The sequence below is a fragment of the Rattus norvegicus genome, chromosome 20 (genome assembly GCF_036323735.1).
Source record: "Rattus norvegicus strain BN/NHsdMcwi chromosome 20, GRCr8, whole genome shotgun sequence".
In the NCBI taxonomy this organism is placed as follows: domain Eukaryota; kingdom Metazoa; phylum Chordata; class Mammalia; order Rodentia; family Muridae; genus Rattus; species Rattus norvegicus.
Window position 1 is genome coordinate 239,051 of NC_086038.1, and position 72,089 is coordinate 311,139.

General features: G+C 38.0%; 4 protein-coding genes and 3 pseudogenes across 4 annotated transcripts; 2 read left to right on the forward strand and 5 right to left on the reverse strand.

Annotated features, from left to right (window-relative positions):
* Positions 1-6,662: 6,662 nt before the first annotated feature.
* Positions 6,663-7,601, forward strand: Or2n1h (olfactory receptor family 2 subfamily N member 1H). Its single transcript, NM_001000895.1, has one exon. The coding sequence runs from the start codon at positions 6,663-6,665 to the stop codon at positions 7,599-7,601; it is 939 nt and encodes a 312-aa protein (NP_001000895.1).
* Positions 7,602-19,272: 11,671 nt separating this feature from the next.
* On the reverse strand, positions 19,273-20,211 carry Or2j3 (olfactory receptor family 2 subfamily J member 3). The gene has a single exon (NM_001000266.1). The coding sequence runs from the start codon at positions 20,209-20,211 to the stop codon at positions 19,273-19,275; it is 939 nt and encodes a 312-aa protein (NP_001000266.1).
* On the reverse strand, positions 28,256-29,195 carry Or2n1f-ps1 (olfactory receptor family 2 subfamily N member 1F, pseudogene 1; annotated as a pseudogene).
* On the reverse strand, positions 41,971-42,909 carry Or2n1g (olfactory receptor family 2 subfamily N member 1G). The gene has a single exon (NM_001000268.1). It carries the CDS (start codon positions 42,907-42,909, stop codon positions 41,971-41,973), a length of 939 nt encoding a protein of 312 aa, NP_001000268.1.
* Positions 48,215-49,031, forward strand: Or2h16-ps1 (olfactory receptor family 2 subfamily H member 16, pseudogene 1; annotated as a pseudogene).
* Positions 58,080-59,018, reverse strand: Olr1675 (olfactory receptor 1675). The gene has a single exon (NM_001000894.1). It carries the CDS (start codon positions 59,016-59,018, stop codon positions 58,080-58,082), a length of 939 nt encoding a protein of 312 aa, NP_001000894.1.
* Olr1676-ps (olfactory receptor pseudogene 1676) lies at positions 63,283-64,222 on the reverse strand (annotated as a pseudogene).

Below are 72,089 nucleotides of genomic sequence, written 5' to 3' on the forward strand. Positions count from 1 at the left end.
AACCCTATTATAAGATGGGCTACAGACTAAACAAAGAATTCTCAGCTGAGGATTGCTGAATGGCTGAGAAGTCCCTTAAGAAATGTTCAACATCCTTAGTTATCAGGGAAATGCAAATCAAAACAACCCTGAGATTACACCTCACAGCATTCAGGATGGTTAAGATCAAAAACTCAGGTGACAGCAAATGCTGGTGAGGATGTGGAGAAAGAGGAACACTCCTCCATTATTGGTGGGATTGCAAACTGGTACAACCACTCCTGAAATCAGTCTGGAAGTTCCTCAGAAAATTGGACATTGCACTACTTGAGGACCCAGCTATACCACTCCTGGGAATATACTCAAAAGATGCCTCAACATATAACAAAGACACATGCTCCACTATGTTCATAGCAGCCTTATTTATAATGTCCAGAAGCTGGAAAGAACCCAGACGCCCTTCAACAGAGGAATGGATACAGAAAATGTGGTACACATTGGAGAACTACTCAGCTATCCAAAACAATGACTTCATGAAATTCATAGGCAAATGGAGGGAAATAGAAAATGTCATCCTAGGGTTGTGGATTTAGCTCAGTGGTAGAGCGCTTGCCTAGGAAGCACAAGGCCCTGGGTTCGGTCCCCAGCTCCGAGAAAAAAAAAAAAAAAAAAAGAAAATGTCATCCTGAGTGAGGTAACCCAATCATAAACACACACACATACACACACACACACACACACACACACACACACACACACACACACACACACACACACTGGTATGCACTCATGGATAAGTCGATATTAACCCAAAAGCTCAAATTACACAATCTACAGACTCATGAAGTTCAAGAAGAAGAAGGATGACCAAAGTGTGGATGCTTCAGTCCTTCTTAAAAGGGGGACAAAAATATTCATAGGAGGAGATATGGAGACAAAGTTTAGAGCAGAGACTGAAGAAATGGCCATTCAGAGCCTGCCCCACCTGGAAATCCAGCCCATATATACATTTACAGCCAACAAACCTAGACAAAATTGATGAAGCTAAGGAATGCATGCTGACAGGAGCCTGATATAGATGTCTCCTGAGAGACACAGCCAGACATTGTCAAATACAGAGGTGAATGCTAGCAGCAAACCACTGAACTGAGAACGGGGTCCCCATTGCAGGAGTTAGAGGAAATTTTGAAGATGAAGGAGCTTGCAACCCCATAAGAACATCAATACCAACCAACCAGAGCTTCCAGGGACTAAACCACTACCCAAAGACTATACATGGACTGACCCTAGACTCCAGCTTCATATGTAGCAGAGGATGGCCTTGTTGGACACCAATGGGAGGAGAAGCCCTTGGTCCTGCCAAGGATGGACCCACTAGTGTAGGGGAATGAGAGGGTGGAGGTGGGGCTTGGGGAGGGGGAACACTGTCCTAGAAGAAGGGAGAGGGTGAATCGCATAGGGTGCTTATGGTTGGGAAAACAGGAAAGGGAATAACATTTGAAATTTAAATAAAAACAATCCAATAAAAAAAGTTAAGAAAAATTAAGTTAAAAAAAAAAAGCAGTGCTAAGAGGAAAACCCGTAGCTTTGAGTGCTACCATAGAGAAATTGGAAAATTGGAGAAAGCATACACTAGCAGCTTAACAGTGCATCTGAAAGCGCTAGAACAAAAAGAAGTAAATACATCCAAGAGCTGTAGACAGCAGGAAATAATTAAACTCAGGTCTGAAATCAATCAGTTAAAGAAAAAGCAGATTATTCTATTATTATTGCCTTTTAACGGTCATAAAACTTAAATATTTAAACATTTTCTTAGTTTTCTAGATTATTTATAGTAAGTGCTGAATTCATTGCCTATTTTTATCTTTATTAACTTGAGTATTTCTTATTTACATTTTGATTGTTATTCCCCTTCCTGGTTTCCAGGCCAACATCCCCCTCCCTCTCCCCTTCCTTATGGGTGTTCCCCTCCCCATCCTCCCCCCATTGCCGCCCTCCCCCCAACAATCACATTCACTGGGGGTTCAGTCTTGGCAGGACCCAGGGCTTCCCCTTCCACTGGTGCTCTTACTAGGATATTCATTGTTACCTATGAGGTCAGAGTCCAGGGTCAGTCCATGTATAGTCTTTGGGTAGTGGCTTAGTCCCTGGAAGCTCTGGTTGCTTGACATTGTTGTACATATGAATTCATTGCCTATTACTTTTATTATTCTCATGGTTTAATTACTCTTCATTGTTATGCTGGAGATAACTAAAATCTTAATTTTTTATTTGATTTCCATAAATAAGATTACACAAGAAAAATTCTCACTGAAGTTTCTCACAGAATAACTGATTCGACAAGGTCAACTTTAATTGTGTATATTTTTGGGTGCTCAGTGTGTTGGGAAATGGAATCAATGGGTTTCTTTGTCAAGTGCATCCCACTGCAGCAGAGATTGTCTTCTCTTGTCAGCACAGCAGGGAGAAGCTATGCCTGTCTGTGGAGAGCTCTTTCCCAGGGTACTTTCTATACCTAATCACCCTGGAGAAGAATAAATGAGTTCTGTGAAAACAACGCAGAGGACTCTAGGGAACAGCAAAGAAAGATAACTCAAAAGTCTTCTTGGTATTTTCTATCATTGCCTTCCTAACTTGAGCTTTTCCTCCACTTGGTTCCTTTGTACAAACAAAACCCTGAGAGTTCTGAAGAAAATCTTAAACTCTCACCTTCACACTAGAATCTCTCTGTATTCTGAAAAGAAAAAAGTTCAAATATCTTACTTTATAATCACTCTTTAATCAAATAAGGGGGTTTATCAAAATAAGGTAAGTGAAAAGACAACTGTATTGACCGACATACATTCTTAGGATGGTTACAAAGTGTGGGCTGCAGAATCTAATTAGATCACAGGAAAAACGGCTTCATTTTAAAAGGCCGTTCGTAAGATCTGGCTGTATCCATTTCAGTGGCTTTGGGAACAACTAGACTTTAGTTTTTAACTCATTTCTTTCTCAGTCTATCACTAAACCAAACTTAGAAGCACTATATTCCCCACATGTTGATCACCCGAGTGAAGTATTATTGTTTAGTTATTTGATCTTATACAGATCAAATGTTTAAAATATGACTAATCTTGCTCAAATGTTTCATCCAATGCTTTAGTGTATGATAAAAATACTCTTTAATGAAGGGTGTTTTCAAAATGAATACTGTTCTTACAACCTGCAAACCCAAAAGGGTTATAAATATTAATACAACAATGTGTGTTTTCAACCTGAATGTGACTATAACATACTGATATGAAAATGCAAAAGCATGTGGACAGCGGGCCAATAGGAACTCAGCCTGAAACTCAACCGTAATTTTAAACACTCCTGGAGGAGTACGACTCTGTGAGTTGAAATTGTAATAAATAATTAAATAAGAAAATCAAATCTCTCTCCTTCTTCCCATTCCCACCTGCCTCCAATCCACCCACGAAATCTATTTTCCCCTTTCCAGGGAGACACATGCATCCCCCTTAGACCTTTCTGTATCCGTGCATTGCAAGCTTGACTATTCTTTACTTAACAGCTAATATCAAGTTATAAGTGAGTATATATCATGCTTGTCTTTCTGCATCCAGGTTGCCTTGCCTGAGATAATTTTTTCTAGCTCCATCCATTTTTTCTTGGATTTGTAATAGTGAGAGTGTGGAACCCTTAAGTGTTTTGCATGCTTGTGGGGCCCTTTTCCTCCTACTGGGTTGCATTGTCTGGCCTTGATATAAGGGTCTGTGTCTAGTCTCAATCCACCTTGTTATGCTGTGATAATTGATGTCACTTGGAGACTTGTTCTTTTCTGAAGGATATATGGGAGCAATAGATTTAGGGGAGAGGGGAGCTGTGGAGGGGAACTGGGAGGAGGGGAGGAAGTGAGGGCATGGTCAGTAAATACTTTGTGACAGAAGAATAAAAAATATTAAAAGTCATTGAATTCAATAAGTGTACCCTGATAGATCATAAAACTAAAAATATTTAAAAAACCCTGAAGACAGAATAATTATGAATACACAGGAAGGTAAGATACATTTTCTCAAGAAATATGGGAAGGGGAAGGTGCAGTACTAATTGATATGAGAGTTAGATACAATTAATTATGAAAGAATATTAACGAGTAAAACTAAAATTGCTCTTTTTAAAAACAAAGCTAATGGATTACTCAGGTTTGAAAACTGATGGTAGGGGCTGGAGAGATGGCTCAGTGGTTAAGAGCACTGACTGCTCTTCCAGAGGTCCTGAGTTCAATTCCCAGCAACCACATGGTGGCTCCAACCATTTATAATGGAATCCGATGCCCTCTTCTGGTGTGTCTGAAGACCACTACAGTGTACTCACATAAATAAATAAATCTTTTTTTTAAAAAAGGAAAACTAGTTGTAGTAATGATAAGTAAACAGTATTCCGTCAGCTCCATAAATTTTGTATTTGGAAATAATTATTTTATAATCAGAGTAATAGACCCAATGCTCTTCATATTTCTTCTACAACATAGAGCTTCTCCTGGAATAAGAATTTAGCCTAATACATAACCAGAAATTAGTCGTGCTTATATGAATATAGTCACCTCAGAAGCTGTGCTGCCTCCATGCCCTTAATTTCAGGCACTTTCTGTGGATTCCAAAAGTGCTGACTTATAATGGGCTGTTTGGTTACTGTATTTTAGGCACTGAAAAATGGTCGATCCCTAGATTAGCCATAGCTATCAGGAAACTAACACTTAGAAGAATCTTAAAATACAGAAATAAGAGTCTCTTACTGGGAACAGGTGCTAAAGGATTTTCAGACTGGGAACAGCTTGCTAGAGTGCTTATCACAGAGGACTCATTAAGAAGTTGTCCATGCGACTGGTTAGATGGCCTGGCCGTTAAGAACAAATAGTGCCTTCTAGAGGAACTGAGTTCTATTCCCCGCATTCACATAGAGATTCGCAATCAATTCCAGTTCCAGGGATTCTTTGCCTTCTTCTGGTCTCTGTGGGCACCAGACCCATGTGTGGTGCACAGGCATACATGCAGGCAGAACAGCCATACTCATATTTCATTTTTGAAATTTACATTAAAAATAGAAGTTATGGGAATTATTCCCTGAACACATAGGATTTTTCCTTTTTTACAATCTATGCATCTGACCTAGCATAATGTGTAGTCAAAGAACGCGATTCATATCTTAGTTTGAGTTGGACCCTCACAAGGTGGCTGTGAGCTTTCAATGAAAAGAAGACTGAGATGTGCTTCTAAGCACAAGAAAGTATTCTGCTGAGGAGCGGCTAAATAGCAATAGGAGTAACTCAGGCTTGTCCGTAGAATGTTATCACTGTTAAATATTCATTTTTCAGAGATGACTTTTTTATGAAGCATTAATGAATAAAATGTGTTAAGTAATTTTTAGTTTTCAGACATTGTTTTATTCTGTTCCATGATTTTGTTGTATCAGCATTTACTTTAGCTATGAAGTAAGACAATACATCTAGGAAATATAAAATAACTGGGATTTCATTGTTACTCTATCTAAATAAAGACATCCGCTGAGAAAAGAGATAGTTGGTGATGAAAAACATATTCACAAAATATGAATAGCAAAAGATCAAAATGTTCCTGATAGTATAGCAAATTTTGTATTAAATAAAGCATTGGGCTCGATTGATCAACAAATACCTCTATGATAAGAAACATCTTATAAACAAGTTTACTATAATTTATCATGAATTACTGAATGCCAAACATGCACTAAATAGTTATACAACAAAGTATCGAAATACCAAAAAATAAAAAATAAAAAAAAAGAACACCATTGTAAATGAGGCTTCACTCATTTGGCTTATGAATATGGGGCTGTTTATAATTGTACAACATGAAGTAAAAATATGGTTAACCTACATTTCTCAATCTCAAGTATAAAGTGGAGGTGTCTTTAGATCTCAAATGTGCTCATTACTCCTACGAACGATTTAATGATTCACTCAGGAGATAGAACTGGGCAGACCAGCATTCCAGACGGAGAGTTCAGAGCTCAGAACGCTTTCTACCCGTTTCTCTGACTGATTCCTGGAAATGTTTCTATGATGTCTCAGTGATGCCTTCAGCACTGCTGCTAAAATTACTCACGTTCATGCCACACGTACTGTCAGATAATTAGAAAGCCCCTTTAAAGTTCAGTATCACAAAGAGAAGTTAAATGACCACTTGTCAGATTATTTCCTTTGTGTGCCTCCAGGAGTGTTTATGTACATAAATGGATATGCATACATGTTTCTGTGCTGTCGGTGTGTTGTGCATATAAAACCCAGAGACTATGTAAAATGTATCTATGTTTGATTTCTACCTTATGTTTGGAGACTGTGCCTCCCACTAAGCCTGGAGCTCATCGATTCAGCTACAAGAACAGGTCAGCAAGCTCCAAAATAGGACCAGATTTTCTTAGCTAGAACTGGGGTTATAGAAATGTTTTTTATTTGAGTACTGAAGAAAATACCCAGGTCCCCTTGCTTGGCACAAAACTCTATATGGACTAAGTTATCAATTAAGCGTCACCCATAACATTCCAAATGCTGAATGCTAATGCTGGTTTCTATAGTCAAAACTGATGAATCATAAGGCTTTGCTGTTCCTATAGTACTAACTTTCTTGATACTTCTTTATAGGAGAGTGAGATTGCAGAGAATGACACTGACCAATACAAGTCACCCAGAAGAGTTTATTCTACTTGGTTTTGCAGACCGTCCCTGGCTGGAACTCCCTCTCTTTATTATTCTTCTGGTAACATACCCCACAGCCATGATTGGGAACATTGCCATCATTCTGGTGTCCATTTTAGACCCCTGTCTCCACAGCCCCATGTATTTCTTCCTCACCAACCTCTCCTTTCTGGACATTTGCTACACCACAAGCCTTGTGCCTCAGATGCTAACTAACCTTGGGGGCTCCACAAAGACCATCAGCTACATGAGGTGTGCAGTCCAGCTTTATTTCTTCCACACAATGGGGGGTACAGAGTGTATCCTCCTGGCTCTTATGTCCTTTGACCGATATGTAGCCATCTGCAGACCACTGCACTATACCCTCATAATGAATCAGCGTAAATGCCTCCTGTTAGTGTCCCTTGTGTGGTTGACTGGAATTTCCTATGCTTTCTCAGAGGCCACTGTGACTCTGCAATTGCCTCTATGTGGCCACAATAAAATGGATCACCTGGTGTGTGAGATTCCAGTTCTCATAAAAATTGCTTGTGGTGAAAAAGAAACAAATGAGCTTGCTCTGTCTGTGGTATGCATTTTTCTTATAGCTGTTCCTCTGTGTTTAATTCTTGCCTCCTATGCTAGTATTGGGCATGCTGTCTTTAAAATCAAATCTTCAGAGGGAAGGAAAAAGGCCTTTGGAACATGTTCCTCGCATCTCATTGTAGTTCTCTTGTTCTATGGCCCAGGCATAAGCATGTATCTTCAGCCTCCCTCCTCTATTACAAAAGACCAACCCAAGTTTATGGCTCTCTTCTATGGAGTAGTAACTCCTACACTGAACCCCTTCATCTATACTCTGAGGAATAAGGATGTAAAGGGGGCATTAGGTAACCTATTCAGAAACATTTTCAAGTCAAAGTGAAAACTTACGGACATTATACAAAATAGTTAAGAAACTAGAGACTTTCCTATAACTCATTCTCTATTTAAAGAAACAAAATTTCATCCGTCTTTCTTTTAAAGCATGTTCTTACAAATCCTGTCATGTTACTTGATTAACCTTGTTCAGCAATGGTTAATTTTAGGCAACCAATATGCATGCTTTGTCTAGAAAAATTGTTAGAATACTTGTATTGGTGTTAGTACATTAACAAATAGTTACTGTATTACATGTTAAAGCAATCATGTAATTTATAATCCACTTATATTATTTTAAGCTAATTCGTGTGAAAGCCACATAGTAAACATTCATCACTGGCTTTTTGTCATTTGTGAAGTAAATCTTTACTGTCTTTAAGTTTTCCTAATTGTTTGTGGGAAGGCTAGCAATACAGCAACAGCTTTTAATAAACTATTTTATAAGACATAGACTTTATTTATGTGGATGCTCATAAAATGCACTGACAATATTGTATAGATGGCTTTTCCTATTGGTGCATTTGAATTGGAGTGTGAGGAATAGGTACAATTCAAAGGATTTATACATGATAAAATAAACTCCCAAATATGTCAACAAGACTTTTTAGATCATGTGGTAGGTGAGAAATGATTTGTCTGTTTTTGCATTCTTAATATAGAAACTACAGATGCTTTGTATAGAAACTTAACAAATGCACTACCTAAACTTGCCAACTGTGTTAGTGAAATAATCACTGATTTTTGTTTCATATCCACCATTGTTGAGGTTTTAGGGGCTATCCTCTCTTATAAAAACTAAGGTTTCTATCCCCTCACTGCTCAGTAGATACTATCGTCAACAAAGTGAGGTTGTATTCTAGTCATGATTTTCTTGAACATTTATTTTAAATATCTGAATCAGTTAAAGAGCAAAAAAAGTAACATATGACAACTAGGAGCCATTTCTGGCCATAAACTTGTAACAGGATGGAATGTGTTTAAGACCCCTAAAGAATTAGTAATTTGTAATTTGGATTAAAATAGAAGTTGTTTATTTTTTCTAATAGCATTTTTTAATAGGTATGCAATGTCATGCATGGATATTCAAAATCCACGCAACTAACAGTTTAAAGAGCTAAAACAATTCTAGGACTGAGAGTTTAATTTTTATCATGAAATCAGTTACACTTCACTGTAACAAATTGGTGGGTTATATAATTATGTGGTATTAGGTTAATTTAAAAATAATTAAACAAGGTATACAATTAAGAGCTAAACACTAGCAAAAATGCAAGAAGTGTCAGATTCCTTGGACCTGCTGTAACACACTTTTTCATCATAAAGAGTTGGGTCCTGGGAATTGAACTTGGGTCCTCTGGAAGAGAAGCCAGTGCTTTTAACTGCTAAGCTATCTCTTTTTTTTCTCCATCTTTATTAACTTGCGTATTTCTTATTAACATTTCGATTGTTATTCCCTTTCCCGGTTTCCAGGCCAACATCCCCCTATTTAAACATCAGTTCTTGTGACTTTTTTTTTTTTCTTTTTTTTGGAGCTGGGGACCGAACCCAGGGCCTTGTGCTTGCTAGGCAAGCGCTCTACCACTGAGCTAGATCCCCAACCCCTCTTGTGACTTTTTTATTAGGTAGTCACACAGCTGAGGTCAAAGGAATTTCAATTCATTGGAAAAGTAAGCAATAAGACATATCATACAGAATGATGACTAAAATTAGTACTTGGAAAACATCTAAGAGAGTAGATCCTGAATGTTCTTAGTGAAAGAAATATGTGAGAACAGATAAAATGACTGTCTTGAATAAATTATTTTATGATTTACACATATATTAATACAATCATCAAAATTCATATGATTTGTTGAGTATACTTTCCCATACGTTTGGATATTTTTAAATGATAGGAGATAGTGCCTGAATTACATGTCTCAATCATAAGTTTTCCATAGTATATGATATTCAGAGATGTTATTAAGATGGTTTAAAATTTAATATTTTTGCTCTATTTGGTGATTGATTCACAGCAAGGAAAGTTGTTTTGGAACCTACTGTAACTCTCATCAATATGAGATACCACAGACCAACAAATAAAAAGCCCGATGTTAGGAATAGATTATCTCCAGTGGAGCTGTTGGCAAGTGAGTTCCCATACGTTCTCAGATATTAGAGACTATTGCCATTGCTCTTGTTTAGCCTCCAGATCTTGATGATAAAACGATGTCCTATTGCTGAAGACGTCACATACTTGAGTCATAGAACATGAGGACATCAAGCTACTATAGACTGGAAGCTTCATCCCTACTGAATAACTTTCTTAGTTCTAGAAGAAGTAATTATAAATCATGTCCATCTGTGAACCCTGGAGCTACAGTAACTCCTGCCTGGCCATACATCCCCACTGGTGCAATAGTGGCTCAAATATCATGAGAGTAAGCAATGATTTTCTAATTGCTCTCTGACTGTCTCTCTCTTTCTCTCTCTCCCCTTTCCTCCCTCCCTCTACCTATTCTTCTCTTTCTCTTCTCCCTTTCTCTCTCCCTCTGTCTCTTATCCTCTCACACCACACCCAGTCTATTTCAGGCTCAGCAATTAGTTTGATGTAGACTGATGTAGTTGGCTAGGAAGAACAGAAAGCAGACAGGCATCTCCAAACACAAAACTGTTCTTTAATTAGAAAAACTGAAGGACTCCCATCTCTCTATGAAGTGGAAAACGGGGTGCACATGGCATTGAATGCTTCGTGTTTTTATAGGACTGAAAAGGAGACTTTGGGAGAGAGATGTAGTTAAGTTCTCCTTCAGCCTCAAAATGGTAGTACTACTCAAAGAGGAATGTTCATCCTCCAATTAGAAGTATTCAGAACAGATAATTATCCCACAGATAATTAGTGAAGTCAGATTTCCTGTCCAGAGCTTCTCAGTCCACTGGGGTCTTAAGGTCACTAAACCCGTCATAAGCACCCCTAGCCTTAACTTAAACTGGAGTATCATTCTTGTTCAAACACTCTCTTTGTGGACGATAAGGTCGTATACTTAAGTGACCCCCCAAAATTCCAGAGAACTCCTACAGCTGGAAAACAACTTCAGCAAAGTGGCTGGATATAAAATTAACTCATACAAATCAGCGGCCATCCTCTACTCAAAGGAAAAATGGGCTGAGAAAAAAAATTAGGAAAACAACACATTTCACAATAGTCACAAATAATATCAAATATCTTGGAGTGACTCTAACTAAGCAAGAGAAAGATCAGTATGACAAGAACGTCAAATCTCTGAAGAAAGAAATCGAAGGAAATTTAAAGTCAACTACTGCAAAATAATGTTTTAAAGACTTCCAACTTCACAAATTCTAGTACTATTTAAACTATAATTTTTGTTTATAACTCTTGAGTTATCCTTATTTTCAGTAGGTTTTCATGTCACTCATACTTTAAACATAAATACATAGTCTGTACATCCATGTAGAGCCCTGGAAGTTAGCATGTTTGTTCCCCATGAAAAACCCCAGAGGTAATAAACCTGTGACTATTCAAGTTTGTGATAGCAAGCTCCACAGTAATTACATGTAATATGTGTATATATCACCCTATGTTAATTATATGTGTGTTATTAATATGTTAATTATTAGCATAGAACAGCATGTTAATTACATGTAACATACATGTGTTGCCCTCAGTTATTTATTTACTTATTATTTTATTATTTATTTACTGAAATAGGCTTTCATGTGTAGAGTGTCTGGCTAGGAACTCAATGTGTATATCGGTTTGACCTCTAACTTCCTTAGTCCTGGAATTAAAGTGGCACCACTCTTGTTGGCACTTTAGTCTAGATCCTTAGATAACCTCTCAGATGTTTTGAATAGATGTGGTCCCTGTAGCCTCACATGTTTGAATGCTTTGCCCATGAGAGTGGCACTATTACGAGGTGTGGCCTTGTTGGAGGAAGTGTATCACTGTAAAGACAGGCTCCAAGGTCTCACATAAGCGTAAGCTTTGCCCAGTGACAGTCTTCTTCTGCTGCCTTTGGAACAAGATATAGGACTCTCAGCTCCTTCTCCAGTATCATCTATTCCTCCATGATAATAATGGATTAAACCTCTGAAACTCTAAGCCAGCCCCAATTAAATGTTTTTCATTATACACGTTGACTTGGCCAGAGTGTCTCTTCACAGCAATAAAACCCAAAGAAGACAGCCTCCAAATAACTTATAATACAGAATACAAAATAAATAATTGTTATATTGTACTTTGATGAAAAAATTAATGGAATTAGTCTATACAGAGTCATTACAGATGTGATATTTTCCAGATACTTTCATTCCTTTGTTGAATCCACAGGTCTGGAACTCATAGACGTAGTGGACCAACAACATATAAAAGTAGTAATGGGCAGAATGATTTCCATAAAGCATTCAGAACAACTGTACACACTTTCTATAGAAATTTTGTGAAAAATAATTTTAAATTATAAAACTTAAAATTAATATATATGTATATATAATAACTTTATATACTGAAGTTGATACCTTCATGAGTAAAACATGATAACATCACAGAATGTTTCTCTTATGTCTGTTTACACTCTTTGTACCTGTGTTTTTATATGACTGTATGTGTGTGTGCTGTATCTTATAAACTTAAAGTTTATTTTGCAACAATTTGTTCAAATATTGTCAATTTTTAAACTTTTGTTTAAAAACTTTTGTACATTTTCAAGGTTAAACGTGAAGTAATTAAAACTAAGTAAAGTTCGCTTAAAATCGGGGATTAATAAGTGGCCCCCAAAACACCAGATATCCACTGAATACAACAGGAACAGAATATGTGTTAGTCTAGGTAATGTCTATTTTGGTGTCCTGGAGTTTAAACATTTCGTAGGTTTCTAGTTAGAAAAAAAAAGAAGCAAAGGAATTCAAAAGCAAGGGATAACAGGTTCTATTAGTCAAATGACAAAGTCTCCAACAATGTTTGAAATATGGGTCTGAGTGTAAGTTCTTAGGGATGTTATTGAGAGGACAGAGAAAGAGCCTCATTTGGTTAACTTTAACAGCCTGAGAAGTTCCCTTCAGCTGCAGGAATCTTGACTCACTCCAAGCTGAGTCTTTTGACTTTGAAGCTGAAAGGAATTTTAGGACTTGCTTATATTAAGATTTTTTTAGGATAACCATGAGAGTTTTAAGAAAAATTATTCATGGAAAGCTAGAAGATATCTAGGGGATAAAGAAGTAAGTTCAGAGGAAAAGCACTAGTCAGGAACCAGTATAGAATTCAGCCCTGATATAAATCATTTTAATTAATATCTAACTTAACTTATATAGTTTCTTTAGAACACTTTCTTATTATTGCATTAGCGGATACTTAACTAGTCCACTTGTTTTTGTTAGGGTACACTGAAGTCATAGAACTTATGGAATGTCTCTCTATATATTAGGGGAATTTATTGTGATGACTTACAGTCTGTAGTTCAACTAACCTGACCACAGGTGGCTGTGAATGGGAAGTCCAAGGATCTAGTAGCTGCTCAGTCGAATGAGAGGAGTGGGTTAAGCTGATCTCCGGTAGAAGTAGGTTTCACCAGGTGTGTTGGCCGGTAGGTGCAAAAGGACAAAATAAAGTGAATCTTCCTTCTTCCAATGTCCTAATGTAGGACTCCAGCAGAGGTGTGGCTCAGATGGCAGGTGTGTACCACCACGCCTGGATCTAAAACTTGCTTTGTGCCAGGCTGACCTTGAACTCAGAGATCTGCTTCCCTCAGTCTCCTGGAATTAAAGTCATTTACTACCTTGCTTGTTCGTAAGATTTTCATGGTCAGCATGCCTCAAGATCTCCATGTCAAGATCCAGATCAGAAACCTGTCTTCCAGCCTCAAGATCTGGATCACAGGTGTCTTAGTCAGGGTTTCTATTCCTGCACAAACACGTTGTGGAGGAAAGGGTTTATTCAGCTTACACTTCCACATTGCTGTTCAGGAAGTCAGGACTGGAACTCAAGCAGGTCAGGGAGCAGGAGCTGACGCAGAGGCGTGGAGGGATGTTTCTTACTGGCTTGCTTCCCCTGGCTTGCTCAGCTTGATTTCTTGTAGAACCCAAGACCACCAGCCCAGGGACGGCACCACCCACCATGGGCTGGGCCCTCCTCCGTTGATCACTAATTGAGAAAATGCCTTACAGCTGGGCTTCGTGAAGGCATTTCTACAACTGGGGCTCGTTTTTCTGTGATAACTCCAGCTTGTGTCAAGTTGACATACAAAACTAGTCAATACAACAGGCGTGCCATCCATTTCTGGTTTGTAGTTCATTGCGGATGTAATCAAGTTGACTACCAGGAATAACTACCACACCACTCTGTATGTGGAAATATTTATTTGGGGGAAGTTCAAAGGCACCGTTGCCCTCTCTCAGGGCCCAGAGAAAAGTCAAAGGCATTTGGGGGACTTTAAGGGATATCTCTTGGGAAGCAAACAGGATGACAAGAAGGTTACAAAGGAAAAAGGCTTGAAAGGAAGCCTATAAGCTGGAATAACCTGAGAGTTTAGGGGATAGCAGACAGAAGAGCCAGAGCTTTGATAGGTGTTATAAGTATGAGGTAATAGTGAACTCGATCCCCTATTTGAGGTAAGAGGAGATAAAAAGTGATGGCCTTTCTTGACAGCAGAGACCAATTTCACAGGTTCCTAATGAATGCTGAGTATAAGACTTTGTCTATCTGCCAGCAATCTTTTACCGTATCAGGGTCCAACCAGAGGTGGGCCCCGACTGTCATTTAGGACATTGTCAGTGGCACTGCCATTTTGACGGTTTGGAGTTTAGGACCCAACAATTATGAATTATCAATTTTATTAAATTTTATGTCACTTTACATTTAACTAAAGCAGCCTACTTATTTGTAACTCTTAAAAATTTTTCTGTCTAGGACATAATAAACCATTTTGGAGATTGTAAATGTTCGGGTTATCTTTAGTTAGATTTCCCAATTTTTCCTAGTTCTTAGGAGTTAGTAATCATCACACATAAAGCTAGCTAGAATGTGGTTATACAGCTGATGGTAGTTTACACTTTCTACGTTTTTGGAAACTTTCTTTTCCTCCAGAAAAATTTTCTGTCTATGATGGCTCCAGAATATATGTTTGGGGTTCAGTTTTATATGATGCTTTTGGGATTGACTTTTTAGATCTTACCCTGACACTACCTTCTCCCTTTGGGTGCTTGGATTATCCTGTACATTTATGCAAATGTGAGGATCAAGACACTAATTGATCAATTTTTTCTAAGTGTCCCTTGGGTGAGCCAAGCGTCCCTTTTGACCCAGGAATGCTGGATGATTGTTGTTAGATCAAGATCAATGTAGGCTGTTGGGGTGACCTTCCATCACGTTGTATAAAGGTACGTCCCTTTCTACAATGAAAGGTATTTTCGACTGTTAACTGCTGTACCAGCAGAGTGCTAAGTGCCGGCAGGATTTTGGTATTGTCATTTCTATGTCCCATCACCAGATTACATACATAAATGCTTATCCTTCTTCACCTGCCCAAAAGATGATTTTCTGGTACTATCGTATTAAAAAGCAAGCTGCCATGGTGAAGGTCAAACAGCCCTCAGTTCCGAAGAGATGGATCAGGTGTTCTTACTGCTGATTGGTTCAGATGGAAATGGGGCTTTTTGTACAAAAAGGACTAATGGCCGGAACTGGAGCAGGAAATACAGACAAAGATTCAGGCAGAGATGAAAGATATATGAGAGACTTGATGAGGGCGGAAGAAAGCAAAAGGGAGATGGTCGGAGCTGGAAGCACGCAATGAGAACCACGTGGAGAGATGGGATGTCTAATAAATCAGGATAAGTTTGTTCTTAGCTAAGATACCACCATAGCAAAAAGGTCAGCAGCTTTAACCTACATAGATGCCGCTATGTTTTAATTAAAGTGCAAGCAGAATCCACAAAAGCCCTGCAATACTAGGCAACATGGAATAATAGAAAGAGAACAACCTCTACAGAACAGGTTGACCTTGAACAATTAAGAGCAGCGATCTTTCTGCAGGAGCGTGAACTGCGCACTAAGACTCTGGAGGCTTGGGGTTTTGTAGGGCAGAAAGGGGAACTTTTTGAGTGGATGGTTCTACTGCAGATTGGTTTCTCTGCAATCTCAAAGCTGTAAATACCAATGGAGGTTTGGTATGTTGATTTTCTTATCAAGAGCTTCCTAGATCCTAAATATGTGCAGATATCAGTGTATCAACTTTCCTGTCTGGGGTTCCTCAGCACCTGAGTCTTTTAGGTCTTTTGCCCTTTATTTGGGTTTGTGAAGAAGGCAGATCTGTCTCAGTCAGTATTTATTACAGTGAAGAAACTATGGCCATCACAATTCCTATAAATAAAGAGTTTTGTTGGCACTCGATTACAGTTAAATTATCATCATGGTGGGAAGCATGACAACAAGCAGGCAGCCGTGTTGCTAAAGAAATAGTTGAAAGTTCTGCATCCAGATCTGTAGGGCACAGGAAGAAAGAGACTTGGAGTTTTAGATGGGCTTTTGAAACTTCAAAGTCCACCTTCAATGACATACTTTCTCTAACAGAGCCACATCCTTTAATCTTTTTAAATAGTGCCATTCCCTACTCTCCAGTATTCAAAACCATGAGCCTATAAGGGACCATTTTATTCAAACCACCACAGAACAGTTTGCATGCTGACTTTCTCGAGAGCTTCCTGGATGGTATTTGCTTGCCAATGTTATCAGTATATCAACTTTCCAACCTGGAGTTTCTTAGCTCACCTGAGGCTTTTAGGTCATTAGCCCTGTAGTTGGGTTTCTTAATGAGGCTCCTGTACATTGTTGGGTGTGGTGTTCCCCCTGATACTGCTGTTCTTTGGGTGGGAGACAACAAGTATCTCTTATCTTTGACTTCTTTATGATCAGGAGTTTATAAAATTCCTACACTAAGGGATTAGCAAGGTCACAGGACAAGTAGCTAAAAAGTGAAGAATTAGACGTTTGAGGTTAAGGGTCAGAAGAAAAACATCAAATAGTAGATTAAATTATTTTAAATATAAAGACAACCAATGTGCCTTCAAAGTTTCAAAAGGAAACAAAAATCTAAGCTTTTAGAGTATCAAAAACAATGAAATACACAAATAAAAAAATGTCTAGACCAAAATGCCTCCCAAACAAACTAGATACCTTAAACCAAATACTTTGAAGGCAGACCAAAAAGGGTATCTATAAAATTATGATCCTTAATTGCAGAGCCAAGATAAAAATATGGACAGTTGGTCAAATCAAAGGAGGTCTAGTGCCCTGGAAATAACTCACTAACAAGCTACCTGAGGAAATAAGGCCGGATGACCTGAGCGCAGTAGGTCTGGGCCTATATCTGGCTTCCATTCAGGTGATTCCTCCAGTGGACAGGATCCTTCTTGGAGTACCACACTGGACACAAGAAACACAGCTCAAATCTCAATAGGACTAAGAAATAGTTTATTGTTGAGCCATTTTCAGTGACCATGGCCCAGGAACACAAATTTGGGTTATTCCAAATTCGTGGTTCAGAACGAAAGTGATTTCATGAAGGTTTTATACTTTTACAGATCAAAGGAATTCACAAATCAAGGCAATATTAAAATACACTGGTGAGAACAACAGAGATGATCTTACGATAAGATGCCAGGTTTTCTATAGAACGAAGATGCTATCTGCTGACATTAGCTTTTTCACTGGCAGAAGCCAGTAGTCTCATATTTAATAGATTAAAATGGGTATTTTTCTACTAGTCACAATACAGGATTTTAGTTCCAACACAAAGGTAGACAACAAGTGACTGATGGGGTGGGAGGTTGGGAGTAGGTTAGGTTGTAAAGCTGGTCCCAGGTGAAGTAACTAGAGTATTCGAGGAACAGATCATATAAGTTTTAATATATAATAGGAAATCATCAGAATATATCTGTGGTCAGAGCAAGCTGGCCATCTAGACTATCAGCATCAGTGATATATGAATGCAATGAGAGGCGTTGCCTCAATAAATAGAAATAGAAAGCAATTGAAGGGACACCTGACATTAACCTTGTGCCTTCAAATTTATGTGCAAAAACATGTTTCTGCACACACGTGATCACACATACAGACATGCTTGCACTTTCCACACATGCATATCCAAATACATTTACTAGAACTACAAATGGTCTGAACTGTGTAGTCAACACTGTCATAGGATAAAAGTCACTTTACAAAAGCCTGTTGCACTGACAGTGGCATTCAAAACCATACAACAGTCAAAGGTCAATTAGCTATATATATACAGAGAACACGAAATGAATTAAAAATATGTTCTGTATAAGAATCATAAAGTGCTTTGTGTAGCCAGTTCTCAAATTGTTCCATAAATTTATTCTAATATCCATAAAAACTCAAGGAGTCAAATTTGGTTTAAAAAAATCAACAACAAGCAAAACAAAGTTTTATTTTCCCTAAAACAAAAAGTTGGGCTTTCTGAAAATATTTTTAAAAGAACAGTAAACCTAGAGACTGTAAGGAGACATTTATAATACTGGAAGGCTAATTTATCAAGGACATTGATTTGATCAAGACATTCTTTCTCTCTCTTCATATATATATATATATATATATGTGTGTGTGTGTGTGTGTGTGTGTGTGTGTGTGTCTGTGTGTCTGTGTGTCTGTGTGTCTGTGTGACTGTGTGCATGTGTCTGGGTATAGAATAGTATAATACATATAATATAATATAATATATCTTACATTATATAACCCTAACAATATATACACCTAAAACCACAAAATACCCCCTGTTTATGTGCAATTCTGTATGAATTAAATAGCAATAATGCTAGGCATTTTAATATTTTTATTTAAAACATAATGTCCCATATTAAGGAACTATAATATAATAGTATTTTTTAAAAAAGATATTGAGATGTAGGGAGAAATGTAAGTTACCCTGATTAATTCATTTAATCTAATTTTCCATGCCACTATGCTCACTAAAGGATGTTTAGTGATTCTTTTTGCTTTATTTTATTTATTAACATCTGCCACTCAACTTAGCAGTAGACATTTCTATTCAAAATTTATTGCCAAATCTTCTGGGATTATTTTAGAATTGACTTTAATTTATTAGCACATGCAACATGACAAATCAACTTTTATACATGTATTTTCTCTTTTATCTTAGATTGCAATTTCATCCATAAGATGTAGTAGATCAATGGGAATATCACATCCATCTAAAGTACTAAGAATCCCATCATCTAAAAGAAATCAAACACTGACTAAGATTCAGAAGTAAAGGGGTTGGGGATTTAGCTCAGTGGTAGAGTGCTTGCCTAGCAAGCGCAAGGCCCTGGGTTCGGTCCCCAGTTCCGAAAAAAAGAAAAAAGAGAAAAAAAAAGATTCAGAAGTAAAGTATGTAGGGAAAGGAATAAGTTCCTGAGTAAAATAGACAGATGAGCAAAAGAAACATTTAGAACAGATTTCTATCTTTACTGTTCAAAGTAGAAAGTTATAAGAGTACTGGCTAAGCTTTGCATATTTTGAGAAAAAGGTATTTCTCCTCAAATAATTTAGTCTCTCTTTTATGTTTTATGATTCAGTGTCCAAGAAAGACTGTAAAAGAGTAAAGTATTTTTAATGATGGTTCAGACCTTATCAAAGATGGCACAGTGGGAGGCTTCTCTCATCTCTCCCTCTCATACCTACGCAGCCTCCTTATTGCCCCTCTCACATCTTTGTTTCTTAGAGTATAAATGAGAGGGTTGAGGCTAGGTGTTACAACAGTATAGAAGAGGGCAATGAACTTGGCATGATCTTGAGAGCTTTTTGTTGAGGGCTGAAGATAAATACACATGATTGGAATGAAAAAGAGAGAAACAACAGTAAGATGGGCTCCACAGGTCCCAAAAACTTTCTGAAGTCGAGCGGTTGATTGCATTTTCAGGACAGTCCATGCAATGGCACCATAGGAGCTCAGAATGAGAATAAGTGGTACGACAACAAAAATAGCACTCATAACCATGAGGGTCAGCTCATTTGCATGGATATCCACACAGGACAACTGCAACAGTGCTGGCACTTCACAGAAGAAGTGGTCCACTTGGCGATGGCCACACAGGGGTACCCAGAAGGTAAAGGAAGAATGAAGTGCTGAGGTGGTAAAGCCACATACCCAGGACGCTGCAGCCAGGAGTTGGCAGAAACGAGGATTCATAAGGACAGAGTAATGCAAGGGTTTGCACACAGCTGCATAGCGGTCATAGGACATCACCACCAACAGAACACACTCTGTGGTACCCAGAGCAAGAACAAAATAGAGTTGGAGCATGCAACCAGCGTAAGATATCGTCTTCTCTGGACCCCAGAGGTTGAACAGCAGCTGAGGGACAGAGCTAGTGGTGTAGCAGAGATCCAGAGCAGAGAGGTTTGAGAGGAAGAAGTACATAGGGGTGTACAGGTGGGAATCTAGGTGTGACAAGACGATGATGAAGAGATTGCCTGTCAGTGTCATCATGTAGAAAATCAATATCACCACAAACAAAACAACTTCCAGATGAGGCCATTTAGAAAATCCCAGAAAAATAAAGTACCCTTCCCAACTTGCATTGAAATTTTCCACCATTGCTCATCTTCTCTTTTGTTTTATCCTCAGTTCTAGAAAACATGGAGAGATAGTTGCAGTGAATGATTTAAAAAAACAAATTATTAGAAAGCTTGTATATATTTATGTATATGTATATGTAGCTATTTATATACTCATGAATAGAGCTCATATTCATATCACTGATTTTTCATACATGTGAAGTATATGCTTAATATATAAATTTTATATTATTAATTATTAAAATGATTAATAACATAGTGATATGAAAAGTCAATAAGTGATGAAAGCAAACAGTTCCTAATTACTAGAAGCAAAATTATTGATAAATGGCACTACTAACAGAAGACGATGCAAATCTAGTTAGTAAGTTTTCTAAGGGACAATGTAATTATACAGTCTATATCATCCTATCACAAATCACTTATTAATTACAAATTGAAAATTAGGAAATTGAACGATACAGATCTGGTGGATTCTTTCATAATCATGTGAATCAAGAGAATCTCACCAGATTTTTGACAAATACTATATAGCTGGTTTTGGAATATTTTGAACAGGACATCATGTCATTGAACTGATATTTCTGCCTAGAAGATTCCAACAATAAAATCATAAGAAAGAGATGATTATGGATGATATGATGATGGTGCATTATAAATGATATATAGATGATAGTTTGGAAAATAAAAGGTGATAAAAGACAAAAGACTGATAGATGTTGAGTGGATAGATGGACACATGGTAGATGATAGAATGACAATAGAGATATCACAGCCTTTTATTAAAAAGTCTGTGCTAAGGTACTGTACAGCTAAAAGTAAATGATTTTTTCAGTGCTTTGAGAGAATTCTGCAAGTTTAGAGAATTCTTCAATAAAATGCTATCAATAGGAAGTTTAAAATAATTTTATGTTTTATATGGATGTTTATACTTTTACAGAAAATTAACATAGTAAGTGTGGACTTCTCATTCATTTTAGGGTAACAGCTGAGTAAATGATAATGGAATAAATGTCTAAATTGGATTTGGAAGGTAACTTACTGCTAACAAGGTAAATGTCTTCAAATTTGTATTTATATGAAGATTGGAAATGTAAGAATTATTTTCTTGGAACTGTCCAGGCAATAATACCTGCGGAGGAAACATATCTCATTGAGCAGTAATTTCTAATTATTTATGTAAAGTGAAATATGCTAATCCAGTTAGATGTGGTACAGAAATAAGCTTATTTATTGATCTGTTTATTTGCACTAAAGACTACTTATAACCAAGAAACAGAACTTAAATAGAAATATAAACAAAGAGACCCATGAACACATCAATTCCTGAATAATATTTAAATGGCAAAACTGATAAATTGTAGAAAGTGTGCTCAAATGCTGCCTAGGGACCACAGAAACATTGGGAACATTAAATTTGGACTTGATAATAAAACATGGTTTATTATTGTAATTCTTAAGAGTATCTGTAATGTAAACAGTCACTTTCTATAACGCAGTAACCATTCAGGACAATAACTCAGACACACCGTGAGTGGAATTTTCTTAAAAGTAGTAATCAAATAATACCAGTAATGTAATAAGCCAAGTAAATCCCTTTAGGGAGAGCTCACGGCCACTTGAAGGTCACTCAGGATTTTCTAAGAGGTCTCTGTGAAATTCTCTTGAAGAGAGCATTACCCACCATGAGAAACTGCAGTTACTTGCTTTTAGGAAGGTGTGGTCTTTCTTATAGGCAGCCACCTCTGCAACTTCATAAACTAACTAACCAAGTGGCAGCTGTGAGGTCTCTATATCGCATGAGCCGTCTTTGGCATTTTCACCAAGAGATCTTTCATAGAAGCTATGTGATAAGGAACAAAACTTATTAGACACAAAAAAGAAAATGTAGGAACTTATGGTTTTATTTTCTTATTACTAGAAGTGAGGGAAATAGAGGTTTTATCAAAAATTGTTTTTATCACCTGAGGATAAATTCCCTTTTCTTGTTGGAAGCCAGAATCTAGAAGAAGGTCATTCTCCACCCTCATCACTGGCCATCATGAGCCTAGGACTCTCATCTCAAACATTAACTAGTTAGTGTTCAAGCAGCGCTGGTTCATCCTCTCCCGTCCCTTGCCTTACCATATTCTATGCACTGTCATTCCGCCATCCTTCACCCGTAAGGCTGACTGTCTGGCTGGACTTAGTCTCTCTGAAGGCACCAGCATGAGCAGTTGACTCTCTTCCTGACTTGCTACATCATGCTCAGAGAGCAGAGGTTCTGTGGTAATCATTTAATACTGCCGCGACTCATAAAGGAATTGTTCGTAGCCAAAAGAGAAAATAAGGACCATCAGTGCATTAAGGGATGGTCCTTTTCTATGATCAAATGAGGTTTATGGAAATAATGACAAATCTGACTTGGTTTCTTTGACTGGGCTAATAGGAGTATAAATCCCAAAGAGTCAATTAATGCTCTATAAGGAATTGTATTGTTTAGTCCTTTTCCCAGAAATAACTTCCCCATGACAGCACATTCACTGTGACACAAATGCTATAGATGAACAACTGGGACAATCTACTCTATGATGTGTTTACAGAAGAAGAAGGCTTGTCCCTAGTTATTTGAATTATTTTTCCTCATTGAAATGTGAAAGATAATCTTGTTTCAGGGTAGGAAAAGACATCCAATATTTTATTAAAAACAGAATTGTCATTGCTTCATTTAAACTGAGTTCTTTTTTCAATCTATTGGTGTGTAAAGCTTCGTGTGTGTAAAAATCAGTTCACCACATGTTACCTGTTATTGGCATTATATTTTAATTAAAATCAGTGTTTTATATATCAATTCTCCCCTTTCTTTTTTCTCTTTTTTATTGAATATTTCTTTATTTACATTTCAAACGTTATTCCCTTTACCAATTTCCTGTCCAAAAGCTCCCTATCCCCTCTCCCACCGCTTCTTCTATAAGGATGTTCCCCTCTCCATCCACATCCACTTAATGCACCCCCACATTCCCTTACACTGGGGGTCCAACCTTGGCAGGACCAAGGGCTTCTCCTTCCATTGGTGCCCAACAAGACCATCATCCTCTGCTACATATGCAGTTGGAGCCATTGGTCTGTCTATGTGTAGACTTTGGGTAGCAGTTTAGTCCCTGTGAGCTCTGGTTGGTTGGTATTGTTGTTCTTATGGGATTGCAAGCCCTTCAGCTCTTTCAATCCTTTCTCTAATTCCTCCAACAGGTTTTTTCTTCTCTGCTCAGTGGTTTGCCGCTAGCATTCACCTCTGTATTTGATGTGTTCTGGCTGTGTCTCTCAGGAGAGATCTACATCCGGTTCCTGTCAGCATACAATTCTTAGCTCTATCAATCTTACTAGTTTTGGTGGCTGAATACATAAGGGCCACATGAGAGGCAGGCTCTGAATGGCCGATCCTTCAGTCTCTGGTCTACACTTTGCCTCCATATCCACTCCCATAGATATTTTTTTTTTCACTTTTTTGAGGAGTGTACTTTAGTCGTCCTTCTTCTCAGCTTCATGTGGTCCATGAATTGCATCTTGGGTAATTCGAGCTTTTAGGCTAATATCCACTTATTAGTGAGTGCATGCCATGTGTGTTTTTTGTGATTGGGTTACCTCACTCTGGATATTTCCTAGCTCCAACCATTTCGATAGCTATATTGAGCTATATAGTTTTTTTTTTTTATCACTATTGCTATGTTATACTGCTTGAGGTCAGAAATGGTGATTCCCCCAGAACTTTTATTGTTCAGAATAGTTTTACCTATTTTGGGTTTTTTGTTATTCCAAATGAATTTGAAATTGTTCTAACTCCATGAAGAATTGAGTTGGAATTTTGATGGGGATTGCATTGAATATGTAGATTGTAGATTGCTTTTGATAAAATGGCAATTTTTATTATATTAATTCTGCCAATCCATGAGTCTGGGGGAATCACCATCCCTGATCTCAATCAGTATTTCAGAGCAATACGATAAAAACTGTATGGTATTGGTACAGAGAGAGTCAGATAGATCAGTAGAATAGAATTAAAGACTCAGAAATGAACCCATAAACCTATGGTCACTTGATCTTTGACAAAGGAACTATAACCACCCAAAGGAAAAAAAAAGCATTTTCAACAAATGGTGCTGGTTCAACTGGAGATCAGCATGCAGAAGAATGTAAATCGATCCATTCTTATCACCCTGTACAAAGCTTAAGTCCAAGTAGAACAAGGACCTCCACATCAAACCAGATACATTCAAACTAATAGAAGAAAAAGTGGGGAAGAGTCTTGAACATATGGGCATGGGGAAAATTTCCTGAACAAAACACCAATGGCTTATGCTCTAAGATCAAGAATCGACAAATGGGACTTCATAAAAGTGCAAAGCTTCTGTAAGGCAAAGGACACTGTCCTTAGGACAAAACATCAACCAATGGATTGGGAAAAAAATCTTACCAGTTTTACTACTGATAGAGGACTAATAGTCAAAATATTCAAAGAACTCAAGAAATTAGACTCCAGAGAGCCAAATAACGCTATTAAAAATGGGGTAAAGAGCTAAACAAAGAATTCTCATCTGTTGAATATTGAATGGCTGAGAAGTACCTAAAGAAATGTTCAATATCCTTAGTCATCAGGAAAGTGCAAATCAAAGCAACCCTGAGATTCCACCTCACACCAGTCAGAATGACTAAGATCAAAAACTCTGGTGACAGCAGATGTTGACAAGGATGTGGAGAAAGAGGAACACTCCTCTATTGTTGGTGGGTTTGCAGACTGGTACAACCACTCTGGATATCACTCTGGAGGTTCCTCAGAAAATTGGACATTGCACTACCTGAGGACCCAGCTATACCACTCCTGGGCATATACCCCAAAGATGCTCCAACATACGACAAATACACATGCTCCACTATGCTCATAGTAGTCTTATTTATGATAGCCAGAGGCTGGAAAGAACCCAGATGGTATTCAACAGAAGAATGGATACAGAAAATGTGGTACATCTACACAATGGAGTACTACTCAGCTATCAAATACAACGACTTCATGAAATTCATAGGCAAATGGCATGAACTAGAAAATATCATTCTGAGTGAGGTAACCCAATCACAGAAAACACACATGGTATGCACTCACTGATAAGTGGATATTAGCCCCAAAACTGGAATTACCCAAGATGCAATCCATGGACCTCATGAAGCTCAAGAAGAAGGATGAGCAAAATTCAAAGGACTCCTTCTTAAAAGGGGGAACAGAAATATCCATAGGAGGGAATATTGAGGCAGAGTTTGGAGCAGAGACTGAAGGAATTGCCATTCAGACCCTGCCCCACATGTGATATATATCTCCACCAAAACTAGGTAAGATTGGTGAAGCTAAGAAATGCATGCTGAAAGCAACCGGATGTGGATCTCTCCTGAGAGACATATCCAGAGCATGCCAATACAGAGGTCAATGCCAGCAGCAAACCACTGAACTGAGAATAGCACCCTCTTTGGGGGATTAGGGGAAGAATTGAAAGAGTTGAAGGGGTTTGCAACCCCATAAGAACAACAATGCCAACCAACCAGAGCTTCTAGGGACTAAACTACTATCCAAAGAGTATACATGGACTGACCCAGGGCTCCAACTGCATATGTAGCAGGGAATAGCATTTTGGGGGCACCAGTGGAAGGGGAAGCCCTTGGTCCTCCCAAGGTTGGACCCCTGACGACGCCTGTGCCTCCAGTGTGAGAATATCAGGCGTAGGTCTGCGGGATTGAAAGAAAATATGTAAACAGGTCACCCATTTTTAGAGAATGCCACCAAGGCTTTACTGAGATCTCCTTATATACCGGAGGCAATAGCTGTGGAAAAACAACAAGGCAGGTGAAAATCCCCACTCAGAAAAACAGGAAAGGTCTGTGTGGTGGAAAGTCCCGGGCCCAATCAGGGCAAAAACAACTTCTTAACAACAACAAGCTGGAATGCTCGGTGGGGAGGAAGGGTGCCATGGAAAGTCCAGGCCACAAATCAGGGGCTAAGAGCAGCTGCCAAGGTGTAAACAACTTCTTGCTATAGCAGGCCAAAAGGCTCAGCAAGGGGGAAGGGAAACACCCCAAGGTAGGGCCCACCAGACCCCCAGTGCAGGGGAATGTCAGGGGGTCGTTGGGGGGGATCTATGGGGAAAACACCTTTATGGGGTGTGGAAGGGGATAGGGGGCTTATGGACAGGAAACTGGGAAAGGGAATAACATTTGATATGTAAATAAAAAAATATCCAATAAAACAAATGGAAAAATGTCCACACTTATGATAAAGTATACTCAACACAATTATATGAATTTTGGATGATTGTATTAATATATGTGTAAAGCATAAAATAGTTTATTCAAGACAGACAGTTTATCTTTTTTCACATATTTCTTTCAGTAAGGACATTCAGGATCTACTCTCTTAGATGATTTCTAAGTACTAATTTTAGTAATCATTCTGTACAATTTGTCTTATTGCTTACTGTTTCAATGAATTGAAATTTTGTAACATTTTAATAAAATACCCTCATTTGCTGTTAGGTGCCCAACCCTGAGTTCTACCCTCACTAATTCTTCTGATCATTCCTTTGACCACAGCTGTGTGACAACCTAATCAAAAAGTCACAAGAAATGAGGTTTAAAGAGATAGCTTAGCAGTTAAAAGCACTGGTTTCTCTTCCAGAGGACCCAAGTTCAATTCCCAGCACCCAACTCTTTATGGTGAAAAAGTGTGTTACAGCAGGTCCAAGGAATCTGACACTTCTTGCATTTTTGCTAGTGTTTAGCTCTTTATTGTATACTTTGTTTAATTATTTTTAAATTAACCTAATACCACATAATTATATAACCCACCAATTTGTTACAGTGAAGTGTAACTGATTTCATGATAAAAATTAAACTCTCAGTCCTAGAACTATTTTAGCTCTTTAAACTGTTAGTTGTGTAGATTTTGAATATCCATGCATGAAATTGCATACCCATTAAAAACTGCTATTGTAGAAAAAATAAACAACTTCTATTTTAATCCAAATTACAAATTACTAATTCTTTAGGGGTCTTAAAACACATTCCATCCTGCTACAAGTATATGTCCAGAAATGGCTCCTAGCTGTCATATGTTACTTTTTTTTTTTTTGCTCTTTAACTGATTCAGATATTTAAAATAAATGCCTAAGAAAATCATGACTAGAATACAACCTCACTTTGTTGATGATAGTATCTACTGATCAACAAAAGGATAGAAAGCCTTAGTTTTTATGAGAGGATAGCCCCTAAAGCCTCAACAATGGTGGATATGAAACAAAAATCAGTGATTATTTCACTAACACAGTTGGCAAGTTTAGGTAGTGCATTTGTTAAATTTCTAAACCAAGCATCTGTAGTTTCTATATTAAGATTGCAAAAACAGACAAATCATTTCTCACCTACCACACGATCTAAAAAGTCTTGTTGACATATTTGGGAGTTTATCTTATCATGTATAAATCCTTTGAATTGTACCTATTCCTCACACTCCAATTCAAATGCACCAATAGGAAAAGACATCTATACAATATTGTCAGTGCATTTTATGAGCATCCACATAAATAAAGTCTATGTCTTATAAAATAGTTTATTAAAAGCTGTTGCTGTATTGCTAGCCTTCCCACAAACAATTAGGAAAACTTAAAGACAGTAAAGATTTACTTCACAAATGACAAGTTAAAAAGCCAGTGATGAATGTTTACTATGTGACTTTCTTGCCAGTTAGCTTAAAATAATATAAGTGGATTATAAATTACATGATTGCTTTATCATGTAATACAGAATCTATGTGTAAATGTACTAAAACAAATACAAGTATTTCAACCATTTCTCTAGGCAAAGCATGCATCTTGGTTGACCAAAATTAACCATTGCCTAGCATAGTTACTCAAGTAACAAGACAGGATTTGTAAGAACATAATTTTTTAAAAAAAGAAAGGTGAAGTTTTGTTTTTGTTTTTAATAGAGAATGAGTTATAGGAAAAGCTTCTAGTTTGTTAACTACTTTGTATAATGTCTGTAAATTTTCACTTTGACATAATAATGTTGCTGAATAGGTTACCTAATGCCCCCTTTACATCCTTATTCCTCAGAGTATAAATGAAGGGGTTCAGTGTAGGAGTTACTACTCCATAGAAGAGAGCCATGAACTTGGGTTGGTCTTTTGTAATAGAAGAGGGAGGCTGAAGATACATGCTTATGCCTGGACCATATAACAAGAGAACTACAATGAGATGAGAGGAACATGTCCCAAAGGCCTTTTTCCTTCCCTCTGAAGATTTGATTTTAAAGACAGCATGTCCAATACTAGCATAGGAAGCAAGAATTAGACACAGAGGAACAGCTGAAAGAAAAACGCATACCACAGACAGAGCAAGCTCATTCATTTCTTTTTCACCACAAGCAATTTTTATGAGAACTGGAATCTCACACACCAGGTGATCCATTTTATTGTGGCCACATAGAGGCAACTGCAGAGTCACAGTGGCCTCTGTGACAGCAAAGGAAATTCCAATCAGCCACACAATGGGCACTAACAGGAGGCATTTACGCTGATTCATTATGAGGGTATAGTGTAGAGGTCTGCAGATGGCTACATATCGGTCAAAGGACATAAGAGCCAGGAGGACACACTCTGTACCCCCCCATTGTGTGGTAGAAATAAAGCTGAATTGCACACCTCATGTAGCTGATGGTGTTTGTGGAGCCCCCAAGGTTAGTTAGCATCTGAGGCACAAGGCTTGTGGTATAGCAAGTTTCCAGAAAGGAGAGGTTGGTGAGGAAGAAATACATGGGGCTGTGGAGACAGGGGTCTAAAATGAACACCAGAATGATGGCAATGTTTCCAATCATGGCTGTGGGGTATGTTACCAGAAGAATAATAAAGAGAGGGAGTTCCAGCCAAGGACGGTCTGCAAAACCAAGTAGAATAAACTCTTCTGGGTGACTTGTATTGATCAGTGTCATTCTCTGCAATCTGACTCTCCTATAGTAAAGAAGTATCAAGAAAGTTAGTATTGTAGGAATAGAAAAGATTCATCGGTTTTGACTATAGAAACCAGCACTAGCATTCAGCATTTGGAATGTTATTGGTGATGCTTAGTTGATAACTTAGTCCATATAGAGTTTTGTGCCAAGCAAGGGGACCTGGGTATTTTCTTCAGTACTCAAATAAAAAACATTTCTATAATCCCAGGTCTAGCTAAGAAAATCTGGTCCTATTTTGGAGCTTGCTGACCTGTTCTTGTAGCTGAATTGATGAGGTCCAGGTTTAGTAGGAGGCACAGTCTCCAAACATAAGGTAGAAATCAAATATAGATACATTTTACATAGTCTCTGGGTTTTATATGCACAACACACGGACAGCACAGAAACATGTATGCATATCCATTTATGTACATAAACACTCCTGGAGGCACACAAAGGAAATAATCTGACAAGTGGTCATTTAACTTCTCTTTGTGATACTGAACTTTAAAGGGGCTTTCTAATTATCTGACAGTACGTGTGGCATGAACGTGAGTAATTTTAGCAGCAGTGCTGAAGGCATCACTGAGACATCATAGAAACATTTCCAGGAATCAGTCAGAGAAACGGGTAGAAAGCGTTCTGAGCTCTGAACTCTCCGTCTGGAATGCTGGTCTGCCCAGTTCTATCTCCTGAGTGAATCATTAAATTGTTTGTATGAGTAATGAGCACATTTGAGATCTAAAGACACCTCCACTTTATACTTGAGATTGAGAAATGTAGGTTAACCATATTTTTACTTCATGTTGTACAATTATAAACAGCCCCATATTCATAAGCCAAACGAGTGAAGCCTCATTTACAATGGTGTTCCTTTTTCTTTTGTTTTGGTATTTAGATATTTGAATAACTATTTAGTGCATGTTTTGCATTCAATAATTCATGATAACTTATAGTCAACTTATTTATAAGATGTTTCTTATCATAAGCATACAGCTTATTATTGAGCTCAATGCTTTATTTAATAAAAATTTGCTGTACTATCAGGAACATATTGATTTTTTGCTATTCATATTTTGTGAACATGTTTTTCATCACCAATAATCTTTTGTCGGCAGATGTCTTAATTTAGATAGAGTAACATTGAAATCCCAGTTATTTTATAATTTCCTAGATGTATTCTCTTACTTCACACAGCTAACGTAAATACTGATACAACAAAATCATGGAACAGAATAAAACAATGTTTGAAAACTAAAAATTACTTTTTACACATTTTATTCACTAATGTTTCATAAAAAAGTCATCTCTGAAAAATGAATATGACTACACATTATGCTAGGTCAGATGCATACATTGTAAAAAAGGAAAAATCCTATATTAAGGGAATAATTCCCATAACTTCTATTTTTAACGTAAATTTTCAAAATGAAACATAGGTATGGCTGTTCTGCCTGCATGTATGCCTGTGCACCACACATGGGTCTGGTGCCCACAGAGGCCAGAAGAAGGCAAAGAATCCCTGGAACTGGAATTGATTGCGAATCTCTATGTGAATGCAGGGAATAGAATTCAGTTCCTCTAGAAGGCACTGTTTGTTCTTGACTGCCAGGCCATCTTACCAGTCGCCTGGACAACTTCTTAATGAGTCCTCTGTGATAAGCACTCTAGCAAGCTGTTCCCAGTCTGAAAATCCTTTAGCACCTGTTCCCAGTAAGAGACTCTTATTTCTGTATTTTAAGATTCTTCTAAGTGTTAGTTTTCTAATAGCTATGGCTAATCTAGGGATAAGCAGTACTAATTTCTGATGATGTATTAGACTAAATTCTTACTTCAGGAGAAGCTCTATGTTGTAGAAGAAATATGAATAAGAGCATTGGGTCTATTACTCTGAATATAAAATAGTTATTTCCAGAAACATAACTATGGAGCTTACTGAATACAGTTTACATAGCATTACTACAATCAATTTTCTTTTTTTTAAAAAAATATTTATTTATTTATGTGAGTACACTGTAGCTGTCTTCAGACACACCAGGAGAGGGCATCGGATCCCATTGCAGATGGTTGGGAGCCACCATGTGGTGTCTTGGACCTCCAGAAGAACAGTTAGTGGTCTTAATAACTGAGCCACCTCTTCAGCCCCTACCATCAGTTTTCAAACATGAGTAATCCATTAGCTTTGTTTTTTAAAAGAGTAATTTTAGTCTTACTCTTTAAAATTCTTTCATAATTAATTTTATCTAACTCTCATATCGGTTTGTACTGTACCTTCCCCTTCCCACATCTCTTGAGACAAATGGGCCTTACCTTCTTATTCTGTCTTCAGGTTTTTCAAAAAAATATTTTTAGTTATTTTTATTATCTATCACAGTACACTTATTGAATTCAACGACTTTTAATATTTTTTATTCTTCTGTCATAAAGTATTTACTGACCATGCCCTCACTTCCTCCCCTCCTCCCAGTTCCCATCCACGCCTCCCCTCTCCCCTAAATCTATTGCTCCTATATTTTCCTTCAGAAAAGAACAAGTCTCCAAGTGACATCAATTACCACAGCATAACAAGACGGAATGAGACTAGACACAGACCCTTATATCAAGGCCAGACAATGCAACCCAGTAGGAGGAAAAGGGCCCCACAAGCATGCAAAACACTTAAGGGTTCCACACTCTCACTATTACAAGTCCAACAAAAAATGGATGGAGCTAGAAAAAATTATCTCAGGCAAGGCAACCCGGATGCAGGAAGACAAGCATGATATATACTCACTTATAACTTGATATTAGCTGTTAAGTAAAGAATAGTCAAGCTTGCAATGCACGGATACAGAAAGGTCTAAGGGGGATGCATGTGTCTCCCTGGAAAGGGGAAAATAGATTTCGTGGGTGGATTGGAGGCAGGTGGGAATGGGAAGAAGGAGAGAGATTTGATTTTCTTATTTAATTATTTATTACAATTTCAACTCACAGAGTCGTACTCCTCCAGGAGTGTTTAAAATTACGGTTGAGTTTCAGGCTGAGTTCCTATTGGCCCGCTGTCCACATGCTTTTGCATTTTCATATCAGTATGTTATAGTCACATTCAGGTTGAAAACACACATTGTTGTATTAATATTTATAACCCTTTTGGGTTTGCAGGTTGTAAGAACAGTATTCATTTTGAAAACACCCTTCATTAAAGAGTATTTTTATCATACACTAAAGCATTGGATGAAACATTTGAGCAAGATTAGTCATATTTTAAACATTTGATCTGTATAAGATCAAATAACTAAACAATAATACTTCACTCGGGTGATCAACATGTGGGGAATATAGTGCTTCTAAGTTTGGTTTAGTGATAGACTGAGAAAGAAATGAGTTAAAAACTAAAGTCTAGTTGTTCCCAAAGCCACTGAAATGGATACAGCCAGATCTTACGAACGGCCTTTTAAAATGAAGCCGTTTTTCCTGTGATCTAATTAGATTCTGCAGCCCACACTTTGTAACCATCCTAAGAATGTATGTCGGTCAATACAGTTGTCTTTTCACTTACCTTATTTTGATAAACCCCCTTATTTGATTAAAGAGTGATTATAAAGTAAGATATTTGAACTTTTTTCTTTTCAGAATACAGAGAGATTCTAGTGTGAAGGTGAGAGTTTAAGATTTTCTTCAGAACTCTCAGGGTTTTGTTCGTACAAAGGAACCAAGTGGAGGAAAAGCTCAAGTTAGGAAGGCAATGATAGAAAATACCAAGAAGACTTTTGAGTTATCTTTCTTTTTTTTTTTGGAAGGTCTTGAAGCTTAGACACACAGTCACATTAAACTGTAGTCTCCATTTATTCAACAATCTGTGGGTTCTTCTCCCTTGAACCAGTGTCTTGGATATGGGGGATACATAAATAGTTGAGATAAAGTCACTGTCTACATCCCACATGGGGATGTGTGCATGAGACACAGACAACACTTCAAATGGAAAACAAAACAAAATGTGAGAGCATGCATGTTTATGCTAGAGGATCCAAGATCTGAGGGAGGAAATTTTTTTTTTTTATTAACTTGAGTATTTCTTATATACATTTCGAGTGTTATTCCCTTTCCCGGTTTCCGGGCAAACATCCCCCTCCCCCCTCCCCTTCCTTTTGGGTGTTCCCCTCCCAACCCTCCCCCCATTGCCGCCCTCCCCCCATAGACTAGTTCACTGGGGGTTCAGTCTTAGCAGGACCCAGGGCTTCCCCTTCCACTGGTGCTCTTACTAGGATATTCATTGCTACCTATGGGGTCAGAGTCCAGGGTCAGTCCATGTATAGTCTTTAGGTAGTGGCTTAGTCCCTGGAGCTCTGGTTGCTTGGCATTGTTGTACTTTTGGGGTCTCGAGACCCTTCAAGCTCTTCCAGTTCTTTCTCTGATTCCTTCAATAGGGGACCTATTCTCAGTTCAGTGGTTTGCTGCTGGCATTCGCCTCTATATTTGCTGTATTCTGGCTGTGTCTCTCAGGAGCGATCTACATCCGGCTCCTGTCGGTCTGCACTTCTTTGCTTCATCCATCTTGTCTAATTGGGTGGCTGTATATGTATGGGCCACATGTGGGGCAGGCTCTGAATGGGTGTTCCTTCAGTCTCTGTTTTAATCTTTGCCTCTCCCTTCCCTGCCAAGGGTATTCTTTTTCCTCATTTAAAGAAGGAGTGAAGCATTCACATTTTGATCATCCGTCTTGAGTTTCGTTTGTTCTAGGGATCTAGGGTAATTCAAGCATTTGGGCTAATAGCCACTTATCAATGAGTGCATACCATGTATGTCTTTCTGTGATTGGGTTAGCTCACTCAGGATGATATTTTCCAGTTCCAACCATTTGCCTACGAATTTCATAAACTCGTTGTTTTTGATAGCTGAGTAATATTCCATTGTGTAGATGTACCACATTTTCTGTATCCATTCCTCTGTTGAAGGGCATCTGGGTTCTTTCCATTTTCTGGCTATTATAAATAAGGCTGCAATGAACATAGTGGAGCACGTGTCTCTTTTATATGTTGAGGCATCTTTTGGGTATATGCCCAAGAGAGGTATAGCTGGATCCTCAGGCAGTTCAATGTCCAATTTTCTGAGGAACCTCCAGACTGATTTCCAGAATGGTTTTACCAGTCTGCAATCCCACCAACAATGGAGGAGTGTTCCTCTTTCTCCACATCCTCGCCAGCATCTGCTGTCACCTGAGTTTTTGATCTTAGCCAATCGCACTGGTGTGAGGTGAAATCTCAGGGTTGTTTTGATTTGCATTTCCCTTATGACTAAAGATGTTGAACATTTCTTTAGGTGTTTCTCAGCCATTCGGCATTCCTCAGCTGTGAATTCTTTGTTTAGCTCTGAACCCCATTTTTTAATAGGGTTATTTGTTTCCCTGCGGTCTAACTTCTTGAGTTCTTTGTATATTTTGGAAATAAGGCCTCTATCTGTTGTAGGATTGGTAAAGATCTTTTCCCAATCTGTTGGTTGCCGTTTTGTCCTAACCACCGTGTCCTTTGCCCTACAGAAGCTTTGCAGTTTTATGAGATCCCATTTGTCGATTCTTGATCTTAGAGCATAAGCCATTGGTGTTTTGTTCAGGAAATTTTTTCCAGTGCCCATGTGTTCCAGATGCTTCCCTAGTTTTTCTTCTATTAGTTTGAGTGTGTCTGGTTTGATGTGGAGGTCCTTGATCCACTTGGACTTAAGCTTTGTACAGGGTGATAAGGATGGATCGATCTGCATTCTTCTACATGTTGCCCTCCAGTTGAACCAGCACCATTTGCTGAAAATGCTATCTTTTTTCCATTGGATGGTTTTGGCTCCTTTGTCAAAAATCAAGTGACCATAGGTGTGTGGGTTCATTTCTGGGTCTTCAATTCTATTCCATTGGTCTATCTGTCTGTCTCTGTACCAATACCATGCAGTTTTTATCACTATTGCTCTGTAATACTGCTTGAGTTCAGGGATAGTGATTCCCCCTGAATGCTTTTATTGTTGAGGATAGCTTTAGCTATCCTGGGTTTTTTGTTATTCCAGATGAATTTGCAAATTGTTCTGTCTAACTCTTTGAAGAATTGGATTGGTATTTTGATAGGGATTGCATTGAATCTGTAGATTGCTTTTGGTAAAATGGCCATTTTTACCATATTAATCCTGCCAATCCATGAGCATGGGAGATCTTTCCATCTTCTGAGGTCTTCTTCAATTTCTTTCCTCAGTGTCTTGAAGTTCTTATTGTACAGATCTTTTACTTGCTTGGTTAAAGTCACACCGAGGTACTTTATATTATTTGGGTCTATTATGAAGGGTGTCGTTTCCCTAATTTCTTTCTCGGCTTGTTTCTCTTTTGTATAGAGGAAGGCAACTGATTTATTTGAGTTAATTTTATACCCAGCCACTTTGCTGAAGTTGTTTATCAGCTTTAGTAGTTCTCTGGTGGAACTTTTGGGATCACTTAAATATACTATCATGTCATCTGCAAATAGTGATATTTTGACCTCTTCTTTTCCGATCTGTATCCCTTTGATCTCCTTTTGTTGTCTGATTGCTCTGGCTAGAACTTCAAGAACTATATTGAATAAGTAGGGAGAGAGTGGGCAGCCTTGTCTAGTCCCTGATTTTAGTGGGATTGCTTCAAGTTTCTCTCCATTTAGTTTAATGTTAGCAACTGGTTTGCTGTATATGGCTTTTACTATGTTTAGGTATGGGCCTTGAATTCCTATTCTTTCCAGGACTTTTATCATGAAGGGGTGTTGAATTTTGTCAAATGCTTTCTCAGCATCTAATGAAATGATCATGTGGTTCTGTTCTTTCAGTTTGTTTATATAATGGATCACGTTGATGGTTTTCCGTATATTAAACCATCCCTGCATACCTGGGATGAAGCCTACTTGATCATGGTGGATGATTGTTTTGATGTGCTCTTGAATTCGGTTTGCCAGAATTTTATTGAGTATTTTTGCGTCGATATTCATAAGGGAAATTGGTCTGAAGTTCTCTTTCTTTGTTGTGTCTTTGTGTGGTTTAGGTATAAGAGTAATTGTGGCTTCGTAGAAGGAATTCGGTAGGGCTCCATCTGTTTCAATTTTGTGGAATAGTTTGGATAATATTGGTATGAGGTCTTCTATGAAGGTTTGATAGAATTCTGCACTAAACCCGTCTGGACCTGGGCTCTTTTTGGTTGGGAGACCTTTAATGACTGCTTCTATTTCCTTAGGAGTTATGGGGTTGTTTAACTGGTTTATCTGTTCCTGATTTAACCTCGATACCTGGTATCTGTCTAGGAAATTGTCCATTTCCTGAAGATTTTCAAATTTTGTTGAATATAGGTTTTTATAGTAAGATCTGATGATTTTTTGAATTTCCTCCGAATCTGTAGTTATGTCTCCCTTTTCATTTCTGATTTTGTTAATTTGGACACACTCTCTGTGTCCTCTCGTTAGTCTGGCTAAGGGTTTATCTATCTTGTTGATTTTCTCAAAGAACCAACTTTTGGTTCTGTTGATTCTTTCTATGGTTCTTTTTGTTTCTACTTGGTTGATTTCAGCTCTGAGTTTGATTATTTCCTGCCTTCTACTCCTCCTGGGTGTATTTGCTTCTTTTTGTTCTAGAGCTTTTAGGTGTGCTGTCAAGCTGCTGACATATGCTCTTTCCTGTTTCTTTCTGCAGGCACTCAGCGCTATGAGTTTTCCTCTTAGCACAGCTTTCATTGTGTCCCATAAGTTTGAGTATGTTGTATCTTCATTTTCATTAAATTCTAAAAAGTTTTTAATTTCTTTCTTTATTTCTTCCTTGACCAGGTTATCATTGAGGAGAGCATTGTTCAATTTCCACGTATATGTGGGCATTCTTCCCTTATTGTTATTGAAGACCAGTTTTAGGCCGTGGTGGTCCGATAGCACGCATGGGATTATTTCTATCTTTCTGTACCTGTTGAGGCCCGTTTTTTGACCAATTATATGGTCAATTTTGGAGAAAGTACCATGAGGAGCTGAGAAGAAGGTATATCCTTTTGCTTTAGGATAGAATGTTCTATAAATATCCGTTAAGTCCATTTGGCTCATGACTTCTCTTAGTCTGTCTACATCACTGTTTAATTTCTGTTTCCATGATCTGTCCATTGATGAGAGTGGGGTGTTGAAATCTCCCACTATTATTGTGTGAGGTGCAATGTGTGTTTTGAGCTTTAGTAAGGTTTCTTTTACGTATGTAGGTGCCCTTGTATTTGGGGCATAGATATTTAGGATTGAGAGTTCATCTTGGTTGATTTTTCCTTTGATGAATATGAAGTGTCCTTCCTTATCTTTTTTGATGACTTTTAGTTGGAAATTGATTTTATTTGATATTAGAATGGCTACTCCAGCTTGCTTCTTCTGACCATTTGCTTGGAAAGTTATTTTCCAGCCTTTCACTCTGAGGTAGTGTCTGTCTTTGTCTCTGAGGTGTGTTTCCTGTAGGCAGCAGAATGCAGGGTCCTCGTTGCGTATCCAGTTTGTTAATCTATGTCTTTTTATTGGGGAGTTGAGGCCATTGATATTGAGAGATATTAAGGAATAGTGATTATTGCTTCCCGTTATATTCATATTTGATGTGAGGTTATGTTTGTGTGCTTTCATTCTCTTTGTTTTGTTGCCAAGACGATTAGTTTCTTGCTTCTTCTAGGGTATAGCTTGCCTCCTTATGTTGGGCTTTACCATTTATTATCCTTTGTAGTGCTGGATTTGTAGAAAGATATTGTGTAAATTTGGTTTTGTCATGGAATATCTTGGTTTCTCCATCAATGTTAATTGAGAGTTTTGCTGGATACAGTAATCTGGGCTGGCATTTGTGTTCTCTTAGGGTCTGTATAACATCAGTCCAGGATCTTCTGGCCTTCATAGTTTCTGGCGAGAAGTCTGGTGTGATTCTGATAGGTCTCCCTTTATATGTTACTTGACCTTTTTCCCTTACTGCTTTTAATATTCTTTCTTTATTTTGTGCGTTTGGTGTTTTGACAATTATGTGACGGGAGGTGTTTCTTTTCTGGTCCAATCTATTTGGAGTTCTGTAGGCTTCCTGTATGTCTATGGGTATCTCTTTTTTTAGGTTAGGGAAGTTTTCTTCTATGATTTTGTTGAAGATATTTACTGGTCCTTTGAGCTGGGAGTCTTCACTCTCTTCTATACCTATTATCCTTAGGTTTGATCTTCTCATTGAGTCCTGGATTTCCTGTATGTTTTGGACCAGTAGCTTTTTCCGCTTTACATTATCTTTGACAGTTGAGTCAATGATTTCTATGGAATCTTCTGCTCCTGAGATTCTCTCTTCCATCTCTTGTATTCTGTTGGTGAAGCTTGTATCTACAGCTCCTTGTCTCTTCTTTTGGTTTTCTATATCCAGGGTTGTTTCCATGTGTTCTTTCTTGATTGCTTCTATTTCCATTTTTAATTCCTTCAACTGTTTGATTGTGTTTTCCTGGAATTCTTTCAGGGATTTTTGCGATTCCTCTCTGTAGGCTTTTACTTGTTTATTAATGTTTTCCTGTGCTTCCCTAAGTGTGTTCAGGTCTTTCCTGAAGTCCTCCAGCATCATGATTAAATATGATTTTGAAACTAGATCTTGCTTTTCTGGTGTGTTTGGATATTCCATGTTTGTTTTGGTGGGAGAATTGGGCTCCGATGATGGCATGTAGTCTTGGTTTCTGTTGCTTGGGTTCCTGCGCTTGCCTCTCGCCATCAGATTATCTCTAGTGTTACTTTGTTCTGCTATTTCTGACAGTGGCTAGACTGTCCTATAAGCCTGTGTGTCAGGAGTGCTGTAGACCTGTTTTCCTCTCTTTCAGTCAGTTATGGGTACAGAGTGTTCTGCTTTCGGGCGTGTAGTTTTTCCTCTCTACAGGTCTTCAGCTGTTCCTGTGGGCCTGTGTCTTGAGTTCACCAGGCAGCTTTCTTGCAGCAGAAAATTTGGTCTTACCTGTGGTCCCGAGGCTCAGGTTTGCTCGTGGGGTGCTGTCCAGGGGCTCTCTGCAGCGGCAGCAACCAGGAAGACCTGTGCCGCCCCTTCCGGGAGCTTCAGTGCACCAGGGTTCCAGATGGTCTTTGGCTTTTTCCTCTGGCATCCGAGATGTGTGTGCAGAGAGCAGTCTCTTCTGGTTTCCCAGGCTTGTCTGCCTCTCTGAAGGTTTAGCTCTCCCTCCCATGGGATTTGGGTGCAGAGAACTGTTTATCCGGTCTGTTTCCTTCAGGGTCCGGCGGTGTCTCTGGCAGGGGTCCTGCTGCTCCTGGGCCCTCCCCCACGGGAGCCCAGAGGCCTTATACAGTTTCCTCTTGGGCCAGGGATGTGGGCAGGGGTGAGCAGTGTTGGTGGTCTCTTCCGCTCTGCAGCCTCAGGAGTGCCCACCTGACCAGGCGGTTGGGTCTCTCTCTCACCGGGTCTGGGAGCAGAGAGCTGCTGCGGGCCGGGATCCGCGGGTGTGGGACTTCCCCTTAGGGGTACGGATGTGTTCCATGGCGGCCCGCGTCTGCAGGGTTCCCGGCGGGCGCGGCCTCACGCACCTGCGCGCGCGTGCGGCGCAATGGGAAGAGCGGGGAGGGGGCTTCGGCGGGAGCGGTTGTCAGAGTTATCTTTCTTTGCTGTTCCCTAGAGTCCTCTGCGTTGTTTTCACAGAACTCATTTATTCTTCTCCAGAGTGATTAGGTATAGAAAGTACCCTGGGAAAGAGCTCTCCACAGACAGGCATAGCTTCTCCCTGCTGTGCTGACGAGAGAAGACAATCTCTGCTGCAGTGGGATGCACTTGACAAAGAAACCCATTGATTCCATTTCCCAACACACTGAGCACCCAAAAATATATACAATTAAAGATGACCTTGTCTTATCAGTTATTCTGAGAAACGTCAGTGAGAATTTTTCTTGTGTAATCTTATTTATGGAAATCAAATAAAAAATTAAGATTTTAGTTATCTCCAGTATAAGAATGAAGAGTCATTAAACCATGAGAATAATAAAAGTAATAGGCAGTGAATTCAGCACTTACTATAAATAATCTAGAAATCTAAGAAAATGTCTAAATATTTAGTATTTGATGACAATTAAAAGGCAATAATGATAAAATAACCTGCTTTTTCTTTAACTGATTGATTTCAGACCTGAGTTTGATTATTTCCTGCTGTCTACAGCTCTTGGGTGTATTTACTTCTTTTTGTTCTAGAGCTTTCAGATACACTGTTAAGCTGCTAGTGTATGCTCTCTCCAATTTTCCAATTTGTTTATGGTAGCACTCAGAACTATGAGTTTTCCTTTTAGCATTGCTTTTTTTTTTTAACTTGATTTTTAAAAACTTTTTTATTGGATTTTTTTATTTATATTTCAAATGTTATTCTCTTCCCTGGTTTCCCGACCATAAGCCTCCTATGCCATCCCCCCTCTACCTTCCTCTATGAGGGTGTTCCCCCTCCCTGCCCACCACCTTTCACCCTCTCATGTGTGACTCTAACCAAGCAAATGAAAGATCTCTATGACAAGAACTTCAAGTCTCTGAAGAAAGAAATTGAGGAAGATCTCAGAAGAAGGAAAGATCTCCCATGCTCATGGATTGGCAGGATTTGTATAGTATAAATGGACATTTTGCCAAAAGCAACCTACAGATTCAGTGAAATCCCCATCAAAATTCCTACTCAATTCTTCAGAGAGTTAGAAAGAGTAATTTACAAATTCATGTGGAATAACAAAAACCCAGGATAGCTTAAATGATCCTCAACAATGAACAAACTTCTGGGGAATCACCATCCCTGACCTCAAGCTGTATTACAGACCAATAGGGATAAAAACTGTATGGTATTTATACGGAGATGGACAGGTAAGTCAATGGAATAAAATTGAAGACCAAGAAATGCACACACACACACACACACACACACCTGTGGTCACTTGATATTTGGCAAAAGAACTAAAACCATCCAGTACAAAAACGCTAGTATTTTCAACAAATGGTGCTGGTTCAACTAGAGGTCATCATGAAGGAGCTGAAGGTGCTTCCAACCCCATAAGAACAACACACCAAACAACCAGAGCTCCCAGGGACTAAACCACCACCCAAAAAATATATATATGGGAAGACCCAAGGCTCCAGCTGCATATGCAGCAGAGGATGGCCTTCTTGGGCACCAATGGGAGGAGAAGCCATTGGGCCTGCCAAGGCTGGACCCCCAAGTGTTGGGGAATGTCAGGTTGGGGAGGCCAGAAGAGGTTGGTTGGAGGGGAACACCCTCATAGAAGAAGTGGGAAGAGGATGGGAAGGGGGTTTATGGATGGGAAATCGGGAAAGGGATAACATTTGAAATATAAATAAAAAATATCTGATAGAAAAAAATCGCCACATTAATTTACAAGAATAGTTTATTAAAAGCAGTTCCTGCTTAGCAGTGTATAGCCAGCCTCCCCACAAGATTTGGAAAAACTTAAAGATTTATTTCAAATGTGACAAATTAAAAAGTCATTGATGAATGTTTACTATCTGGTTTTCATGACAATTGGCTTGGAACAATGTAATTGCATTATAAACTCAGTGTTTTAGAACTTTAAATAAAGTAAGCATTTCTGAATGTACAAATTCGAAGCACTTTAATATTTTTTCTAAGCAGAATATCCATAATTGTTAATACCATCCAAGATTAACCACTGCCTAACATTATTACAAGAAACACAAGTTTATAAGGACATTTAAAAAGAGATGAATTTTGAACAGGGGATGAGATGTAGGAAAAGCCTCTAGTTTGTTGACTGTTTTGTATAATGTCTACAAGCATTCACTTTGACATAAAAATATTCCTGAATAGATTACCTAATGCTCCCTTTACATCCTTGTTCCTCAGAGTATAGATGAAGGGGTTCAGTGTAGGAGTTACTACTCCATAGAAGAGAGCCATGAACTTGGGTTGGTCTTTTGTAATAGAAGAGGGAGGCTGAAGATACATGCTAATGGCTGGACCATAGAACAAGAGAACTACAATGAGATGAGAGGAACATGTCCCAAAGGCCTTTTTCCTTCCCTCTGAAGATTTGATTTTAAAGACAGCATGCCCAATACTAGCATAGGAGGCAAGAATTAAACACAGAGGAACAGCTAAAAGAAAAATGCATACCACAGACAGAGCAAGCTCATTCGTTTCTTTTTCACCACAAGCAGTTTTTATGAGAACTGGAATCTCACACACCAGGTGATCCAGTTTATTGTGGCCACACAGTGGTAATTGCAGAGTCACAGTGGCCTCTGTGACAGCATAGGAAATTCCAATCAGCCACACAATGGACACTAACAGGACACAGTTACGCTGCTTCATTATGAGGGTATAGTGTAGAGGTTTGCAGACGGCTATATATCGGTCAAAGGACATAAGAGCTAGGAGGACACACTCTGTACCCCCCATTGTGTGGTAGAAATAAAGCTGAATTGCACACCTCATGTAGCTGATGGTCTTTGTGGAGCCCCCAAGGTTAATTAGCATCTGAGGCACAATGCTTGTGGTGTAGCACATGTCCAGAAAGGAGAGGTTGGTGAGGAAGAAATACATGGGGCTGTGGAGAGAGGGGTCAATTGTGGACACCAGGATGATGGCAATGTTTCCAATCATGGCTGTGGGGTATGTTACCAGAAGAATAATAAAGAGAGGAAGTTCCAGCCAAGGACGGTCTGCAAAACCAAGTAGAATAAACTCTTCTGGGTGACTTGTATTGATCGGTGTCATTCTCTGCAATCTGATTAACCTATAGTAAAGAATTATTGCAAAAGTCAGTTATAGGTATAGCAAAGCCTCATTGTTCATTGGTTATAACTGTAGAAACCAGGGTTGCCTTCCACATTTGAGATGTCATGGGTGAAGTTACAATTTACAAACCACATGAAGTTCAAGAAGAAGGAAGAGCAAAGTGTGGTTGCTTCAGTTTTTTTTTTTTTTAGAAGGGGGAACAAAATACTCACAGGAGGAAATACTCAGGCAAAATATAGAGCAGAGACTGAAGGAAAGGCCATCCAGAGACTGCCCCACATGGGGATCTATCCCATATGCAGTCTCCAAACTCAGATACTACTGAGGATGCCAAGAAGTGCATGCTGACATGAGCCTGATATTGTTGTCTCCTGAGAGGCTCTGCCAGAGCCTGATAAATACAGAGGTGGATGCTTGCTGCCAACCCTTGGTCTGAGAATGGGGTCCCCAGTGGACAAGTTAAAGGAATGAAGGAGCAGAAGGGTTTTGGAACCCCATAAGAAGAACAGCAATATCAACCAACCAGACACCACTGAGCTCCCAGGGACTAAACTACCAACCCAAGAGTACACATGGAGTGACCCATGGCTCCAGCTGCACATGTAGCAGAGGATGGCCTTGTTGGCCTGCAATGGGAGGCCTTTGGTTCTGTGAAGGCTCAATGTCCTAGAGTAGGGAAGTGCCAGGGTGGAGAGTCTGAAGGAAGCCATTGGGTGGGTGGAGGAGAATCCTCATAGAAGCAGGGGGAGGGAGCATAGGATAGGGGGGTTCTGGAGGGGAAACCAGGAAAGGGAATAACATCTGAAATGTAAATAAAGAGAATATCCAATAAAAGTAAAACAAATATTATGGATGAAAGTTAGGAGACATCTGAGTCCATATAGAGCTTTGTGCCAAAGCAAGAGAATCTTGGTTTTATCTTCAGTAATTAGGGAAAAATGTTGGCAATGAAAACACATTTCTATAATCTCAGCTCAAGGTAAGAGAAAACTTGTTCTTTCCTGGAGCCTACTGACCACTTAGTGTAGCTGAATTGATGGGCTCCAGGTTTACTTGTAAGCACAGTCTCCAAACATAAAGAAGAAATAAAATATAGAAAAATTTGACATAGTCAATGGATTTTACATGCACAACACATACACAGAACAGAATCATGGATGCACAACTGTTCATATGCAAATATATTCCTACATGCACACAAAATATTGTAGCAACTGGGGATTTGACTTCTATTTCTGATACAAAATTTGAGAGGTCGTTTTGAATTATCTGACTATACATGTGACATAAAGGTGAGGAGCTAATTTTAAGAGCAGTGATAAAGGCATTCCTGAAACATCATAGAAATATTTCCAGGAATCGGTCAGAGAAGTTGGAAGAAAGAACTGAGAGATCTTAGTATGGAAAATTGGCTGGCCCATTTCTATTTTCTGGGCTAAATTGTCAAAACTTCTGCATGTGAAATGAATACATTTGAGATATATACAAACCTCCTTTATGTACTTGAGATTGAGCAAGTTGTTTTAACACTATTCACATTTTTTATTCATATTTGTACAGTTGTCAAAAATCCCCATTTATAAGCCAAATGAGTTAAGCCACTGTTACAGTGTTGTCCTTTTGTGTCATGTATGTGCTTTATTATATAACTATTTAGGGGAAGTTTTGACATTAGATAATTTATGATAAATTATTATTAACTTATTCTTATTCTAGATGTATTTATTTACCAACTGAGTTCAATGCTCTCTTTTATTATAAAAATCTGCCAGCAGTCTGGACCACATTGATTTTTATGTTATTCACATTGACATTGTAAATATATTTTAACTCCCAAGAGTCTTTTGTCAGTAGATATCTTAATTCAGACAGAGTGACATTCAAATCCCAGTAATTTTGTATTTCCTGGCTGTATCCCAGTACTTCCTAGCTATAGGAAAGGCTGATACAATAAAATCAAGGAACAGAGTAAAACAATGCTTTGAAAGCTATAATGTTTTATGTACACATTTTATTTATGAGAGTTTCTTATAAACTCATCTCTGACATAAAATGAATATTCAAATGTTATGTTATGATAACATCCACTGATAAGTCTGAGTTACTTCTCTAGGCATTTAGCAACCCCATAGGAGATCATTTCCTTATAGTTAAAAGCAGTTCTCAATCTTTGCTTCATTGAAACCTCAACGCCAACTTGGGGGGGCCAAAGAAGTCACTCAGACCAAGATATAAATCATGTTCTATGACCACACATTAGGTAAGATGTATAAATTAAAAAAACCAGAAAACAAATAATCCTGTATGTTAGAAAAGTAATAATTCCTACAACTTAATATTAATGCAATTTTAAAAAATCATCAACTGCTCTGGGTGTTTTTCTTCCATATATGCATGTGTACCACATGTGTGTCTGGTGCACACAGAGGCCAAAAAATGCCAAAGGATACTTGTAATAAAAATTAATGATGATTGTGAGCCTCCACATGAATACTGGGGGTAAGAGCCAGTCGCTGTAGATAAGCAATCAATATTATTAACGGCCGAGGCACCTATCCAATCCCTCAAACAACTTCTTAACGAGTTTTTTATTTTGTGATAAGCACTGGAACAAGCCTTTCCCACACTTAAGATCCTTTAGCATTTGTTCCCACATAAGAGAACCTTATTTCTCTATTTAAAGATATATAACCTCCTCTTCCTCCACTCCTCCCAATTACACACACACACACACACACACACACACACACACACACACACACACACACACTTCCTCTTCCCACCAACATCCTCTGCTCCTATTTTCTTTCAGAAAGGAGTAAGCCTCCGAGTAATATCAATGAGCACTGAGAACAAGATGCGGTAAGACTAGACACAAACCCTTACATCAGTCCTGGACAAGGCCACTGAGTAGGAGAAAAAGGGTCCCACAGGCAGCAAAATTGACAGAGACACCCCACTCTTATTAATCAGAGTCCAAAAAAGTGGATGGAGGTAGAAAAAAATTATCCCAAGTAAGGCAACTGGACCCAAAGAGACAAACTTGATATGTACTCAGTTATAAGTGGATATTAACTATTAAGTAAAGAATAATAACACAGTACACAGGTCCAGAGAAGTTAGGTGAAGAGGAGTGGTCTAGAGCAGATACATGAATCTCCCTGGGAAGGGGAAATAGAATAGGTTTTGTGGGTGGTCTGGAATAGCAGAAAGGAGAGAGGCTTTTAATTTTCTTATTCAACAATGTGACACAATTTCAACTCAGTGTTTAAAATCACTGATCAAAGGCAGGCTATTGGTCTTGGCATGCTGCTTGCATTTTCATACCAGCACATTATATTCACATTCAGTTCGATAAGACACACTATTTTGTTTATATTACAGTAATTTGGCTTTCCAGATTGTAAAAAGCTGTTTTTAAACGCCCTTCATTAAATAGTATTTTATCATAGACTAAAGCTTTAGAGGAAACTCATGAACAAAGTTAATCTTATTTTAAGCTTGTTTTTATAATATCAACTAATTAAACAGTAATACTTCGCTCAGGTAATCAACATCTGAGAAATACAGTGCTTATAGAAACTTAAGTGCTTCTTTTGGTTTCAGTGATAGACTTAGGAAGAAATGAGTTACAAATTAAAGCCTAAGTTGTTCCTAAGGCCACTGGAATAGATACAGCCACAGCTTGTGAGTGGCTTTTTGAAATGAAGCTTTCTTTCCTATGTACTAATTGGATACACATTTTCCACCTTTCCTAGGATTGCACGCCTGTCAATACAGGTGTCTCTTCACTTACCTTATTTTAATAAACCCCCTTTATTTGATTAAAAATAGTTATAAGAGAATGTATTTCAGTTTTTCCTTTTCACAGGCAGAGAGAGTCTAGTATGAAGAGGAGAGTTTAAGATTTGCTTCAGAACTCTCAGGTACTGAGTTCATACAAAGAAGCGAGAAGGGGGGAAAGCTCAAGTTAGGAAAACATTAATAGAGAATATCAAGAAGGCTTTTATGTTGTGTATCTTTGCTATTCCCGAGAGTCCTGCACATTGTTTTTACAGACATCTCATTTAATCTTGTCCTCTGTGACTAGACAAAGTTCCTTGGGAAAGAGTTCTCTGAGGACATGCTTCTCCTGGAGTTAGTTACCTGGTGTGCTGAGGATAGAAGACAATCTTTTGTGCAGTGCAAAGCATTTGAAAATTATAATTATAATTTTATAATTATAAATTATAGTTCTTGAACTTCAGTCTTATGGAATCAGGAACCCTGCGACTAAGCTGCCAACATATGTTTTTACAAGAAATCTGAGAACCACTGGTAGTTGCTTACTTTACCATACCATTTACTTCTTCTTGAAGACTTAGAGAACAAGTCATAAATGCCAGCCAACTTAATTCCCATACTCCTGTGCTTTACAAAGGTTGAATGTACATGAGAAACCTATATTTCCTGTTACACTTTTACTTCTGAAAAGGAAGTCAGCCCCCTGGAATTGGTATAATACATACCCAGACACCAAGTTCTCAGCACATATTTATTACTGTGGAGGGGCAAGTGTGCGTAGAAGGGCTGTAAAAGTAACAGCAGCAGCAAGCAAGAGAAGCAAGAGGGTATGGTTCTGCAGGAGTGGGTTTTTAATGGCAAAGCAGGACAGATTTTGCTATGGTGTGTTGGTAAATCCTGATTGAACATATTAGTCAAATAATAAATTTTGATTCTTGGACCTTAGTGTTTTGTCTCAGAAATGATTCATTGGGACTAGACATTGTGGGCTAGTTTGGCAAATGCAATGATCATTTAGTAAGGGAGAGGAAAAGAGGTAAAAGGGCAAAACCTGTCTGCTATGTTTATCATGCTTGGATCTGCCTTTGCTGTGCTCAAGCCTATGAAAGCTCCGCCAATTTCCTCATAACTCCATGAGTAAGACAGATTATGAGGGGAGGTAATGTTGGTGCATGACAAGGGTTACCTTGAATATTCAACAGTGCAGAGTACTGGCTGATGTATAATTAATTTTCAGACTATTCTTCTAAGGCACTTACTCCTAAGTCAATTTCCAGCAATCACATTTTATTTGGGTTCTCCGAAAAGCAGAGATTTAGACAAAAATATAAATATACCAAATGGTGTCACTGCTGGAGGTGAAAGCAATTCCTGATACCAACATTAAGTAAAACGGAATCAAACAAGTTGCCCAGCCTTGCTTCCTGCCTGCTAGGACATTCACAGAGTTTTGAGCAACCGTCCTTGTGTCATATCCTGAAGATGCTAATGTCCCAGAAAACACAGAGTTTCCGATGACACCCCTGAAGTTTTCATTCTCTGTCTTCCGACAGGCTGTATTTGGAGAAGGTACTTTTGGAGGGTGATTTTAATCTTTTATTGTTTGACTTTTGCTGGAAATACTGTCACAATTTTCTTTTCCTCGAAGGACCCCAAACTGCAGATCCCGATGTATTTCTCCCTTTCCAATCTTTCCTTATTAGATATTTGTTTCACCAGGAGCTGCGTTCCTCAGATGTTGGTTAATTTGGGAAGTCCAAGGAGAACTATCACCTATCATGGCGGTGCCAGTGACCTTTACAACATCCTGTGGCTTGGCCCCACTAAATGTATCCTTCTGTTTGCATTGACTGTGTTCCTCTGTGTAGCACTGTGCTGTCTTCTATGATACATTACTGTCATGCACCTTAAAATCTCTCAGCAGCTGTCTGCCCTTTCCTGAGGTCCTGGCCTGACTCAGTCCTGATCCAATCTTCTGTGGCCCTCACACTGTCGTTTTGCTCCCACCTGGTGTGAGATGACATTGTGTGTGAAGTCCCAGCCCGGATTCAGCTCTCAAGTGCAGATATTGGGTGTAATGAAGTCCAGAGGTCCATCGCCAGTATTATGCTCTTAGTGTTACCCTAGGTCACGATCTTTCTTCCTACGGTGCTACTGTGAAGTCTGCGCTGGAGACGAAAGTCATATGTGGGAGAGAAAATAGCATTTTGCAACTGCATTTCACACCGTCTTGTTCTCTTCCTCTTCTAAGGTACTGTCACAGTTGTTTACCTTCCACCTAAGACGCATATGCTACCGAAAGGGCAAGTTTCTCAACCTTTTTTTTAATTGGATATATTTTAAATTTATATTTCCTTTTCCTGGTTTCCTGTCCAAAAGCCCCCAATCCCATCCTCCTCCACCTGCTTCTATGAGGATGCTCCCTGACCCACCCAACCATCACTGCCCACCTCCCCAAACTGACATTCTCCTACGCTGGAGGGGTCCAGCCTTGGCAGGACCACAGGCTTATCTTCCCACTGGTGTCCAACAAGGCCATCCTCTGCTACATATGCAGCTGGAGCCATCGGTCTGTCTATGTCTTTGGGTAGTGGTTTAGTCCCTGGGAGCTCTGGTTGGTTGGTATTGTTGTTCTTATGGGGTTGCAAACCCCTTCAGCTCCTTCAATCCTTCCTCTCACTCCTCCATTGGGGATCCTGTTCTCAATTCAAAGGGTGGCTGCAAGCATTCACTTCTGTATTTCTCACACTCTGGCAGAGCCTCTCAGGAGAGAGCTATATCAGGCTCCTCTCAGCATGAATTCTTGGCATCAGCAATATTGCCTGAACTTGGTGGCTGAACGTATATGGGCTGGATCCCCAAGTGGGGGAGTCTCTGGATGACCTTTCCTTCATTCTCTGCTCCAAACTTTGTCTCCATATTTCCTCCCGTGAATATTTTTGTTCCCCCTTCAAGGAAAGACTGAAGCATCTGCACTTTGATTGTCTTTCTTGAGCTTCTTGTCGTCTGTGGCTTATATCTTGGGTAATATGAGGTTTTGGGATAACGGATAATATCCACTTATCAATGAGTACGTACCATGTGTGTTTTTTTGTAATTGAGTTACCTCACTCAGGATGATATTTTTTTAGTCCCATCCATTTACCTAAGAATTTCATGAAGTCGTTGTTTTTGATAGCTGAGTAATATTCCATTGTGTAAATGTACCACATTTTCTGTATCCATTCCTCTGTTGAAGGGCATCTGGGTTCTTTCCAGCTTCTGGCTATTATAAATAAGGCTGCTATGAACAGAGTGGAGCATGTGTCCTTGTTATATGTTGGAGCATCTTTTGGGTATATGCCAAGGAGTGGTATAGCTGAGTCCTCAGGTAGTTCAATGTCCAATTTTCTGAGGAACCTCCAGACTGATTTCCAGAATGGTTGTACCAGTCTGCAATCCCACCAACAATGGAGGAGTGTTCCTCTTTCTCCACATCCTCAACAGCATCTTGTTGTTACCTGAATTTTGGTCTTAGACATCCTGACTGCTGTGAAGTGGAATCTCAGGGTTGTTTTGATTTGCAATTCCCTGATGACTAAAGATGTTGAACATTTATTTAGGTCCTTCTCATCTGTTCAGTATTCCTCAGTTGAGAATTATTCGTTTAATTCTGTAGCCCATTTTTTAAAAGGGTTATTACATTCTCTGGAGTCTAACTTTTTGAGTTCTTTGTATATATGGGTTATTAACCCTCTATCAGATGTAGGATTGATAAAGATCTTTTTTCAATCTGTTGGCTGCTGATTTCCCTAATGACAGTATCTTTTGCCTTATAGAAGATTTGCAATTTTATGAAGTCCCATTTGTCGATTCTTGATCTTAGAGCATAAGCCACTAGTGTTCTGTTCAGGAAACTTTCCCCAGTACCCATGTGTTCAAGGCTATTCCCCACTTTTTCTTCTATTAGTTTGAGCATATCTAGTTTCATGTGGAGGTCCTTGATCCACTTGTACTTGAGCTGTGTATTGGGAGATAAGATTGCATAAATTCACATTATTCTACATGCTGGCTGCCAGTTGAACCAGCACCATTTGTTGAAAATGCTATCTTTCTTCCCACTGGATGGTTTTAGCTCCTTTGTCAAAGATCAAGTGACCATAGGTGTGTGGGTTAATTTCTGGGTCTTCAATTCTATTCCATTGATCTACCTGTCTGTCTCTGTACCAATACAATACAGTTTTTTTTTTTAAATCACTATTGCACTGTAATGCTGCTTGTGCTCAGGAATGGTGATTCCAGAAGTTCTTTTATTGTTGAGAATAGTTTTCACTATCCTGAGTTTTTTGTTATTCCAAATGAATTTGAGAATTGCTCTTTCTAACTCTATGAAGAATTGAGTTGGAATTTTGATGGGGATTGCATTGAATCTGTAGATTGCTTTTGGCAAGATGGCCATTTTTACTATACAAATCCTGCCAATCCATGAGCGTGGGAGATCTTTCCATCTTCTGAGATCTTCAGTTTCTTTCTTCAGAGACTTGAAGTTCTTGACATACAGATCTTTACTTGATTGGTTAGAGGCACCCCAAAATATTTTACATTATTTATGACTTTTATTAAGGATGGCTTTTCCCTAGTTTCTGTCTTAGCTTGATTATCCTTTGAGTAGAAGAAGGCTACTGATTTGTTTGAGCTAATTTTATTCCAGTCACTTTGCTGAAGTTGTTTATCAGGTTTAGGAGTTCTCTGGTGGGACTTTTGGGGTCACTTATGTACACTAGCATATCATCTGCAAATAGGGATATTTTGACTTCTTCCTTTCCAATTCGTATCACTTTGATTTCCTTTTGTTGTTTGATTTCTCTGGCTAGGATTTCAAGTAGTATGTTGAATAGGTAGGGAGAGAGTGGGCAGCCTTGTGTACTCCTTGATTTTAGTGGGATTGCTTCAAGTTTTTCTCCATTTAGTTTGATGTTGGCTACTGGTTTGCTGCATATTGCTTTTACTATCTGTATGTATAGGTCTGGAATTCCTGGTCTTTCCAAGACTTTTAACATGAAAGGATGTTGAGTGTTATCAAATGGTTCTCAGCAGCTAATGAGATGATCATGTGGTTTTTTCTTTGAGTTTGTTTATATAGTGGATTGTGTTGATGTGTTTTCATATATTGAACTATCCTTGCATCCCTGGGATTAAGCCTACTTAATCATGATGGATGGTCATTTTGATGTGTTCTTGGATTCAGTTTGTGAGAATTTTATTGAGAAATTTTGTGTCATTATTCAAGGGGAAATTGGTCTGTTGTTCTCTTTCTTTGTTGGGTCTTTGTGAGATTTAAGCATAATTGTGGCTTTATAGAAGGAATTGTGTAGTGTTCCTTCTGTTTCTATTTTGTGGAATAGTTTGGACAGTATTCATATTAGGTCTTCTATACAGATTTGATAGAATTCTGCACTAACCCCATGTTGTCCTGGGATTTTTGTTTTTGTTTTTGTTTGTTTCATACTTTTAATGACTACTTCTATTTCTTTAGGAGTTATGGGATGGTTTAGATGGTTTATCTGATGTTGTTTTTAACTTTGGTAGCGGTATCTGTCTAGAAAATTGTCCATTTCTTCCAGAATTTGAGTTTTGTTCAGTATAGGCATTGTAGTAAGATCTGAAGAGTTTTTTTTTTAATTTCCTTAGGTTCGGTTGTTATTTCTTTCTATTCTTTTCTGATTTTGTTAGTTTGGATACACTCTCTGTGCCCTCTTGTTAGTCTGGCTAAGGGTTTATCTATCCTGTTGATTTTCTCTAAAAACACTCCTGGTTTTGTTGATTCTTTGTATAGCTCTTTTCCTTTCTATTTTGTTGATTTCAGCCCTGAGTTTGATTATTTCCTGCTGTCTAATCCTCTTGGGTGTATTTGCTTTGTTTTTGTTCTAGAGCTTTTAGGAGGCCTGTCAAGCTGCTAGTGTATGCTCTCTCCAGTTTCTTTTTGCAGGCACTCAGAGCTATGAATTTTCCTCAGCACTGATTTTATTGTATCCCATAAGTTCAGGTATGTTGTGCCTTCAGTTTCATTAAATTCTAAAAACCCTTTCATTTCTTTCTTTATTTCTTCCTTGACCAAGTTATCATTGAGTAGAGCATTGTTCAGCTTCTATGTATATGTGGGCTTTCTGTTGGTTTTGCTGTTATTGAAGACCAGTCTTAATCCTTAGTGACCTGATGGGATGCATGGAATTATTTCAATCTTCTTGTATTTAGTGAGGCCTGTTTTGTGACCGATTATATGGTCAATTTTGGAGAGGGTATCATGAGGTGATATGAGAGGAATGTATATTCTTTTGTTTTAAAGTGAAATGTTCTATAGATATCTATGAAATCCATTTGGTTCATAACTTCTGTTAGTTTTTATAAGTCTCTATTTAGTTTCTGTTTCCATGATTTGTCCATTGCTGAGAGTAGGTTATTGAAATATCCCACTATTATTGTGTGACATATTGTGTGTGGTTTGAGCTTTAGTAAGGTTTCTTTTATGAATGTAGGTGCCCTTGCATTTGGAGCATAGATATTCAGAATTGAGAGTTCATTTTGTTGGATTTTTCCCTTGAGGAATATTAAGTGTCCTGCCTTATCTTTTTTGATAATTTCAGGTTGAAAAGTTCTTTTATTTGATATTAGAATGGCTACTCCAGCTTGTTTCTTCTGACCATTTGCTTGAAAATTATTTTCTAGTCTTTTACTCTGAGGTAGTGTTTCTCTTTGTCACTGAGGTGTGTTCCTTGTAAGCAGCCATATGCTTGGTCCTCTTTATGTATCCAGTCTGTTAGTCTATGTATTTTAATTGGGGAATTGAGCCCATTGATGTTGAAGGGAATAAGGGACCAATGATTGTTGTTTCCTGTTTTTTTTTTTTATCTTGTTAGAGATACAGTTATGTTTGTGTGACTATCTTCTTTTGGGTTAGTTGAAAGAAGATTACTTTCTTGCTTTTTCTAAGGTGTAGTTTACCCCCCTTGTGTTGGAGTTTTCCATCTATTATCCTTTGTAGGGTTGGGTTTGTGGAAAGATATTGTGTAAATTTGGTTTTGTCATGGAATATCTTGGTTTCTCCATCTCTGTTAATTGAGAGTTTTGCTAGATATAGTAGCTTAGGCTGGCATTTGTGTTCTCTTAGGTTCTGTATGACATCTGCCCAGGATCTTCTGGCTTTCATAGTCTCTGTTGAGAGTCTGGTGTAATTCTGCCTTTATATATTACTTGACCGTTTCCCCTTAATGCTTTTCATATTCTTTCTTTGTTTTGTGCATTTGGTGGGAATCTTCTCTTTCTTCTATACCTATTATCCTTAGGTTGATCTTCTCTTTATGTTCTGGATTTCCAGAATATTTTGGGTTAAAAGCTTTTTGCCTTTTACATTTTGTTTGACTGTTGTGCCAATGTTTTCTATGGTATCTTCTGCCCATAAGATTCTCTCTTCTTTCTCTTTTATTTTGTTGGTGATGCTTGCATCTATGTCTCCTGATATCTTTCCTATGTTTGTTAGTTAGTAGCTATGGTCAAAGAAAAAGCAAATGAAGAGAAATTAGATTCAGAGATATTCCTAATACTTCTTTCCCATATATCCTAGTTTCTCCCCTCTCTAGTGTTAGGGGTAAAGCCGTGGGGGATAAAAGGTAGCAATAAGAAGAACCCATAAAACAGCAAGGCTAGGTACAAGTGGTGCATGAAATTTAAGGATGAAAATGGGATATTTTATTCCCTATACAATAGAGAAAATGGCAAGGTTTGAAAGAATGCATTTTTTTCAAGATTTCAGTAGAAAATGTATTGTGGGTATAAGCACTGGGATACTCCTAGTTTTGGTGAAAGAGTGGATTTCCTATTTTTCCTTTCTTTTTTCCCCCCAATATTTTGTTTCAAAAAATGTTGGAAGAGTGGCTGAGTGGTTTGCAAAATTGCTGGTAGAAATGGAGGTGCTTAAAAAGACAACAATCAAAATGGTTGAAATGGGAAAACAAGAGTGCTCACTCTACTCTCTTCTAAAACAGTTGCAGAGTTGTGTGTGCAACTAGAGAGTTTACAGATGGAGATGGCAGCACTTGAGAAGCAAGAAGCACTGGAAAAGATGGAACAAAACATTTCAACACCAGCAACTGAGGAAGAGAATGGACTCTTGACTTGGCCACAGGTAAACACCTCATCAATTTCTTAAAATACAAAGTTATAAAATAGCTCTTATTGTTTATGATTCTTCGTCCTCAGGTACTGTACAGATGATCTTGAAGGGAGTGAATTAACCTTGCAAGGATGCATTGTATACCCAGGAATTATACGTGAAGATTTCAAAGGAGAAACAAACAAAGAGAACTGCAATTTAATGCGGATGATATGTTTTTTTCAGTGGGTACTGTTTCCTTTCATCACTGATAAAACCACTCATATAGAAAGAATAGGAGGCTTGGAAGTACTAGAAATTGTGTGCTGACAAACTATTCTTAATGTTCAGAAGCCAAAATTAAAATTGCAAGTAAATGGTATTGAAATAGAAAATTTGGTGGATATGGGAGCTGATGTACCCATCATATCATAAAAAATATAGAATTTAGAATGGCCAGTTTACAAGGTTTGTATACACATTCTAGGAATTGAAATGTTATCTTAGATAAATCTTGAGATGAGTTAAATGTATGGGAATGGAAGGTCAAACAGAAACGTTAATGTTTTATGTGGCTGACATACTCATACATTTTTAAAGAAGTGATCCTTTAAAATAGTAGTTTACTTAGATTGATTTCATGCAATCTAAGAGGCATCACATGATGAAATAAAGAGTGAAATGGTAGATGTTTCTGGGGAAGGTATTGATAGATGTCATCAAAACTATCCCAGGGTGTACAAATGGTCCAAAAAAAAAAAGGATATAAAAGATATTGAGTTTCAATTTTTATAAGGAGGAGGGCACTGGTTAAATATCAGTGGTTCTACCCTTAAAATGGTTTACTGAGAAGTTTGTGTAGACAGATCAATGGCCCATAACAAACAAAAAAATTCAGGAGGAAGGAGGTTGGGAGGACTTTGTAGAATGTACCACAGACCTAGGAGGTGAACGACTCTCAGAACTCAAAGGCAGGAGGAATCTTAAATGAAATGCCCTTCAGTGGGGAGAGGGAACTTGTGGAGCCCTCCCATAGGAGAAAGACAGGGCATCAAGTGATGGATGGGATTGCCATTCTATAGTCAAAAACTTGGACCCAGAATCGTTCCTGTCTGAAAGAACTGCAGGGACAAAAATGGAGAAGAGTCTGAGGAAAAGGAGGTCTAGCAACAGGCCCGAATTCGGATCCAATTGAGGGAGACCCCAAAGCCTGAGGTTATTACTGAGGCTATGGTGTGCTCACAAAAAGGGTCCCATCATGACTGCCCTTCGATAGCAGCAACAAGCAGCCATAATAGTTGGAAGCAGATATTTAAACATAACCAATGGACAGAAGTTGCTAACCCCTGTGGTTGAATTAGGGAAAAGCTGGAAGAAGCTGAGGATGACTCCCCTGTAGGAGGACCAGCAGTCTCAACTAACCTGGACCCTGAGATCTCTCAGACACTGGGCCACCAAGCAGGCAGCATACACCAGCTGATATAAAACCCCAACACTTATACAGCAGGGTTCGGTCTCAGTCAGAGAAGATGCACCTAACCCTCAAGAAACTGGAGGCCCCTGTGGATGGGGAAATCTGCTGGGGTGAGGGGTGAGGTGGGTAGAGACATCCTCGTGAAGATGGGGGAGAAGGATATGGAATGTGGAACCGTCAGAGGGTGGACCAGGAGGGGGAGAAAATCAGGTCTATAAAAAAAGATTAAATATATAAATAAAGAGGTATTGATTTAAAAAAATTTAACTCATCAGGGAACAAATGAAAAGCTGATATTTACACAAGATTGAGACAGGAGACTCTCTGAATAAGGACTGCAACCTGATATATATGAGAATGAAATTAGCATTTTAATTGTCACACAGTGCACAATGACATTGTGCCTACACCTATAAATGTTAGCAGATAAAATGTAAACTTTAGTAGGAAAGAGATTGCCAGATGCATCTGTGGAACACATAGCTCCCAAACTTGATTGTATTTTGGTTATTTTGCTTTAAATTCATTCACTTTTTGGCCAGAAATATAATATTGATTTTCTTTGCCCAAAAAGTAAAAAATCAAAGAATTACATAGAAAATAGTTTCTGACTTCATCATAAATGTTAGAATACAACTACATTAATTGTTAGAAACAGATCTGACAGACAGTTACTAAATATAGTAGTTTATCCTGATAGGATACCATTATGGGCAATCCATGAAGATTGGTAAAAAGTTTAAACATCCAGGTAAAGAAAACTGACACACCTTATATTTTTCACTTATATTTAGCTCTTTATTATGAACCTTATTTAATTGTTCATAAATTAATCCAATACCACAAAGTGTCATAAGCCATCAATTTATTGTAATGAAGTATAGCTCATTTAATGATAAAAGTTAACTTCTCAGTGTTTGTCCTGAAACTGTCCTAGATTTCTCAACTGATGTGGATGTATATTTTGAACATCCTTATGTGAAATTTATATATTTATCACAACTCATATTGTAGAAATAAGTACTCTTTCAATTCAAATTACAACCAAATTACAAATTACTAACTCCCATGCTTTAAAAGGCATTCAATCTAGCTCCAACTATATGCATATAAATGTTTCCAGGCTGTCATTATATTTTTGTTCTATTTAACTGATCAAGATATTTAAAATAAATGTTTTAAGAAAATAATATTTTCATCCTTTACCATACAATTGTTGGTATTTAATGATATGTTCCTCAATTCCTCATATAGATTGCATGCATATTTATGTTTAGAAAACTTTACAGGTTATATTTAAAAATGTGCACATAAATAAAGTCTACAAACTACCAAAATAGTTTATTAAAAGCAGTCCCTACTTAACAGTGAATTAGAAAACACAAGTTTAGAAACATGTAAGCATTTATTCCACAAGTGAAAAATTTTTAGAAAATGGATGAATGTTTATTCTTCAGTTTTCATGACAATTAGCTTCAAACAACATAATTGTACTATAAACTAAATGATTGTTTTAGCACTTAATAAAGTAGCTATTTCTAATGTACCAAAACAATGCATTTTAACTTTTTTCTAAGCAGAGTATCCATATTGTTTCATACTATCCAAGATTAACCATTGTCTAGCATGATTAGAAGAAATACAAGTAACAAGATATGACTTATAAGAACATGTAAAAATAAAAAGAAAGATGTTTCGTACAGGAAATGAGTTGTAGAAAAAGTCTCTAATTTGTATATTATTTTATAAAACATCCAAAAGTATTCACTTTGACATAAAAATATTCCTGAATAGATTACCTAATGCCCCCTTTACATCCTTGTTCCTCAGAGTGTAGATGAAGGGGTTCAGTGTAGGAGTTACTACTCCATACAAGAGAGCCATGAACTTGGGTTGGTCTTTTGTAATAGAAGAGGGAGGCTGAATATACATGCTAATGGCTGGACCATAGAACAAGAGAACTACAATGAGATGAGAGGAACACGTCCCAAAGGCCTTTTTCCTTCCCTCTGAAGATTTGATTTTAAAGACAGCATGCCCAATACTAGAATAGGAAGCAAGAATTAAACACAGGGGAACAGCTAAAAGAAAAATGGATACCACAGACAGAGCAAGCTCATTCTTTTCTTTTTCACCACAAGCAATTTTTATGAGAACTGGAATCTCACACACCAAGTGATCCATTTCATTGTGGCCACATAGAGGTAATTGCAAAGTTACAGTGGCCACTGTGACACCATAGGAAATTCCAATCAGCCACACAATGGACACTAACAGGAGGCATTTATGCTGATTCATTATGAGGCTATAGTGTAGAGGTTTACAGATGGCTACATATCGGTCAAAGGACATAAGAGCCAGGAGAACACACTCTGTAACCCCCATTGTGTGGAAGAAATAAAGCTGAACTGCACAACTCATGTAGCTGATGGTCTTTGTGGAGCTCCCAAGGTTAGTTAGAATCTGAGGCACAAGGCTTGTGGTGTAGCAAATGTCCAGAAAGGAGAGGTTGGTGAGGAAGAAATACATGGGGCTGTGGAGAGAGGGATCAATTGTGGACACCAGAATGATGGCAATGTTTCCAATCATGGCTGTGGGGTATGTTACCAGAAGAATAATAAAGAGAGGAAGTTCCAGCCAAGGACGGTCTGCAAAACCAAGTAGAATAAACTCTTCTGGGTGACTTGTATTGATCAGTGTCATTCTCTGCAACCTCACTCTCCTGTAGTAAAGAAGTATCAAGAAAGTTACTATTGTAGGAATAGAAAAGCCTACCAATTCATTGGTTATGACTATGGAACACAAGATTGGCGTTGTACATTTGAAATGTCATGGTGATGGTTAGGAAACTACTCAGTCCATATTGAAGACCTTCGATATATCTTCAGTAATTAGGTAAAAATGTGACAAAGGATATACATTTCTATAATCCAAACTCTAGTTAAAAATAAAGTGTTATTTTTCTGCGGTTGGCTGAGCAGCTTTCAAATCTGAAGTAATGAACGCCAAGTTTGTTGTAGACACAGTCTCCAAATATAAAGTAGAAATCAAATATAGAAAAATTTGACATAGTCTCTGGATTTTAGATGCACAACACATACACAGAACAGAAACATGAATGCCAACCATTCATATGCAAATACATTCCTACATTCACACAAATTATTGTAAAAACTCAGGATTATCTTCTATTTCTGATACAAAATTTGAAAGGTTGTTTTGAAATATCTGACTATACATGAGACATAAAGGTGAGGAGCTAATTTTAAGAGCAGTGATAAAGGCATTACTGAAACATCATAGAAATATTTCCAGGAATCAGTCAGAGAAGTTAGATAAAGAGCTCTGAGATCTTAGTATGGAAAATTGGCTGGTCCATTTCTATATTCTGGTCCAAATTGTCAAATCTTCTGCATGTGAAATAAATATATTTGAGATATATACAAACCTCCTTTACGTACTTAGATTGAGCAAGAACTTTTAACACTATTAACATTTTTCTTCATATCTGTATAGTTGTCAAAATTCCCCATTTATAAGCCAAATGAGTTAAGCCACTGTTGCAGTGTTATTTTTTTGAGTCATATATGGGCTTTATTGTATAAATATTTAGTGGAAATTTTGACATTAGATAATATGTGATAAATTATTGTTAACTCATTCTTCTTCTAGATGTATTTATTTACCAACTGAATTCAATGTTCTCTTTCATTGTAAAAATTGGAGCAACAATCTGGGACACATGGATTTTTTTTATTCACATTGATATTGTAAATATATTTTAACTCCAAGAGTCTTTTGTCAGTAGTTATCTTAATTCAGACAGAGTGACATTCAAATCCCAGCAATTTTGTATTTCTTAGATGTATCCCAGTACTTCCTAGGTATAGTAAAGGCTGATACAATAAAATCAAGGGACAGAATAAAACAGTGTTTTGAAAGCTATAACAGTTTATGTACACATTTTACCTATGAGTGTTTCATATAAACTCATACCTGACATAAAATGAATATTCAAATATTATGTTATGATAACATTCTATTGACCAAATCTGAGTTATTTCTCTAGGCAACTAACATCTTCTAGGTGAATCATTTTTTTATATTTAAAAGGAGTTCTCAAGCTTTCCTTCATTGAAACCTCAGGGCCATCCTATGAGGGCCCAAAGAATATACAAACCGCAAGATATAAATCATGTTCTATGACTACACATTAGGTAAGATGCACAAATTAAAAAAAAAACAGAAACCAAATAACCTTGTATGTTAGAAAATTAATAAGTCCCACAACTTAATTTTAACACAATTTTAAAAATTATCTGCTCCTATAGGTGTTTTGCTTCCACATATACCTGTGCACTACACGTGTGTCTGTTGCCTACAAAGGCCAAAAATGCCAAAGGATACCTGGAACTAAAATTAATGACTGAGATCTCTCTGTGAATACTTGGGATAGAACCCCGTTCCTGAGAAGAGCGATCAATGCTATTAACTGCTTAGGCATCTATCAAATCCCTCAAACAACTTTCTAATGAGTTTTGTATTTTGTGATAAGCAGTAGAACAAGCCTTTCCCACATTTAAAATCCTGTACCATTAATTCCCTCATAGGATAACATTTTTCCTCTATTTTAAGATATATAACCACCTTTTCCTCCCCTCCTCTGAATTACACACACACACACACACACACACACACACACACACACACACACACTTCCTCTTCCCCACAACATCCTCAGCTCCTATTTCCTTTCAGAAAGGAGTAAGCCTCCGAGTGATATCAATGAGTACTGAGAACAATATGCAGTAAGACTAGGCACAAACCCTTACATCAGTCCTGGATGAGCCCACCCAGTAGGAGAAAAAGCATCCCACAGGCAGCAAAATTGACAGAGACACCTCACACTTATTAACCAGAGTCCATAAAACGTGAATGGAGATAGAAAAAAATATCATCCTAAGTAATGCAACCCACCCCAAAAACACAAACATGATATGTACTCAGTTATAAGTGGATATTAACTATTAAGTAAAGGATAATAACACAGCACGCAGATCCAGAGAAGTTAGGTGAAGAGGAGTGGTCTACATGGGGTGCACGAAACCCCCTGGGAAGGGGAAATAGAATCGGTTTTGTGGGTGGTCTGGAATAGGAGAAAGGTCAGAGGCTTTAATTTTCTTATTCAGAAATGTGACACAATTTCAACTCACAGGGAACCAGTGTTTAAATCACTGATCAAAGGCAGGCTATTGATCTTGGCATGCTGCTTGCATTTTTATACCAGCATATTATATTCACATTCAGTTCCATAAGACACGCCATTTTTTTATATTACAGAAATTTGGCTTTGTAGATTGTAAAAAGCTGTCTTTATTTTTAAACACCCTTCATTAAATAGTATTTTTATCATAGACTAAAGCTTTAGATGAAACTCATGAACAATATTAATCTCATTTTAAACATGATTTTATTATATAAACTGATTAAACATCAATACTTCGCTCACATAATCAACATCTGAGAAATATACGGGTTATAGAAACTTACCTAAGTTGTTCCTAAGGCCACTGAAATAGATACACACAAAGCTTATGAGTGGTTTTTTGAAATGAAGCTGTCTTTCCTATGCAATAATTAGATACTGCACTCCACACTTTCTACCTTTCCTAGAATTGTACCTCATTCAATACAGATGTCTCTTCACTTATCTTATATTGATAAACCCCCTTTATTTGATGAAAAATGAATTTAAGGGAATGATATTTCAATTTTCCTTTTCACAGGCAGAGAGAGTCTAGTATGAAGATGAGAGTTTAAGATTTGCTTTAGAACTCTCAGGTACTGAGTTCATACAAAGAAGCAAGAAGGAGGGAAAGCTCAAGTTAGGAAAATATTAATAGAGAATATCAAGAAGGCTTTTATGTTGTGTATCTTTGCTATTCCCAAGACTCCTGTGCACTGTGTTTACAGACATCTCATTTAACTTTTTCCTCTGTGACTAGACAAAGTTCTCTGGGAAAGAGTTCTCTGAGGACATGCTTCTCCTGCCCAATTAGTTACCTGGTCTGCTGAGGATAGAAGACAATATTTTTTCCAGTGGGAAGCATTTGAAATGAATTGATTTCACTTCTACACACTCTGAACACCCACTAAAAAGCACACAGTTAAAGATGAGCTTGTTTGAATCAGTTATATTGAGGAATTTAAATGAGAATGATATTGATCATTACATTCATTAAGGACATCATATAAGAACTAACTCTCACGCTTTGAAATGCATTCTATCTAGCTACAAGTATATGCATACAAATGTTTCCAGGCTGTCATTATATAATATTTTTTGCTATTTAACTGATTAAGATATTTAAAATTAATGTTTTTAAGAAAGTAATGTGTTCATTCTTTACCATATACTTGTTGGATTTAATGGTATGTTTCTCAATTCCTCATATAGATTTCATGTATATTTATGTTTAAGAAAACTTTACAGGGTATTTTTAAAAATATGTACATAAATGAAGTCTATAAATTACCAAAATAGTTTATTAAAAGCACTCCCTACTTAACAGTGAAGTAGAAAACACAAGATTAGAAAAATGTAAGGATTTAGTCCACAAGTGAAACATTTTTAGAAAATGGATGAATGTTTATTCTTTAGTTTTCATGACAATTAGCTTCAAACAACATAATTGTACTATAAACTAAATGACTGTTGTAGCACTTAATAAAGTAACTATTTCTAATGTACCAAAACAATGAATTTTAACTTTTTTCTAAGAAGAGTATCCATATTGTTTAATACTATCCAAGATTAACCATTGTCTAGCATGATTAGAAGAAACACAAGGAAAGAGACATGACTTATAAGAACATGTAAAAATAAAAAGAAAGATGAGTTTTACAGAAGGAATGAGTTGTAGAAGTCCCTAATTTGTTAATCATTTTATATAACATGTACAAGTATTCACTTTGACATAAAAATATTCCTGAATAGATTACCTAATGCCCCCTTTACATCCTTATTCCTCAGAGTATAGATGAAGGGGTTCAGTGTAGGAGTTACTACTCCATAGAAGAGAGCCATGAACTTGGGTTGGTCTTTTGTTATAGAGGAGGGAGGCTGAAGATACATGCTAATGGCTGGACCATAGAACAAGAGAACTACAATGAGATGAGAGGAACATGTCCCAAAGGCCTTTTTCCTTCCCTCTGAAGATTTGATTTTAAAGACAGCATGCCCAATACTAGCATAGGAGGCAAGAATTAGACACAGAGGAACAGCTGAAAGAAAAACGCATACCACAGACAGAGCAAGCTCATTCATTTCTTTTTCACCACAAGCAATTTTTATCAGAACTGGAAGCTCACACACCAAGTGATCCATTTTATTGTGGCCACAGAGAGGCAATTGCAGAGTCACAGTGGCCTCTGAGACAGCATAGGAAATTCCAATCAGCCACACAATGGACACTAACAGGAGACAGTTACGCTGATTCATTATGAGGGTATAGTGTAGAGGTCTGCAGATGGCTACATATCTGTCAAAGGACATAAGAGCTAGGAGGACACACTCTGTACCCCCCCATTATGTGGTAGAAATAAAGCTGAACTGCACACCTCAAGTAGCTGATGGTCTTTGTGGAACCCCCAAGGTTTGTTAGCATCTGAGGCACAATGCTTGTGGTGTAGCAAATGTCCAGAAAGGAGAGGTTGGTGAGGAAGAAATACATGGGGCTGTGGAGAGAGGGGTCAATTGTGGACACCAGGATGATGGCAATGTTTCCAATCATGGCTGTGGGGTATGTTACCAGAAGAATAATAAAGAGAGGAAGTTCCAGCCAAGGACAGTCTGCAAAACCAAGTAGAATAAACTCTTCTGGGTGACTTGTATTGATCAGTGTCATTCTCTGCAATCTGATTCACCTATAGTAAAGAGTTATTGCAAAAGTCAGTTATAGGTATAGCAAAGTCTCATTGTTCATTGGTTATAACTGTAGAAACCAGGGTTGCCTTCCATATTTGAGATGTCATGCGTGAAATTACAGTTTACAAAGCACATGAAAATCAAGAAGTAAGAGCAAAGCGTGGTTAGTTCAGTCCTTTTAAGAAGGGTGAACAAATTACTCACAGCAAGAAATACTAAGACAAAATGTAGAGCTGAGACTGAAAAAAAGGCCATCCAGAGACTGTCCCACATGGGGATCTATCCCATATACAGTCTCCAAACTCAGATACTACTGAGGATGCCAAGAAGTGCATGCTGACATGAGCCTGATATCTCTGTCTCCTTAGAAGCTCTGCCAGACCCTGACAAATACAGAGGTGGATGCTCGCTGCCAACCATTGGTCTGAGAATGGGGTCCGCAGTGGACAAGTTAAAGGAATGAAGGAGCTGAAGAGTTTGGAACCCCATAAGAAGAACAGCAATATCAACCAACCAGACCTCCCAGAGCTCTCATGTACTAAACTACCAACCCAAGGGTACACATGGAGTGACCCATGGCTTCAGCTGCATATGTAGCAGAGGATGGCCTTGTTGGCCTTCAATGGGAGGCCTTTGGTCCTGTGAAGGCTCAATGTCCTAGAGTAGGGGAATTCCAGGGTGGGAAAGCAGGAGGAAGCCAGTGGATGAGTGGATGAGAATCCTCATAGAAGTAGGGGGAGGGAGTATAGGATAGGGTTTTCTGGAGGGGAAAACGTCAAAGTGAATAAAGAAATGTAAATAAATAAATGTAAATAAAGAAAATATTCAATAAAAGTCAAAAAAAAAAGAAATTTGTTGGGTGAAATTTAGGAGACAGCTGAACCTATATAGAGGTCTGTGCCAAAGCAAGAGGACCTGGGTTTAATCTTCAATAATTAGGGAAAAATGTTGGCAATGAAAACACATTTCTATAATCTCAGCTCAAGGTAAGAGAAAACTTGTTCTTTCCTGGAGCCTACTGACTACTTAGTGTAGCTGAATTGATGAGCTCCAGGTTTACTTGTAAGCACAGTCTCCAAACATAAAGAAGAAATAAAATATAGAAAAATTTGACATAGTCAATGGATTTTTTATGCACAACACATACACAGAACAGAATCATGGTTGCACAACCATTCATATGCAAATATATTCCTACATGCACACAAAATATTGTAACAACTCTGCATTAACTTCTATTTCAGATACAAAATTTGAGTTATCTGACTATACATGTGACATAAAGTTGAGGAGCTAATTTTAAGAGCAGTGATAAAGGCATTGCTGAAATGTCATAGAAATAGTTCCAGGAATCAGTCAGAGAAGTTGGAAAAGAGAGTTCTGAGATCTTAGTATGGAAAACTGGCTGGTCCATTTCTATTTTCTGGGATAAATTATTAAAACTTCTGCATGTGAAACGAATATACTTGAGATATATACAAACCTCCTTATATACTTGAGATTGAGCAAGTTGTTTAAACACTATTCACATTTTTTTCTTCACATTTGTGCAATGGTCAAAAATCCCCATTTATAAGCCAAATGAGTTAAGCCACTGTTACAGTGTTGTTCTTTTGTGTCATGTATGTGCTTTATTGTATAACTATTTAGGGGAAGTTTTGACATTAGATAATTTGTGATAAATTATTATTAACTCATTCATCTTCTAGATGTATTTTTTACCGAGTTCAATGTTCTCTCTTATTATAAAAATCTGCCAGCAGTCTGGACCACATTGATTTTTATGTTATTCACATTGATATTTTAAATATATTTTAACTCCAAGAGTCTTTTGTCAGTTGATATCTCTATTCAGAGTGACATTCAAATCCCAGTAATTTTGTATTTCCTGGATGTATCCCAGTGCTTTCTAGGTACAGTAAATGCTGATACAATAAAATCAAGGAACAGAGTAAAACAATGCTTTGAAAGCTATAATGGTTTATGTACACATTTTATTTATGAGAGTTTCTTATAAACTCATCTCTGACATAAAATGAATATTCAAATGTTATGTTATGATAACATCCATTAATAAATCTGAGTTACTTCTCTAGGCAGTTAGCAACTCCATAGGAGATCATTTCCTTATAGTTAAAAGCAGTTCTCAATCTTTGATTCATTGAAACCTCAACGCCAACTTGGGAGGGCCAAAGAAGTCACTCAGACCAAGATATAAATCATGTTCTATGACCACACATTAGGTAAGATGCATAAATTAAAAAAACAGAAAACAAATAATCCTGTGTGTTGGAAAAGTAATAATTCCTACAACTTAATATTAATGCAATTTAAAAAAATCATCAACTGCTCTGGGTGTTTTTCTTCCATATATGCCTGTGTACCACATGTGTGTCTAGTGCACACAGAGGCCAAAAAATGCCAAAGGATACTTGTAATAAAAATTAATGATGATTGTGAGCCTCCACATGAATACTGGGGATAAAAGCCAGTTCCTGTAGACAAGCAATCAATATTATTAACCGCCGAGGCACCTATCCAATCCCTCAAACAACTTCTTAACGAGTTTTTTATTTTGTGATAAGCACTGGAACAAGCCTTTCCCACACTTAAGATCCTTTGGAACTTGTTCCCACATAAGAGAACCTTATTTCTGTACTTTAAGATATATAACCTCCTTTTCCTCCACTCCTCCCATTTATACACACACACACACACACACACACACACACACACACACACACACACACACAAACACTCACTTCCTCTTCCCACCAACATCCTCTGCTCCTATTTCCTTTCAGAAAGGAGTAAGCCTCCAAGTGATATCAATGAGCACTGAGAACAAGATGCGGTAAGACTAGACACAAACCCTTACATCAAGGCTGGATGAGGCCACTCAGTAGGAGAAAATGGGTCCCACAGGCAGCAAAATTGACAGAGGCACCTCACTATTATTAATCAGAGTCCAAAAAAGTGGATGGAGGTAGAAAAAAATCAACCCAAGTAAGGCAACTGGAACCAAAGAGACAAACTTGATATGTACCCACTTAGAAGTGGATATTAACTATTAAGTAAAGGATAATAACACAGTACACAGGTCCAGAGAAGTTAGGTTAAGAGGAGTGGTCTACAGGGAATGCATGAATCTCCCTGGGAAGGGGAAATAGAATAGGTTTCATGGGTGGTCTGGAACAGGAGAAAGGAGAGAGGCTTTAATTTTCTTATTCAGCAATGTGACACAATTTCAACTCACAGGGAATCAGTGTTTAAAATCCCTGATCAAAGGCAGGCTGTTGGTCTTGGCATGTTGCATTTTCATACCAGCATATTATATTCACATTTGATTAGACATGTCATTTTGTTTATATTACAGTAATTTGGCTTTATACATTGTAAAAAGCTGTCTTTATTTTTAAACGCCCTTCATTAAATAGTATTTTTTTAATCATAGACTAAAGCTTTAGATGAAACTCATGAACAAGATTAATCTGATTTTAAACATGATTTTATGATATCAACTAATTAAACATCAATACTTCACTCACATAATCAACAACTGAGAAATATACGGGTTATAGAAACTTACCTAAGTTGTTCCTAGGGCCACTGAAATAGACACAGACAAAGCTTATGAGTGGTTTCTTTGAAATGAAGCTGTCTTTCTATGTAGTAATTAGATACTGCAACCTTTCCTAGGATTGCATCTCATTCAATACAGATGTCTCTTCACTTAATCTTATTTTGATAAATCCCCTTTATTTGATTAAAAATAAATATAAGGGAAAGATATTTCAGTTTTTCCTTTTTACAGGCAGAGAGATTCTAGTATGAAGATGAGAGTTTAAGATTTGCTTCAGAACTCTCAGGTACTTAGTTCATAGAAAGGATCAAGAAGGAGGGAAAGCTCAAGTTAGGAAAACATTAATAGAGAATATCAAGAAGGCTTTTATGTTGTGTTTCTTTGCTATCCCCAAGAGTCCTGTGCATTGTTTTTACAGACATCTCATTTAACATTTTCCTCTGTGACTACACAAAGTTCCCTGGGAAAGAGTTCTCTGAGGACATGCTTCTCCTGCAGTTAGTTACCTGGTGTGCTGAGGGGAGAAGACAATATTTTGTGCAGTGGGAAGCATTTGAAATAAATTGATTGTGTTTCTCCACACACTGAACATCCACTAAAAAGCACACAGTTAAAGATGAGCTTCTTTGAATCAGTTATCCTGAGAAATTTAAATGAGAACGATATTGTACATTACATTAAGGATATCATATAAGATTTTAAGTTTTAATTTTCTCTATTATAAGAAAGAAGGAAAATTCAAACCATAAGAATAATAAAAATAATAGCCACTGAATTTACCCACAGCAAATAATCTACCAATACCAAGAAAAATTCTATTTGGTATTTTATCACAATTTAAATCCAAATCTTGCTTTTTCAATGTGTTTGAATATCCTGTATTCTTTTGATGGAAGAACTGGGCTCTGATGGCACCCAGTAGTCTTGGTTTCTGTTGCTTAGGTTCCTGTGCTTCCCTCTCATCATGAGGTTGTCTCTGGTGTTAGCTGGTCTAGCTGTGTCTGACAGTGGCTTGACCCTGCTATAAGCCTGTGAGTCACAACTACTGGGAGAGCAGCCCTCTCCCCGTGGGGTCTGGGTACAGAGAGCTGTGGCACTGAGTCAGCTCAAGGCTTAGAGAGAAACCAGAAAGTTCGTGTCCCAGACTGCTCCTTAGTGCCTGTGTCCTGAGGAGTCCAGGGGATTTCCTTTTGGGCCAGATATGTGAGCATAAGTGGTGGTCTCACCTGTGCTCTCAGGTGAGAGTGTCAGCACGCTTGGGAGACCAGCTTTCTCCCAGCAAGATCTATGTACAGAGTGCTGTGACACAGGGTCAACTCTGGGTACAGGCAGAAATGGGGAGGATCAGGTGCCAGATTGAGCCTCGATTTCTGTGTCCTGAGGGCTTTGTGAGGGTTCATCTTGGGCCAGCAATGTGAGCAGACATGGTGGTTTCACTTGTGCTCTCAGGTGTCATTATTTCTAGGAGATCAGCTCTCTCCACAGAGGATCTGGGTACAGGGGGCTGTGGCTTCTCACCCTTTTCTACAGTGTAATAACTCCAACTCCCTCTCATTTATACACTAAAGAACAAAGAGAAAAAGGAGCAGTGAGAAGATTAGGGTAGAAGGTTGAGAGATCCCACGGATAACTACAGATGCTGGCACATGGGTTTCCTATTCCTGACTTGAAGAGGCTGAGAATTCTTAGCTCAAAAACCTTGAGGTAGGTCTCCCCAAAGTGAAGAATAGTTCATTTTCTTTGAGTGAAGATGTTAGCTTCCTTTTTCAGTTATTGATTAGACCCCTGATTTCTTCAATATGCTGATTGAGAAACAATTTGGTAGTTAAAATGCCAGGAGCCATCTTGTTAAACCTAAAGATTAGCAGGTGATCTTCCTGAGATGCTTCTGCCATGGACTGTAAAGCTGACAGATTTGCTCCTTTAGGCATGGCCGAGGAGATGGCAATTGAAGAAAGATTACTTGAAAATATGCTTTTCCCATAATTATTAAATATATAATAATCACTATGTGTTGACCCATCCTTTCGCACAGAATTCTGCAGACGTGTGGAGATATTCTATCTTGGCATGTGGCCATGTGCACAAATACATAATGATCCTATAGAATTCCTAATTCGATCTAATGCTTTTATGACGAAAGCTTTTAGAGATGGTCTCAGTTGCTAGAAAAATGGCATAAAGTTAGAATCAAGAATAGAATGAGCCCATTCTCATAATAGTAAGTAAAGGCTGCATAATAAAAAAATGCAACGGGTTGTCATAATTACTCTAAAAAGTGAAATAGACTTGGGGCAAATTTGTGTTCAAGGTAAAATATATAAGTCCAAGGACAAAATCATGCATGTGCACTATTATAAGGCAAGGCTATGAAAGAACTATTACTTTGAGCTTATAACAAGTACATAAAGCAAAATGCTCCTTTGAATTTAATATCAACATCCTTCTATAACTCCCACTCTACATAACATTTGATCTCAGTGGTAATTTTCTGAAGAACTTTTGGTCAAAGAAGGTATAAAATGATCTGGGAATAGAAAAAAAAGGTTTTGGTTGAATAGTTTGCCTTGGGCAGCACTGTCCCATACATGCAGCCCTCATCCCTCCTTTCTTCCCTCCATCCCTCCATCCATCCATCCATCCATCCACCCACACAAAGTTATGTTTCTTTGTCTATATGTATGTGTATAGGTATACATATATTTGTAAGGATGCATAAATATTTGTGGAGTTAATTGTGACAGATAGTCTGGGTCTGGCCAGAGTGTGTGTATATGAATGTATTTGTGTCTGTGCATATTTGCCTGTATAAAGCATCTCAAATATTTTTCTTCTCTTCTTCTCTGGTTCACAGAGAATTAACCACCGTAGCCAAAGAAACTTTTGGCTGACTCACAAGTAAAAGTAAAAGGAGCACTAGCAATTATCCTTTTATTTAATTCCTTGATGCTTAACAGCATGATTCTATTGCCAGATATTAGTGCTTATTAAAGTACAAGTAATAAAGAGTTGTATTTCTCTAGTTCTTAATGAAGCACAGAAAAGTATTAAAGTATTAAGTTTTCAGCATCTAATGAAACAAAGAACTTTAAGAAACAGATAAGAATTTTAACTCAGAACCTTAAGAAGAGTTGTTTCCCAAGCATGCATTAAAGCACAAAGAGTTAAATAAAGCACAGAAAGTTAATGTTTAATAAAGCAAAGAGTTAAAAAGAAAGAAGCCAGTAGTTTTTTTTGTTTGTTTGTTTGTTTGTTTTTTTTGTTTTGTTTTGTTTTGTTTTTTTTTGGAGCTGGGGACCGAACCCAGGGCCTTGCACTTGCTAGGCAAACGCTCTACCACTGAGCTAAATCCCCAACCCAGGAGCCAGTAGTTTTAAAGAAGCAGAAAGAAGGTTTTTAGGATTTTTTTAGAAGGCATCAGTAAGCATTTAATATACAGAGCTCGATGTCCAAAGACCATCAGTCTTTAAAAGTATGTCTAACGATGCGTCCCACTCCAACTCATTCCAGCCTGGACAGGCTGGTGGCATTAAATTCGTTTAATAGTCATTTTCTTGAGAAGTATAATACAATTTATTTGTGAGAAAGAACCACAATACTAACAAAATAAAACATCAAAACCTACTTTAATAATTTTATTTAAATGTTTCTAGACTCCCTTCTAGCCTACCACCCACAAGAGATAGTGAAAAGGAAAGATTCATAGGCCAATGGAAGATATGCACCTGATAGGAACTAGTCCTTCAAGGCAAATCCAATACATGTAGTCAGGATCTCAGCAGTTTAGTTCACATGACTCATCAGCAGTAGCTCGATCCACTTACAAACACCATTCACAAATCGACATTAGCACTTTGATCCAGAAGATACCATGAACCTCTGCCAATTGTCCAGAGTCCACAGAAGTGTCAAGAAGCCACCAGAATTCCACCATAAGCTTTTTGGTCCTTTTCTGTTAACAAAGTCATGACACACAATGATCAGAAAAGAGTTGCAAGGAAAACCAGTATCACACAGAATTCTCAGTAAAAAAACACAGCATCAGCAAAGCCCATTGGAGACCTGCAAAGACTGGCAAGGAAAACCAATACCACATAGCGTTGTCCACTATAGGACAATGGTGGACAATAGGCTGTTATATTTATACCATTTCCAAACATGACATGTTCTCTCAAGTATCCTCTCTAGCAAAAGATCACCTGTCCCCTTTTCAGGCAGCTTCCAGAAAAATACCACATGTCTGTTGTCAGGAAACCATCCACCC

Bases quoted from the DNA above. Each gene is read 5' to 3' on its own strand.
- Or2n1h (NM_001000895.1), top strand. From the start codon at position 6,663: ATGACACTGACCAATACAAGTCACCCAGAAGAGTTTATTCTACTTGGT.
- Or2j3 (NM_001000266.1), bottom strand. From the start codon at position 20,211: ATGGTGGAAAATTTCAATGCAAGTTGGGAAGGGTACTTTATTTTTCTG.
- Or2n1g (NM_001000268.1), bottom strand. From the start codon at position 42,909: ATGACACCGATCAATACAAGTCACCCAGAAGAGTTTATTCTACTTGGT.
- Olr1675 (NM_001000894.1), bottom strand. From the start codon at position 59,018: ATGACACTGATCAATACAAGTCACCCAGAAGAGTTTATTCTACTTGGT.